The sequence below is a fragment of the Mus caroli genome, unplaced genomic scaffold (assembly GCF_978045245.1).
Source record: "Mus caroli unplaced genomic scaffold, Mus_caroli_1 scaffold_13, whole genome shotgun sequence".
Taxonomy (NCBI): Eukaryota; Metazoa; Chordata; class Mammalia; order Rodentia; family Muridae; genus Mus; species Mus caroli.
The window spans coordinates 27,051,272-27,121,991 of NW_028227268.1; the positions used below are offsets into that span (position 1 = coordinate 27,051,272).

Sequence of the window (70,720 nt, forward strand, 5' to 3'; positions counted from 1 at the left end):
TGGGGAAATGCTTCCACGAGATCCAGCTGTAAGACATTTTTTCAATTAGTGATCAAGTGGGGATGTCCCCTTGTGGGTGGTGCCATCTCTGGGATGGTAGTCTTGGGTTCTATAAGAGAGCAAGCTGAGCAAGCCAGGGGAAGCAAGCCAGTAAGAAACATCCCTCCATGGCCTCTGCATCAGCTCCTGCTTCCAGACCTGCTTGAGTTCCAGTCCTGACTTCCTTTGGTGATGAACAGTAATATGGAAGTGTAAGCTGAATAAACCCTTTCCTCCCCAACTTGCTTCTTGGTCATGTTTGTGCAGGAATAGAAACCCTGACTAAGACAAATTGGTACCAACATAGTGGGGTATTCCTGTGACAACCTGACCATGTTTTGGGGAGGACTGTGGAAGGACTTTGGAACTTTGGGCTTTCGAAGATCCATTCGCTGTTAAGAGCTCTGTCAGATGTTGTGTAGGAACTTAGGAGATAATGTTGAGAACAGTGCAAAAGATGGAGGCCTGGCTTGTGAAATTTCAGAGGGAAGATTAAAGACTCTTTTTAGGGCCGTTGCTATTTTGAGCTTGATTATTCTATGGTTCTGGTTATCTGGGGCTGAAGAATCAGCTGTGATTAACAAGATACCAAAACTACTAAAGTGAAACCTTTGCATTACTGGGACTATTGATGTTGGTTAGCTGGAGCTAAGAAATTGGTGGTGATTAAGAGACCATCATTGAGGTGACATCTTCTGGGAAGTGTTTTCTGAGATCACAGAGGCTGTGTTCCAGAGATAGCCAAGATTGTACCTTGTGCTGAGGATGGGCTTAGTAATATGGAAGTTACCCACGTGGTACTGGTTTTGAAGGCATGAAGGGGTCACACAGAGCAGCTGAGGCTCGGCACTGTGAGAGGCCATGGAAGGCCATTGGTGAAGGTGCAGCCTCAGTTGCAATTGATGGCCCAGGACTGAAGGGGTCATGCAAAGGAGTTGAGGCTTGGCACCATGAAGAGAGCCTATGAGAGGCTATTGGTGAAGCCTAGTTACAGTGGAAGACAGCAGTGTTTTGAAGATGCCAGTACCATGAGATGACCACCAAGAACAGCAGCAGCAGTGGAGTACAGGCAGCTGGAGCCTAGAAGACAAGGTGTGTGCTACAAAGGACAGGGCTGGAGAAGTGACCCAAGCCCTTGGAGGAGCCCAGAAGATCGTGAGTTGGATCCCAGACATTGGGTGGATAGAGATTGATTTTTGCTTTTGATTATGACTGTACCCTGATATTTTTCCTTCTTGAAGGAAGAAAGTATTTTAGTGGAGCCCACAGTTAAGAGACTTTGAATTTTAAAAGATATTGGATATTTTAAAATTGATTAAACTTTTAATATGTAAAGACTGTGGGACTTTTAAAGTTATTTAGATCTTGGGGATGAATAAGAACTAAGGGTTGAGGCTTACTAGTGATGTGTTTGTATGTCAAGTTGACAAGGGGTCAATTGTACTGGCTGGTTTTGTGTCAACTTGACACAGGCTGGAGTTATCACAGAGAAAGGAGCTTCAGTTGGGGAAATGCCTCCATGAGATCCAGCTGTAAGGCATTTTCTCAATTAGTGATCAAGTAGGGAGGTCCCCTTGTGGGTGGTGCCATCTCTGGGATCTTGGTTCTGGGTAGTCTTGGTTCTATAAGAGAGCAGGCTGAGCAAGCCAGGGGAAGCAAGCCAGTAAGGAACCTCCCTCCATGGCCTCTGCATCAGCTCCTGCTTTCTGGCCTGCTTGAGTTCCAGTACTGACTTCCTTGGTGATGAACAGTAATATGGAAGTGTAAGCCGAATAAACCCTTTCCTCCCCAACTTGCTTCTTGATCATGATGTTTGTGCAGGAATAGAAACCCTGACTAAGATACCCCTTTAGGAGTGATAATGATGGTTTGAATTGCCAACAACTTTCCCAGTGTCCTGACATAGTGTGGCTCCCAAATTATTGGGTCAGCCTCTGCCACTGTGGACAGAGGGCAGGGCAGAGGGTGGGTGGAGTGCTTTGCCTGGGGTATCTGCTCTACAAGTGAAGTTTGGAACAGCCCCAAGACTATAGTCCTTGTTCCCAGATAACTCTATCACATGTGCCCTTCCACCCCCACTGAAATGCTCCACCTGCCCTGCCTCCCTGTAGCAGCTGTGCTTCCCCACCCAAACTAGGGAACATGTCTGGGTAAGAATTCTGACTCTGCCCAGCTACTTGAGACTTGATCTGATGAGTTTAGGCCACAGTTTTGATGGGAAATTATATCTAATATTTATATATACATACACATACATACACACATATGTGTATATATATATATATATATATATATACACAAACACACATATATGCATATATATACACATGTGTATTATACATTATATATCATATATAATATGTATCCATATATACATACATATGTGCTATATATATATATATATATATATATGTATGTATCCTTAATCATTTTTCAGAGGTATTAATGGAAGCCATGCAGAAAGAGGGTCATGATGGTCCCACATGGCCTTTCAGAAGCCCTTCCTTTCTTCCTTTCGTCCTAGACATATCTTTGGAGAATGTGGCTTGGTGCAGTGACATCTGCTGGCAAGGTTGGGCAGGTAATAAAATGACCAGATGCCCACTCATTTGTATGTAATTTTCAGAGTAATAAAAATGGCATCATAGTAGACCTGGTGGTGTAAGACTGTAATCCCAGCTACTCACAGGCAGAGGCAGGAGGGCAGGTTCAAGGCCTGCTAAGCTATAGAGTAAATTCAAGGGTGCCCTGAGAAGTAGTAGGACCTTGTTGCAAAAACTGGAAAAAAAAAAAAAAAAAAAAAAAAAGAGCCTAGGCTATATACTTCTCAGTAGTGGGGTACTTGCCTGGCATTTGTGCGGTGCTAGGTTCAGTCCCCAGTACCATACATACTTCTGAGATTGCACTGCAGCCAGCTGGTTGGTACAAAGCTGAAAGATCAGGCTGGAGAGATGGCTTAGCTGTTCTAGCACTTGCTGTTCTTCTAGAGGATCTCAGCTCAGTTCCCAGCATGCATGTTGACTCCAGTTGCTGAGAGCTAATGTCCTCTTCTGGCCTCTGCATGCTGCATGTACCCACAAACAAGTGATATATACTCACATAGACTCATACCACACTCACCTAATATATTTTTTTTTAAAAAATACAGAAAAAGGAAGAAAGTAAAGGAACAAAACAACATCTTACAATAAAGCTTTAACACAGCAGAAAGGCCTAAAGCTGTAGGTTTGAGCCATAAGCTAGTTTGTTCTGAGTAACGAAAGTGCTTCTTCTATTGGTAACCTGCAACTCATGTCAGCCAGTTGATTCTCATCTAAGAACAGTTAGTCACAGAGGAACTTTGTGTATACACATGGAATGACTCAGGGGGACCCATTTCTAGTCCCCATTTCTGTGAAAGCTTTCCACAAATAAAAAGATTCATATCCTAAAAATGGAAGAAGGCAAAGTCTTTTTTCTGCTTTGATTAATTAATTAATATATATTTACTAAGGCAGGGTTTCTCTGTGTAGTCCTGGCTGTCTTGAAACTCTGTACATAAACCAGGCTAGCCTCCAAGTCACAGATATCTGCCTGCCTCTGCCTCCCAAGTGCTGGGATTAAAGGCCTTTTGTTTGTTTGTTTGTTTTTCATGACAGGGTTTCTCTGTATATCCTGGCTGTCCTGGAACTCACTTTGTAGACCAGGCTGGCCTGGAACTCAGAAATCTGCCTGCCTCTGCCTCCTGAGTGCTGGAATTAAAGGTGTGAGCCACCACTGCCCAGCTAAGGCCTTTTTTTTTTTCCCCCAATCTCTTTGAGGTTAACTGGGCTCAGCTAATGCGTCTTCTTCTATTTTTTATTTTAAAGGCTCTTTCAGGTTACCAAGAAAATGATGTCAACAGAAACATCTTCATGGTTCTCACAGTGGATAAGAAGGGTATAGCTTTTATCCCCGGTCCTGGGGATAGCAACGCACACATGCCAGGCAAACACTTCATCGCTGAGATAAGTCCCCAGCTGTGACTACAGCATTTAAGGTGAACCTCCAATCTTGTTGGGGGGGGGGGTGAGAGAGAACCGCCTCCCTGCGTCCATGCACTTTACATAGACTTTCTGCTCAGTTTCACTCTTCGTCTACATCATGTACACTCGGCAGTTCACCAGTGGTGTGACTGGGAAGCTGCAGAGAAACAGAGAGCAGACAGTCCTAGAGAAATAGTCATGAAGCAAATATTCCATCCTCTTACTAACAATGCCTCTGGAAATGAACATGGCTTAGCCACCCCACCCGAAATCTCTGTTCTTCATTCAAACTTAAAAGTCAAAAGACCAGCCAGGCGGTGGTGGCACACGCCTTTAGTCCCAGCACTTGGGAGGCAGAGGCAGGTGGATTTCTGAGTTCGAGGCTAGCCTGGTCTACAAAGTGAGTTCCAGGACAGCCAGGGCTACACAGAGAAACCCTGTCTCGAAAAAACAAAAACAACAACAACAACAACAACAAAATCAAAAGTCCATTAGAGGGGCTGGAGAGATAGCTCAGCAGTTAAGAGCACTGACTGCTCTTCTGGAGGTCCTGAGTTCAAATCCCAGCAACCACATGGTAGCTCACAACCATCTGTAATGAGATCTGACGCCTTCTTCTGGTGTGTTTGAAGACAGCTACAGTGTACTCACATATAATAAATAAATAAATAAATCTTTTTAAAAAAAGTCCATTAGAGAAGTTTGAAATGAATAGAATTTCACAAAATGATACACACACAAAGATAGATGAGAAAGAGAGAGAGAGAGAGAGAGAGAGAGAGAGAGAGAATACTACCTTGCCATCCTCTTGAAAAACAAAAGCACATTTGAGGGGCTGGAGAGGAAGCTCAGTTGGTAGAAAGTGTTTGCTCATCATGCACAAAGAGCCAAATGTGATTCCCAGCACAGGGTAACACTAGGTGTGGTGGCACATGCTTGTAATCCCATCACTTGGGAAGTAGATAAGTTTGAGATTGGCCTGGGCTACAAGAGGCCCTACCTCATTAAACAAACATTTTTTTTTTTGAGCTATAGTTTAACATTTTAATTCTGGTACTATCTTAGATTGGTACTCTCATACTAGACTATGAGCAGGTGACTATACACAACTCTTTGAGGGAAGAAATAAAGAACATCTTTGAGGCAGAAATAAAAGCAGGAGGGAGGGCTGGTGGGATGATTCAGCAGGTAAGAGCACTGACTGCTCTTCCAGAAGTCCTGAGTTCAAATCCCAGCAACCACATGGTAGCTTCCAAAGGTCCAGAGTTCAAATCCCAGCAACCACATGGTGGCTCACAACCATCCGTAACGAGATCTGGAGCCCTCTTCTGGAGTGTCTGAAGACAGCTACAGTGTACTTACATATAATAAATAAATAAATCTTTAAAAAAAAAAAGAGTGCTCTTTGCACTGCACTCAGGTATGGTGGCGCACATCTTTAAAAAAAAAAAAAAAAAAAAAAGGAGGGAGCCATAGGAGCAAGCAGCTGCTGCCATGCTCTGCCATAAAGGACCCTTAGTACTAGGGAAATGTAAACACACTATGTAGCAGTCCCGTAGAGCAATGGAACATGGAAGCTGCAGCTTCAACTATGAAGACCAGAGACACATAGAAGATGATCAGTTCTCTCATTTGCTTGTTTGTTGCTGTGGCAAACTCCAGTACCAAACACAGTTTGGGGAAGGAAAGGTTTATCTGGAAAGGTCACAGTTCATCATCTAGGGAAGCCAAGGCAGGAGCTGAAGCGTGGGCCACAGCAGAGTGTGGCTTACTGGTTTGCTCCTCCAGCCACCTTGCCCACACAGCCTATGACTACCTGCCCATGGGTGACATTGCTCATTGTGGGCTTGGTCCTGCTACATCAACCATGCCCCTTAAGAGTGCTGGAGAGATGGCTCAGTAAGAGCATTCACTGGCTGCTCTCCCGGAGGACCTGGGTTCAATCCCTTGCATACACATGGTGGCTCACAACCATCTGTAATCCCAGTTCCAAAGAATCTGACCTCAGAGAGGACCAGGCATGAACATGGTGTACATACATGCACATAAGCAATGTATTCTTACACATAAAATCTTTTAAATCATAGTGTCCTTTTAAGTTTGTGTGTGTGTGTCTGTGTGTGTAGCTTTACAACAGCAGTAAATTTGTAAATTTTAGGAAACATCTCTTTCCTCACCATCTTGTCTTGGGTTATACTGGGTAAATAATTTCTGAAAGGCAGAGGGGGCTGCAGGCAGGTCAAGGTGACCTCCACAGGCCCCTCCTGCAGACACTTGTCCCAAGTTGATGGTTTATGAGCTGTGTTCACTCAGCTTCCAGCCCAATGCCTGCCGTATCCCAGATGCTCAGGAAATATCTGGTGACTCAATGGAAACGCCCACCACCTGAAAGTCTCCATTCGTGTTTACTATGTGTACTCCGTCTTGAAGTATGAAGGGGAATTTAGTTTTCCTGGAATCCAAACATAATGATAATAACGAAGGGCCATCCCTAATGGCAGTTCCCCGGTCTTCTTGATAAGTGAATTAGGGCATGGAGGACCCAAGGAGAGACAGTCTGCTAGAGAAAACCCAATTACGCTGAGGAACATATGTTGCCCTGAGGCCTCTGCTGCCGTAACAACATCATGTAACTATAACTACAGCCCTGGAGGGCCCTGAGCCCGTCAAATATGGGGAAAAGGATGTCTTCATCATAGGACAGCTTTGTGCTCACATAGACTTCCCTGGAGGGCTTGGATCAGGGAAAGGAGATAAATTAAGTAGAAGAAAAGAGGGGGATGAAGGACGGGAGAGAAGAATTGCTACCAGAGCAGCATAATGACTTTTTTTTTTAAAGCAATTTTCAAAATGTGGTTATTTGACTGTTTAGCTTTGGGTGGTGGTTATTTATAACCCCAGCTGCAGAAGGTGGGAAGCTGCGTTGCCGCCTGCTGGGATCTAGCCAATAATTTCCCCCAGGGTAGGCTGAGGGTGGGGCCTAAGGAAGACACAGGAACCAACTTAACCATTGGCCAGATCATTAAGAGAAGCTCCAGGCCATACACAGCAGGGGAAAGAAAGAAAGGCCCACCAGAGACTCTTATTTTTGTGTTTTTGGTTTTTGTTGTTGAGACAGTCTTTGTCGCTCTCTCTGCATGGGAACTCTGTGCAGACAAGGCTGGCCTCCAATTTACAGAGACCTGCTTTCTTCTGCTTCTCTAATGCTGGCATTAAAGGTGTGAGCTACACCTATCCCTTCCCAACCCTAGCCCAATTCCGGCAAAACTTGAACTATGTAGATCAGGTTGTCCTTGAATTTGCAGTGTTCTGAGCTTTCTGTGCTTTGAGATTGCTAGCATTAAAGGTATGCTCTACCATGCCAGACTGACTATTGTTTTGTTTGTTTGTTTTGCTTTTATTTTTTTGAGACAGGGTTTTTCTTTCCTGGAACTCACTCTATAGACCAGGCAGCCCTTGAACTCACAGTGATTCACCTGCCTCTTCCTTCCAAGAGCTGGGATTAAAGGCATGTGCTACTACCACCCAGCCTCTGACTCTATTCTTAAGGCAGACGTAAAGAAAAGGATCTTAATATGAATTTGTAGGATATCAGCAACTGCTGAAGTTCTCCCAAAGGAATAGAGGATACATCAATACTTTTAGCTGGAAGTTACAGGATGAGATGGGTCTAGTTACCATAGCATTGTCTTGAAAAGGTCCAGGCCAGCTTCTCTCACACAGAGAATGTCTTATCGCTAATCCTCCAGGATATGTACCTGGTCATGGAAAAGAGGAGGTCTGGTCCTTTGGAAGTCTTTCCGAGCTGAGTCATCACCTGGCCCTGGGGTCAGGAACATTGAATTTGGTACTACCCCATTTACTGAGTTCTTCAGATGCCATTCAGCAAGAATGAAAGAAGCTGCCGACAGTGTGACAAGCCACACAGAGCTCCCAGCTTTCAGGAGCTTAAGGCCTTTGAAGCAGGCAATGAACAATTACACTTGTATTTGAAATATAGTACCTATCATTTTACTGGCAAAGGAACCTTTCTTTTTGAATCTTTGGATTTCTTCTTCTTCTTCTTCTTCTTCTTCTTCTTCTTCTTCTTCTTCTTCTTCTTCTTCTTCTTCTTCTTCTCTTGGAGACAGGGCTGTATAGCCCTGGCTATCCTGGAACTCACTCTGTAGACCAGGCTGGCCTCGAACTCAGAAATCTGCTTGCCTCTGCCTCCCAAGTGCTAGGATTAAAGGCATGTACCACTACTGCCCGGCTGGATTTCTTTGAATAAACTCACTTTATTGTGATGAACTCACAAATAAAACATCATGCAGCTAGATTACAGTAGCTACTCAAACACTTGCTGAGTCCCAAGCTTGCTCCAGAGCTCAGTGAGCTCCCTTACGGTTAGAATTGCTATTCTGAAGTGAGGGAATGTGGCTTAGAGTTTATCATGCTCACTATCAGCTACAGTTTCTTATTTGCTTATCCACTGAAAAGAAAAAAGAAAACTATGCAGAGTTAAAACTAGGAAAAATATTAGCCTTATACCCTCTTTCAGACTCTGCTGCCTGCATGCTGTCCTTCCTCTTTGCCTATTATGACCTAGTACCCTTTTTTGGTGTATTTTAAAGGAAACTGAGGAACTTTTTTTTTTTGTTTTTTTAATGTGCATTGCTGTTTTGCCTGAATGTGTATGTGTCAGATCCCCTAGAACCGGAGTTACTGGCAGTTGTGAGCTGCCATGTGGGTGCTAGGAATTGAACCCTCGTCTTCTGGAGGAGCAACCAGTGCTCTTAAGCAATGAGCCATCCAGTCCTGTTTTCCAGTTTTCCAGTCCTGGAAAACTGAGCAACTTTTTTTTTTTTTTTTTTTTTTTTGGTTTTTCGAGACAGGGTTTCTCTGTATAGCCCTGGCTGTCCTGGAACTCACTTTGTAGACCAGGCTGGCCTCGAACTCAGAAATCCGCCTGCCTCTGCCTCCCGAGTGCTGGGATTAAAGGCGTGCGCCACCACGCCCGGCTACTGAGCAACTTTTTATTTGGGGAGAACTCAGAAATGTAACAGAGGAGATGAGACACAGATACAAGTAAAAACCATCTACAAAGGCACATGCGACTGTCCCTGCTGTCCCAGTCCGCTTTAGTTAGCCCTCATCTTGGGCGCAGATTGCAGCAGCATTTGAACTAATCTACTTCGGGCTTCCCTGCTTCTCTGATCCCTCCTCTAAAAGCTGCCAGAAGTAAATCTCTAAATTGCAAGTCTGATCACGGAACATCTCTGCTTAAAGTACTTCAGTACCAGCCTAGCCCCTCCAGTCCACTCCAGTCTCCCAACCCAGGCACAGAAGGCTCTGCAGGAACTGGTTCCCAGCACCATTTTGGCAACCATTTCACTCCCCCTTGCCAAGTCAGTTACCCCAGACAGGATGCTTGCTCCACACCTCAGCTTCTGAACATGCTGTACTCTTTGCATGGAAAGCCCCTGGTTTCTGTCATCCTATTAAAATTTTCATTCACCTCTCATCTTTTTCCTACTTTTCAGACGAAATGCTCCACCTCCCCTCTGTCCCAGTGGATCCTCCTGTCCATCTATATCTATATCTATATCTATCTATCTATCTATCTATCTATCTATCTATCTATCTATATTTTAGTAGTGCATAGCATTTGAGAACAACTCAAACTCATAGCTCCACTGAGGGAAGATGCTATTTTCTCCATCTTGGTATGACACGATGTCTGTGTAATTGCTAGGTTTCTAAAGCTGAAGTGAGCTAAATAGATAGAAGTGACCACTGACACCACAGGAAAATACCAAACAGTAGGATGTTATAGTCATGATTAGAGAGACTGCAAACAAACAAACAAACAAAGAGCTATACATCAAGCACTTACTCTATCTCAGAAACTTGCTGAGTCTTTCAAAATACTCATTTCTTTTATTCTTTCCAACCACTTAGTAACCTGGTCATTAGCATGCACACTTCAAGATGAGAAACTCAGGTCAATTTAAAAACTCATCCAAGAGCAACACAGAGAGAAAAAAAAAATGACAGAGCTGATCTAAATCTGACATCAAAGCCTTGTACTCAATTCTACTGAAGCTGATAATGATGAGTAGGGACTGTGTTCCTATTGGCTGGGAAACGGAGGGGGGACATATCTATCAATGTTTGAAAATATGCAGTAGTTTCTGAAAAATAATATGTCACCATGTTTTATTACCTTACAAACAGTAAATCAGGAAAGTCTTTCTGAAGACAGAAAAGAAATTACAGGGGGTTGGAAGATGAATCCGGTCTAGAACCATGTAGCTGAAAACCTTAAACTGAATCAAGCTTTTGATTCAAGGACTGGGAGTACAGATGTGTGTCACCACAAGCCAACTTAAAAGGATATTATTCAAATATAAGGCTGTTATCACTAGTAAGGGAGTTAGAACATTCCAGAGTAGCCCCAGGAACATATCCTTACGTGAAAAGAACAGTGATAGTAGGGATTAAACACGAGAGAGCTAAAATAATACAAAGGAAAATATCTGAGCCCTTTTCAAGCAAGTTTTTATGTGCAAATCAACTCACAACGATTGTTAAAAGGTATTTATACTAAGTACTAAAAGCAAAATACCGAATGCCAACGGCGTCAACAATGGATTAAGCTATCCCCCACCCCCAGCCACAGGGAATGTGGGCTAAGGGTCTGGAACTTTTTTAACTCCCGAGTCCTCTGTTTAGCATGTCAATCAGGTTTGTAATCTGTTCTTAAAGCCTCCCTCCAGGTTAGCCAGCCTCAAATGGAAATTCTGATAGGGGCCTGTGGGGGTTCAGTGGATAAAAGCACTTGCTCTTTCAGCAAGCTGGGTGACCCGAGTTTGATCCCTGAGACACCACAAAGGTGGAAGTTAGGAATCTATTCCCCAAAGTTGTCCTCTGAGCACTCACGTGGTCATGAGTGGTCATCAGCTCACACACACACACACACACACACAGACCCAAATCTAGAACCAGAATTCTATCTTGGTAATAACTAAGGGTGCTTTGATCCCAGCAAGTCATCTTGGTTCACCTTGGTTCTTTCAAGTCCTCTGAGGCTAAAACTTCAAGGCCTACAAACCACTTTCCAGACTTTTCTTTTTCGAGACAGGATCTAGCCTGGAACTGGCCGTGTAGACCAGGCTGGCCTTAAGCTCATGATTTGGATCTGCCCGCTTCAAAAAGCATGCACCCCACCATCCGCCTGTTTCCAGACTTTTCGTATAGCTCTTCTTCTAGTCTTAATTTCTTCTTCTTATGGCCTTTTATTATTACTTGAACACCCACTCCCTTTCCAGTGTCTTTCAAAATACTATTTCTCTCTCCACTCAGTTCTTGGCTTCTGCATTTGTGCGACAGAGGTCACACGGGCTGAATGAGGCTCAACACTTCTCCGACTTTTGGTACAGCACCCTCACATTCAAACCACGTCCTCCGCCCCTCTCCGGGCCACCCAAAGATCTCAAACCAAAGCAGAGCACTGATAAGCCGGGGGCGTTTCACAACAGAGATAAACTGGAAATTCTTTGGCGCTCCGGCATCCTGAGAATGGCTCTGCATCATCTCATAACTTACTTCTTGTTCTCTTAACGCAAGGACAACGCCTTAAGAGAACACTCTACCCCCACTTCAAGACCGACAACGACCCTGTCAATCCTTTATTCAAGCCCCATTCACACCACTCCGGAATACGGAGTAGCTCTTACAGCAGTTCCTTGGACAAAATATCTCTTGCCAGTTCTGAGTTTACAGAATGAACGGAAACGTCCTTCGGCCGACTAGGAAACGAAAGAGTTAAAGATCGACAACCTGATGGATTCTGGGGTTTTCCTCCCTCCACGCCGCAAATTAAAACGACGAGGGAGAGTTTGCCCAATGTAAAGATGAAAACGGTTACCTTCAACTGCCAGACTTCTGCCCCAAACAATCATGGCTACCTAATCCCACAACGGATGCCGCCTACCTAACTAAAAAGGTCTAGCCGAAGGTTTCACCACTGGTGCCGTCTCCTGCCCAATTCCAAAATGGCGCTGACAGGCCTCACTAAGAGTTTCGAACTTCCCAGGATCCTCACTGGCCTAAAGGTCAGGTGACGCAAGCCTCAGCCGGAAGTTAAGGAATAGGCGCTTCCAGCCCGCGGCGCTTGCGCAGAAGGCTCTAGACGCTGAGAGGCAGGAGGCACTTGGGATCGTCCGCAGTGTTTGGGACAGCTACAGAGGCCGCCACGGAGCCCGCCGGAGCCCCCGTTCCTGCTGGTGCTGCCGCCGCCCGAATCGGGACCGTCGGGCTGCAGCCGCCAGCAATGCCGCGAAGGAAGGTGAGAAATGGCAGAGAAGGGATGGCGGGTTTCTAAGGGGAGTCGATTGAGTAACGTGACGCGGTTGGCCACGCCTCGCCGTGCTTGGGTTCCAACTTTCTGGTCCCCCGAGCCTAGCCTAGCTACCCTGTCTCCTCTCGGTACCAGACAGAAAAATGTGGGCCCGACCCTGGCCTCGGCCTATGCCTGTAACTATTCCCGCCCTCTGCTTGCCCGGATCGGAGGCGTTCTTGTTAATTGGTCGCGGAAATGTCTAGAAGCGTATTGATTGGATGGTGACGCCGCCTGTTTGGGCCCAACGGTCACCTCCCCGCGTGCGTGGGCGGTGTCTCCGTCTGGCCCCGGTGCTCTCGGACTGGCTGTGGCGAATGCTCTCCCTTCTCTTTATTGGCCCAGCTTTGCAGTCTGTTCTTGTGGCGGGTGCGGCTTAGCAAGGCCTGGATTGGGGCGACTGACGCCCCGCCCTTCCGGATAGAGATGGCGATAGGTGTTGTAAAGGCGAGTTGGGAAGACCACTTTCCTTTCCTGGTGGGGGGATTACAACAAAGCCGAGGATGGGTGGTTAGCAAACCAGCGCCCACCCCCAAGGGATAGCTCGCAGGCCTGTTGCGTCTCAGTCATCGTCTTCCACCTATTTGTTCAGTTTGACATTTCCTGGTCAGTAAATGTTTGTTGAACTGTATGACATTTGCCCCATATGTTCAGTTGTAAAATGCAAAGAGCAGTGTTACACGTGCTAGTTGCTAGGAATTCGAAAAGTATGCGTGATCACTGGCTTAAAGGGTCATCGCTGTTGAGAGAAGAACACAGACAAAGAAGTAACCATAGTTCATACAGTCTCTGCTTGAAATTGTATACACTGTAAGAAAGCAGTTAACGTGGGAAATAAATAAGTAAAGAGCTGATTTTTCAGGGTTATACAGGTTGTATAACCTGGGTTATATAATAAATTCCAGGCAGAATTGATAGGTCATGGACGGGTGTCTGGGTCTTTGGCTGAGATGACCCTAAAGTTTGCCTTTTATTTTAGTGACATTCTGTGCCTCTACTTACTTGTGGTCAGATTTTTTAATGAAATATTTGGATGGATAGACGGTTGGTATTTCTGCAGAGATCACTCTTCATGGAAGCTTTCCAAGTTAAATATTTACATTAATGTCTCTTGCAATGACCAGAGTTGACAGGTAGTATTTTTTTTAAAGATTTATTTATGTATTTTATGTATGTGAGTGCACTGTAGCTGTACAGATGGTTGTGAGCCTTCATGTGGTTGTTGGGAATTGAATTTTTAGGACCTCTGCTCACTCCGGTCAACTCTGCTCTGCTCCCTCAGGCCCAAAGATTTATTTATTATTATACATGAGTACATTGTAGCTGATTTTAGACACACCAGAAGAGGGCACAGGTGTTTGTGAGCCACCATGTGGTTGCTGGGATTTGAACTCAGAACCTTCGGAAGAACAGTCAGTGCTCTTAACCCGCTGAGCCATCTCGTCAGCCCAACAGGTAGTATTTATATCCAGGCATACCAAATACAAGAGACAGACCTACTGGTTTGTTGGAATGGTCTAGTCTCCTTTTAGCAGTTTCCAAATGTAAAAGTGGAGAATGTAAATTCTTCCTGGATGTTATGGTACAAGCCTTTAATTCCAGCACTTAGGGAGGTGGATCTCTGTAGTTTGAGGTACACATGGCTGATATGCTGGGGGTCCTGTCTCAAAAAGAAGAAGAAAATGTAAGTTCTTGCTGGGTATAGTGGTACACACCTGTAGTTCTGGCATCCTGGAGGCTGAGGCAGGAGGCTCATCTTGAGCTTAAGGCAAACCTGGGTTATATAATAAATTCCAGGCCAGCCTGAGCTAAATAGCAAGAACCTCTCAAAACCAACAAAACCCAAAGGTAAATATGTTGGTAACTTGTTTGATGGCCAATCTGTCCTAATCTATCCTTAGGTTATTTAGTTTTTTATATGCCTCATGTAGTGTGACACTAAATTTCTGTTTGCTAGAGAAATATTAATGTTTTTAGTGTGGGTTGTTAGTCACAGGATATATGTGTCCTCTGTAAGAATCTAGTAACTCCAAACATACTTGGCCCGAGGGAGCTTATTCTTTGAATAAAGCTTTGGGGCCTGGGACTAAGCTATAGCTCAGTGGGGTGTGGTTAGTGCAGGGAAGCCCTGAGTTCAGTCCTTCTTCTGTCCCACTCCCTTTTCCTGCCAAAGATATTAGGACTGAGTGTGAGGAGTTGTAGTGATGTCAGCAAATGCTCTTTTTCCAGCTTAGAAAAGAGCAAGTGTCAGTGCTTGCTTGGTAAAGTAATCTTCATGGCTCGTCGCCCTTCAGGAGGCTGAGCGTGATGGCTCGGGTGTGGCATGCGCTTCTGAGAACCTGACACATGGGGCTGCAGAGATTGGTCAGCTGGTCAGAGTACTCGTTGCTCTTGCAGAGGACTGGGTTCCAAGCACCATGTTTCAAGCCTCACAACCGCTTATGTCTCCAGTCCCAGGTGACTGGACAACCTCCCTTGACCTCCGAGGGCGTGTATGAGATCGATATACAGGCAAAACTTTCACACATACAGTAAAATAAATCTAATTTTTAAAAAGCCTGGTTTGAATACCTATTTAGTTTTTAGTATAAATTCCTTTCCAGCAGCACTTATAACATCCATGTGGAGAAACATCGAGGACTGATGGTTAAGAAAATAATTTGTATCTTTTTCTGGTTAATTTCTTTTGGGATTAGAGTTATAGACTATAGCATGTTTTATTTTAATTTTTACATGTATAATGTGTGTATGTGTGTGTATGCGTGTATGTAGACTACCACATGTATAGCTAGGTACTGCTAGAGGCCAGAAGAACGAGCGTATTAAGAGCTCCTAGAACTGGAGCTCCAGGTAGTTGTAAGCTGCCATGAGCGTTGGGAATTGAACCCAGGTCCTCTGGAAGAGCAGCAAATACTCTTAACCACCAACCCATCTCTCCAGCCCCAAGAACATACTTTGTTTTGAAATGACTTTTTTTTTTTTTTTTTTTTTTTTCCCCGAGTCAGGGTTTCTCTGTAGCTCTGGCTGTCCTGGAACTCTGTTATGTAGACCAGGCTGCCCTGGACTCACAGAGATCTTCTTACCTCTCCTAGGATTAATGGCATACACCACCATGCCTAGCTAATACAATTTTTGTTGATGGAGAATTTGGATAAAATTTACCCCAAAGTTAAGTGGGGCCTAGCGATAACATTTTATATACCATCTTGGACTTTTTCTTTTTTTTTTTTTTTTAAGATTTAGTTGTACTATTTTTAATTATCTGGATGTGTGTAGGGATGTATGAGTACAGGTGCCTGAGGAGGCTGGAGGTATTTGGCTCCCTCTGGAGCAGGAGTTACAGACTTCAGTTGTGAACTACCAAGTGGGCAAGTGCTGGCAAATGAACTCAGGTCCTTTGCCGGAGCAGCCTGTGCTGTCAGCCACTGGACCATGCTTTTTCTTTCCTTTCGTTCGTTCTTTTTATTTTTTCTTGACTAGCCAGACCATTTTGATTTGGGTGTTTTGTTCTTGGGTTGGGTGCTTTTATTTCCAATTTACGAGAGTTCTAGTGATTCAGTCCAGATTGTTTCAGAATTAGTGATAATACAGTAAGAATTACTTTTCTTCTCGGTCTGTTGAGTACAGGTGGTTTGGTTGTAGGTTATTCCACTACCATGTCTGAAAGGAAGGGCAGCGCCTCTGCACAGCAGGGAGGGGAAGGCTGGCTGGTGGTGGAGTCCTTCCTTATGTTGGAACTTGGTACTTCAGCATCGTGGTTCATTTTACTTCCAGTGCTAATAGAAAACCGCAGTAAATGCTTTTGTGCTAATGTCTGGATCTATGGTATTGCAGAGAAATGCAGGCAGTAGTTCAGATGGAACCGAAGATTCCGATTTTTCTACAGATCTCGAGCATACAGACAGTTCAGAGAGTGATGGCACCTCGCGCCGATCTGCCCGAGTCACCCGCTCTTCAGCCAGGCTAAGCCAGAGTTCCCAAGGTAAACATGTTTTCTTTTTCCCGACTGTCCTCACAGTGGACAGTGGTGTCATTCTGCTGTGCTGACTTATAGGGACACTGCTCCTTGAGCTTGATGTAGAGCAGTGCTTCTCAGCCTTCCTAACACTGCGACCCTTTAATACAATTCCTCATGTTATGGTGACCCCCCCTTCTTTAAATTATTATTTTTTAGAGATTTATTGTGTGTACAGCACCTGTCTGTGTGTGTGCCTGCAGGCCAGAAGAGGGCACTAGATCTCATCATCGATTTTTATGAGCCACGATGTGGGTGCTGGGACCTCTGGAAGAGCAACTGTCTCTCCAGCCCCCCATTAAATAATCTTTGTTACTTCATAACCATAGCTTTACTAAGGTTATGCATCATACTGTAAATATCTGATATGCAGGATACCTGAGGTCTGGCCCCTGTGAAAGGGTCATTTGATACCCTACCTACAAAGGGGTTGAGACTCACAGGTTGAAAACCATTGGTATAGATGGTAGAATGGTCAAAGTGTAAGGCAGCTGCTGAAATACTCGGTCTTCAAAGTGGTTTCTGTCAGATGTTCTTTTATAGGCAGTGGCTTATATAAATGTGAGATGCAGGTGTCTTGAAGACTGTATGGTGTTATATAGGTCATCATAAAACGATAAAATGGGAATGTTATCTCATCACTATAAAATGGCTTAAGAGTTAAATTGCTCATTGAGTGTGTCAGTGAGATGTAATGCTTCTAAAGGTACTTTTAATTCTAGAATATAGTCGCATTTGATAGAATAACTGTTTGAATAAATGCTCAGGATGTTGCTTTGGTAGTGAAATAGACAAAAGGCTGGTGGTTAGAAGTACTTGGAGGGCTCTCTAATGTATTTAGTCATTGGGCTTATGCAGAGGTAGGCTTTTCCCCTCCTTGTTTATTCAGCATGGAAGAAAGGTTTTTCACCTAATATACAAAGGTGGTTATCAGTCTGCAACAATAGAGTAAATGGGAAATTATAATATGGGGTCGGGTGTGGTGGTGCACACCTTTAGTCCCAGCACTTTGGAAGCAGAGGCCTGCAGATCTCTGAATTCAAGGCCAGCCCAGTCTATATAGAATGTTTAAGGCTAGCCAGAGATACTGAGACTCTGGCTCTCAACAAAAAATAACCAAAAAAGTAACTGTGTGTGCGTGTTTTTATGTATATATATATATATATGTATACATATATATATATACATGTCTGTACACAAACAAATAAAAGTGATTTGTTAACAAATCCTTTGGTCAGCTGGGCGTGGTAGCGCACGCCTTTGATCCCAGAGGCAAGCAGATTTCTGAGTTCAAGGCCAGCCTGGTCTACAAAGTGAGTTCCAGGACAGCCAGGGCTACACAGAGAAACCCTGTCTTCAAAAACAAAAACAAAAACAAATCCTTTGGAAGCCCAGGGGTGGAGCAACCACATTCTGTGAGAAGGTCTCCTAGAACAGTCTGGAGGAGTCCAGGAGGACTTTGCATATTGAAGATGAGCAAAATATTTTTGGGCAGAAGGAATCATATATACAAAGAGTCATAATGGTTCTTAGACACTGTAATTAGCTATGCCCTAAAGGTGATGGATATTCAAAACAGAGCTTAGGGGTCTCTGTAGTTATTTTATTTCATGGCCACAGAGCTACATGATCTTTTGGGAGCTTCGGTCACAGGGTAAGGCCGTCTTCCTAGTGTGAAGTATAGACAGACTTGTGAAAAGATACCCTGAAACTATATAATCATTGGGCCCTGGCCGCATACCAACTTACCTCTCCTGACAGTTTGACAATTTCAATTTAGACATTTTCATAGGTTGTTGTCATTTAAAATACTCTTCAGTTTTAGCTTTTATTTCCTTTAAGAGGCATCAGACTAGAGATGTGAAAGGTCTCTGAAGGCTTTAGAAGAGAGTTCTCTATGGGAAGAACTTAAGGGGCTAGAGAGATGGCTCAGTAGTTAAGAGCACTTAGTTGTTTTTGCAGAGAACCTGTGTTTGACTCCCAGCACCCAAATGGTGGCTCACCCAACCGTCGGTAACTCCGTACGAGTACAAGGGTAGTCAAAGAACAAGCAACCTCCTCCCAAATATAGTTTTAGGACATCTGTATTATGATGGGCTATATATAGCAAGGGAAGAAACAGGCATGTCCTAATATTGGTAAAGAACTTTTTCCCACTGTGGGTAAGGCACATACGCCTTTAGTCCTAGCAGCTCAGGAGACAGAGGTGGGTGGATCACTGTGAGTTTGAGGCCAACCCGGTCTACAAGGCGAGTTCCAGGGCTACACTCAGATTCTGTTTTGGAAAACAAAAAAACCAAGACCTTACAGTTAGCGTGAGGAATATACTACTACTGTCCATCATTTATTTATTTATTTATTTATTTTCCATGCTAAAGTAAGTATTTTTCTTTCTCATGGGCAAAGAAGCAAGCTTAGAGACATTAGCTTGCATAAGATGCCACAGATTGTTGCTATGGTGAAGTGGAATCAAGTGGAGCTCAGCGTTTACTCCAGATCCTGAAGGAGTCATCCTGTACCACCGTTAGGATATTGGTGTTGTTCCACCTGCCCCTTGGCATGCATTATTTAGTAAGACACATATAATCTAAGGATGTGTTGAGTTTTGTGAAATAGAAGAGAAGAAATAGTATTCTGATTATTGTGTGAATGGATATAAAATGGTCTTTCTTCTTTTTTTTTTATTTTATGATCTTTTAAAACCGGTGTTAGATTCCAGCCCTGTTCGAAATTTGCCGTCTTTCGGCACTGAGGAGCCTGCCTATTCTACCAGAAGAGTGACCCGTAGTCAGCAGCAGCCCACACCAGTGACTCCAAAAAAGTACCCTCTTCGACAGACTCGCTCATCTGGCTCTGAAACGGAGCAGGTGGTTGACTTTTCAGATAGAGGTAAGTGGGTCTGTGGGACTGGCACTGTGCAGAGGGCTTGGTCAGTTTTATCTCTTAAGGAACATTTTGGCACTGCAGAGAGATTGTCAGAGTTTAGGTAAGCAGACACTGTTGACTTGATTCCTTTTGGTTTGTTTGCAGTTTTGTTTTTTTTTTTTTTTTTTTTTTTAGATTTATTTATTATATGTAAGTACACTGTAGCTGTCTTCAGACACTCCAGAAGAGGGCGCCAGATCTCGTTACGGATGGTTGTGAGCCACCATGTGGTTGCTGGGATTTGAACTCTGGACCTTTGGAAGAGCAGTCGGGTGCTCTTACCCACTGAGCCATCTCACCAGCCCTGTTTGTAGTTTTTGAATCAGGGTTTGAAAAATATAGCCTCACGCCGGGCGTGGTGGCACACGCCTTTAATCCCAGCACTCGGGAGGCAGAGGCAGGAGGATTTCTGAGTTCGAGGCCAGCCTGGTCTACAAAGTGAGTTCCAGGACAGTCAGGGCTACACAGAGAAACCCTGTCTCGAAAAACCAAAAAAAAAAAGAAAAATATAGCCTCAAATTTGGAATCCTCTTGCCGTGACCTAGAGTTCTGGGACTACAGATGTGTGCCACCATGCTCAATTTATCGAATTTCTTACTATTTTGCTTGCTAGAGTATTAGGTGTATTAGGATGGATGTATAATAGGGAGCAGGAGGCAGAGCCTTCTGAACCTCCACATAAAACCTAGATTTTATTAGCGCCGTGACTACTGGTCCATTTTACCTCCAGACTGCAGACTAGGAGTGACTATTAGTGATAGACAGTATTAGGTTATTGAGGTTATGATCCCATACTTTAAGAGCCTTAGAGCAAGAGACATTAGAGCAGATCTCGCAAGCTACTGAGGCTCTCCAACCAGGCAACATGATTGATTTGTTGGTTTGCAGAGTTTCATTATTTTTAACTTTCTTGGTAGTGCTTAGAAGCACAGCAATTTTCATAGAAAAACCTGTCCTAATTTTTAATTTAATTTTTTTTGTATTGTTTGGACTGTATGTAAGTCTGTGAACTACATTTGTGCCTGGTACCCATGGAGGCCAGGAGAGGGCATGAGATACCCTGGAACAGGGGTTACAGTTGTGAGCTGCTGTGTGGGTGCTGGTAAGCAAACACGGGTCCTCTGGAAGAATAACCTGAGCTCTTAACCAGTGAATCGTCTCTCAGCTGGTTGGTTGATTGGGGCTTTTTGAGATTGTGTCTCTTTGTTCCAAGGTGTCCTGAAGCCCCTTATCCAGATCAGGCTGGCTTTGAACTCAGGGGTCAATAGTTAACTTTTGAGACAAGACAGACTGGATGGCCATTTACTTGGTAATTATTAACTGGAGCTGAATAGTAGTTGTCACCTCTGGATAGACAATGACGTTCTTTGAGCTTGTCCAAGCCCTATAGGTATCTGGTTTGTAGACCTTGGTTTAAGAGTGTGTAGTTTCTGTAGAACTCTTGGACTCCAGCTATCAGACCCTAAGTGTGCTGCAGAGATGGCTCAGTGTTTAAGAGCACGTACTGCTCTCTTTTTGCAGGGGTAAGGGAACAGAGTCTCACTATATCCCTGACTGTCCCAGAACTCACTCTGAAGATCAGGCTGGCCTCAAACTCACAGAGATCTGAATCCCTCTGCCTCCAGAGTGCTGGGATTAAAGGCGTGCCCCATCACATATAGCACTTGTGTTGCTTGCTCTTCTAGAGAACCTGAGTTAGGGTTCTAGCACACATGTCTGGTGGCTCCCAGCTCTCTGTAATTCCAGTTCTAGGAGATCTGATCTTTGCTAGGCCCCACATTATATCCACATACACATAATTTAAAAAAAAAAAATCTTTAAAAGGAAAAAAAAGAGAACACGGTGCTAAATGTCTTTAATACAAGCCTTTGTAAGGTAGAGTCATTGGATCCCTGTGTGTTTAGGGCCGTCCTGCCCTACATAGAAAGTTCCAGGCCAGCCAGGGATACATAGTAAAGGCTGTCTGTCTGTCTGTCTCTCTTTTAATTAAAAAGAAAAGAAAAAAGTGAATTTCAAGATTATGAGACCCTAGTAACTTCAGGCTCCAGGCGTGTTGATTATACACATATACATGCAGGTATATGTGTATAATATACATTCATACACAAGTATTAAAATAATTTTTTTTTAAAAATTATGTTTGGCTTACATATATGTCTTCATATCACTTGCATGCTGATACCATTGACTCCTCTACAGCTGGAATCCCTGGACTGGTTATAGACTATTATGAGCCATTATGGGGGGCACTATGAGTTGAAATCAGGTCCTCTTGGAGAACAAGAGCAGCCTCTTAACTGCTGAGCCATTTCTTAGACTCTTAAAAGGAAAAAATTATATCCGTCTTTTTTCTTCTTCTTCCTTTCTTTTTTTTTTTTTTTTTTTTTTTTTTTTTTTTTTTTGGTTTTTCGAGACAGGGTTTCTCTGTATAGCTCTGGCTGTCCTGGAACTCACTTTGTAGACCAGGCTGGCCTCGAACTCAGAAATCCGCCTGCCTCTGCCTCCCGAGTGCTGGGATTAAAGGCATGCGCCACCACGCCCGGCTTTCTTCTTCCTTTCTTAATTGGGGTTGGTTTTGAGGCTTGGTTTCTAGGTAGCCATCCAGGCTGGCCTAGAGAACACTTGCCTCTGCCTCTTCAGGGCTGGGATTAAGAGCGCACACCACCGCACCCAGCTCAGTGATTTTTCTGCCCTGTGAGTCTCAAGGAAAGAAAAATGGGCTCATTATTTACTTACTTACTTTTTCAATAAAGAAGATATTACATTTTTGGTGAATTTTTAACATTAGTTTTAAATTTCACTATTAAACACCACCTGCGGCCGGGCGTGGTGGCGCATGCCTTTAATCCCAGCACTCGGGAGGCAGAGACAGGCGGATTTGTGAGTTCCAGGATAGCCAGGGCTACGCAGAGAAACCTTGTCTGGAAAAACAAAAAAAACAAAAAAAAAAAAAACCACCACTTGCGATGGTGAGAACACAGTTTTGTCATATTTGGCTCCTTTTGAAGTTATTTTTCAGACTTTATACTTGATTTTGATTACTCAGGATTAAGAGCTTAGGACAAATATGGAGAGGTAACATATAGTACTTGAACTTCAGATTTAGATTCAATCAGAAGTTATACCAAAGTGTCTTCAATGTCTTGTAGCAGATAAGTAGCTAAAAATTACTCGTTAGGTCTTGAAAGACTGTAGATGTAGCTTGCTTGTAGACTGCTGGCATCGCATGCACGAGCCCCTGATTTTGTTCCATAGCACTGCATAAAGCTAGGCATGGTGGTACATGCCTATAAACTCAGCACTAGGGCAGGAGAGGCCGGATGATCACGTATTCAAGGTCATTCCTAGCTACATGGAGAGTTTGGGCTCATGACACTAGGAAGAGAACTGCAAAGCCCACCAAGTCTTCTTACCTAGCGGATCTTGAACTAGAGGGGCCCACTCACCAGTTCTCCCAATTGCTTTTTCTGTAGAAACTAAAAATACAGCTGATCATGATGAGTCACCACCTCGAACTCCAACCGGAAATGCACCTTCTTCTGAGTCTGACATAGACATCTCCAGCCCCAACGTGTCTCATGATGAGAGCATTGCCAAGGACATGTCCCTGAAGGACTCAGGCAGTGATCTCTCTCACCGCCCCAAGCGACGTCGATTTCACGAAAGCTACAATTTCAACATGAAGTGTCCTACGCCAGGCTGCAACTCTCTGGGTGAGTGTGCCTCAGCTTCATGACCGTCTGTGGCCCAGACTGCTGTGGGGTTGTGAACTCAGAGCAACCGTGAACAAGAGCTGTTCTTGGCCTAGTGTCTGTGAATAATAACAGATCTGGTTGCAGGAAATGTAACAGTGATGAGCCACTCACTTTTTTCAACATGCTATTCCCAGTGAAAAATTCCCTCCTTTCCTAAGCAGGAACAAAACTGGAAAACAAGTTCTCTCTGGAATGCCTCATCCTGTGGCGGGTGGTTGGTGCTTATAGGTACTGATAGAGTATAAGATAATGCCTGATAATGGCTGCGAGGCCACTGCTGTTCAGGAGACAAGGAAAACAGAATTCTTAAGAGGCTGTAAATGAGAGTTTGCATGAGGCCAGACCTTAGATGACTGGGAGCATCTAATCCCTACAGCTGTGTGTGTAGTTAGGAGAAGTAGGGAACCTCGTCTCTGATGAGTAGCTTGTCTTCTCAAGACTAACTTCTAATGAGTCACCTTCGTGGTTCCCACAGGGATGTGAAGCTTCTTTGTGCTGCTTGAGGAAGCTGAGGTGTAGCTGTTGAGCCTTTGCGTTGCTTTTGTCTGAAGGAGCTGGCTGATAGATAAAGATGCCTTTCCGTATGAATTTTTTTGTTTCCCAGTGCATATAAAACTTGTCTTTATACTTATAAAGTATGCCGGTAGCGTTGTGTATTTTTTAAAGGTAAATTCTTTTTAAAATGTTTTGTTAAAGATGCTAATGTAGGAGCAGTTGGGAAATGGGTGCCAGTAGACTTGCTAAACAGCCACAGCCTTGAGTTTGTAAAGCATGCAGTCTCTGAGAGCAGGCTTCCACAGCAGTGACAGCACTTTCTACTCGGGGTGTGATCACCCAACAGTTTTCTCTAAGAATTGGCCTCCTGTTGCTTAATAGCAAGGACATGTTTTGAGAGCGTGTACTTTGACAATCGGAGATGATATAGCCTTCTATACACTTGGGCTGTTGGGGGTTTGTGTGTGTGTTTGTATATGGCAGCCTATTGCTCCTACACCCCAGTGAGCAAAGCAACCTGAGATAAGTCAGGAACAAGAGAAGAGGGTGCTTTTTAGAGACTTGGTAAACTCACAATGTATGTGACAGTTGCTTGTGTAACTTGGATGCTATTTACTCTGAACTTTATTGTTAAATAGAAGGATTTGAAGTAATGTTGAGCAGGGCGTGGTGGCAAGTGCCATTAATTTTCACACTTAGGTCTATGTAGAAGGATTTTGAGTTCAAGGCCAGTCTGGACTGTCTAGTGAGCCTGTCTCCATGTAAATAGAAAAACAATGAAAAATAGAACAAATTCCCTAAACCAATCAACATGGTTGCTTATATTGTCAGTCACTATTGCTGTGTAGAGTGGTATGTCCTGCATTTTTATATAGTCAGCATAGTAGGTTTGTATCAGTGTGATCACAAATACATGAATTGTGCTTGCACATAGCAACTTTAATCCCAAGTGCTGGGATTAAGGCGTGCCCCACCACACCCGGCCAGTTTTCTGTATTTGTAAGGTTTCCGTGTGTTTATTGTGTATGTGTGATGGGGGCCCTTGTTGCAGCAGGCGTGTGGAGGACACTCTTTTGGAGGTGATTCTTCTCTTCACCTTTTATGTGGGTTGTAGGGGTCAATCTCATGTTGCCAGACTTGAGGTCTAGGACAGCCAGCGCTACATACATAGTGAGACCAGGGTGATAGATAGATAGATGGATAGATAGATAGATAGGGTGATAGATAGATAGATAGATGGATAGATAGATAGATAGATAGATAGATGGATAGATAGATAGATAGATAGATAGATAGATAGATAGATAGATAGAAAGAAAGAAAGAAAGAAAGAAAGATAAATTGGATGGATGGATAGGTGGATACTGCTTAAGGGGCCAGGAAGCCAGGTCTGTGGGTAAAAGTGCTAGCCTTACAAGCAGACCTGATAATGGAACCCTTATAAGAGTATCTGTAAAGTTCCCACTACTCTGAAATAGGCAGAAATAGACTTACTGGTGGAAGCCAGCAGAGCCAGGAGTACTGCTACACAGCGCCGGAAACGAGAGATCCTGTCTCAACAAGGTGGGAGGCAAAAGAAAAAACAGAACAAAAGAAGCACATCTGCAGATCTTACACACACTGCACATGTAGTCAAATGTACATATGGGCACAAAATGATGTGTAGAAAGGAGAACAAGAAAGGGTAAATCCTATGTAAAGAACGGAATGCAAGTAATGGACATGTAAGCCATGAAGGAAGTACAAAGCTAATTTTCTAGTTTTAATTGTGGGGCTTTTTGTTTGTTTGTCTGAAGACTTGTGTATATATCTGATAGTGAAAGTGTAAAACTCAGTGTGAAGTCGCACAGCTTCAGGTTAGTTAGTTATTCTAACTGCACAGAGATTCATTTGACATGGCTGCTTAGTCCCTGTATGGGCTTTGCTTTGTTTTGTTTTGCATGCAGATTCTTTGTAATAAATTTTAATAAATTACAAACAAACAAAGAGGGGTAGAAGGCAAGAATCGATTTCCAAATGTCCTCTTTAGCATACACATATTAGTAATGACAATAATAACAGTAATACTAAGAAATAATGACAATGATGATAGGACCTGTAGCCGGATGGCAGTAGAACATGCCTTTAATTGCAGCACTTGGGAGGCATAGGCAGACAGAGCTGCCAGCATGGTCTACAGAGTGAGTTCCAGGACAGCCAAGTCTGTGTAGTGAAACCCTGTCCTAGGAAGGAAGGAAGGAAGGAAGGAAGGAAGGAAGGAAGGAAGGAAGGAAGGGAGAGAAAAACTTAGAATGGACAGAGATGTGGCTCTGTAGTACATTGCTTGTCTAGCATGGCTCAAGCCCCAGGTTCCATTTCCATTTGCCAATTTTTTTTTTTTTTTTTTTTTAAGGAAAGAAGGGAGAGAGGAAAGACTGTTCTTTAGTTGGAGCAAGCTTCCTGTGTCATCCCTAGTGTTTTCCTTAGGCCTTATGCTGATGGCCTTATCTTAGAGTTTGGCTGCAGAAGTACAGATCTTTAAATATTTATCCTTCAGGCTGGAGAGAAGGCTCTGCGATTAAGAGCACTGACTGCTCTACCAGGTGTTCCTGAGTTCAATTCCCAGCAACCACATGGTGGATCACAACCATCTATAAGGGAATCTGATGCCCTCTTCTGACATGTGGATGTATATGCAGCCGAGAATTCTTATAGTAAATAAAAAATTAAAAAAAAAAAAGTGTGTTGAGCCAGGCAGAATTGGTGCACACCTTTAATCCCAGTGCTTGAGGCAGAGTCACGTGGACTCTGAGTTTGAGGATAGCTTGGTCTATAGAGCAAGTTCCAGGATGCCAAAGTTAAACAGAGAAACCCTATCTCGGGGGGCGGGGGGGGGTATAGGGGACTTTCGGGATAGCATTTGAAATGTAAATGAAGTAAATACCTAATAAAAAATTGGAGGAAAAAAAGATGTTATCACCAGGAAAGTTATATGGGAAGTCTCTGTTTAAAAAGTATAATTTTTCCATAAGCCTGAAATTATTTGAAAGTAAAATTGTATTAGAAAAGTAAGTACAAAATAAACCTTTCCCAAGGAAAAGAAAAAAAGAAAAAGAATAAAAAGAAACCCTGTCTTCAAAAACAAAACAATGGGGCTGGAGAGATGGCTCAGTGGTTTAGAGCACTGTCTGCTCTTCCAGAGGTCCTGAGTTCAATTCCCAGCAACCACATGGTGGCTCACAACCATCTGTAATGGGATCAGATTCACTCTTTAGTATAGTGTCTGAAGACAGCTATACTTATATACTTATATAAATAAAATTTATTTACTTATATAAATAAAATAAACCTGAAAACATAGCATGTTGAATCTTGCTCAAAATTATCAAAATATGTTTCTATATTATAAAAATGGTTGGGGTTTTTTTGTTGTTGTTGTTTTTTTTTAAAAGATTTATTTATTTATTATATGTAAGTACACTGTAGCTGTGTTCAGATACTCCAGAAGAGGGCATCAGATTTCGTTATGGATGGTTGTGAGCCACCATGTGGTTGCTGGGATTTGAACTTGGGACCTCCAGAAGAGCAGTCGGTGCTCTTAACCACTGAGCCATCTCGCCAGCCCCTTGTTGTTGTTTGTAATGAATTTCTTTTGATTATTAAAAGGAGTTAAATGTGTGATCGTTTTGCATAGTGGGAAAGAGTAGTGTCCTTAAACTGGATTAACTTAACAAAGGTCTTTGTTTGTTTTTTGGTTTTGGAGATAGAATTTCTTTATGTAGCATTGGCTGTCCTGGAACTTGCTCTGTAGACCAGGCTGGCCTTTATCTCAGAGGATGGTATTAGTATTAAACCCCTTTGTTAGCCAGACAGAGGTATCATACACCTTTAATCCCAGCACTCAGGAGGCAGAGGCCAGTTTTGTCTGCATAGTGAGTTCCAAGCCAGCCAGAGCGTCACAGTTAGGCCCTGCCTCAAAAAGTAAACCTGAGTACATCTCAGATTGCCTGCTCTGGAGGAAAATAGTGCATGAAGGTACACGTCGTGATCTTCATGGCAGCTCCATTTGGAAACATTTGTTTAATAAAATGCAATGGTAAAAGCAGACTTGTCAAAATCTCACTTCCTAGGTGTGCATGTTCTTCCTGGAAATTAAGTTTCCCCTCCTTTAACAGGACATCTTACAGGAAAGCACGAGAGACATTTCTCCATCTCAGGATGCCCGCTCTACCATAACCTCTCAGCCGACGAGTGCAAGGTAACGTGTGCTCCTTCATTCAGGGTATACTCAAGTGCTTGCTACGTGACCCGCACTTTGCTAAGCACTCTGGGTGCAGCAGTGAACCTGGGGAACAAGGTCTTGTTCTTACATGTCAGTGGAGGAAGCAGTGGAAAGAAGGGTTTGGTTTGGTTTGGTTTGGCTTTTTAACTCCATGAACAAATAAAAGGATTGTACTGTGTAACGAGTGTTGGGGAGGAGTTAGTAGGGAGATTTATCTTTAGAGTATCGCGATTTTCTCCACTGTTGCATTCATTTCCTTGGTGACTGACGTTATATCCTGCCAGGGTGCATCCTTTCAGAATGTGCGTAGATAGTTGAGCCTACTGCTCCACCTCAGGCTCACTTTTAACAAATCCATGAAGTTGTTTTGCTTTTTCATAATTTTCTGATGTCCCTCTTGTTTGTTTCTGCATATCCTGTTCCTCTTGATTTCTGTCAGTCACATCTGTTCTTGGCTAGTTCTTTTAATTTTCCTAAATAACCTTTGGGACTTGGATGATGTGTTTGAGACCAGAGCTTCGGGTCCTCTTTTGTGCATTCCTGTGTAGGTTACTGCTACCAAGGATGGAATCCCAGGTAATTATGGGGAAGCGAGAATTGCAAATAGTAATTAAATAGACTCAGGTAGTCTTTGGACAAGTTATCCAAACTAAATGCTTTGACTGCACCAAAGTGTTACTTGCTTTTTTTGTTGTTCTTTTGCTCCCAAGGCCTGGGTCACAGGTTTATGCTTGTATGAGCAAGTCTCATTTGGAAAAGAATTCAATTTCCTGTTCTCCTGGCTTCAGGAACTTGTTCTAATATACAAGGTCTCTGGGTGGGGCTGGGAGACTGTTTCTTCACACGTTTAAATTTTCACCAAATAAACGTGAAATGCTTACATGTATTTTTCTGCCAAAGACCCTGCTTTTTGTCTTCATTCCAGGTCTTTGTGTATGAGACAGCTTGCCTTCTGTGTCAGCTCTTCCTGTTGTCTTTTTACTGTCTTAAGCTAGATGAGTGCAAGCATGACTGTTAGCACCTGATTCAGACGTTGACCGAACACTTGGACTTCTTCCCCTGAAAAATAACTGTGACGGTTATTGTGACAGTGGTTTCAGAATGCTCCTCTACCGCTTGTCTCTAAACATCTGATAGTGCTTTGCTTTGCATCAGTCTTCTTGAATCATGGCCTGAAGCAACGTCTATACCTTAAGTACCTTAAGCAGTTTGAGAAATTTCAGACCAGGGGAAAAGAATTGTGAATAAAGAAGGCATTTCTGTTGTAAAGTTTTATTTCTGCCCTGTATGGGGAAGTGAGACTGGTGTCAGCTGTGCTTTACTACTGGGCCATGTGCTTGCAGGAAAGCACTAGAGATCAGAGCCTGAGACAAGCTAGCTGCCTCCCTAGCCTAAGGAAGTTCTTCAGTTCTACACTTACTGTGTGTGAATAATTGCTCTCACATTTCCCAGTAAACCTTTCGATTGTCTTACATTTTTTTGTGGATGCATGCAACTTTTTGTGGATAGCAAATTTGGGATTCAGTGACTAAGATACAAATCAAAAGATAAAAGACACCTGCAACCAAGGAGTTTACATTCCCACGGGAAACCTGTACATTAATATCCGTTTATGTAGTGATAGACACCATGAAAAACCAATAGAGAAAGAGAGGGACTGTGCTCAAAGGGAGGCTAACATACTGCTTTTGCTAGAGGAGGTCGAGAAAGCCATATGAGATTGACATAGGATTTAGATGTTTACGGTGTCATAGTAGCAGTGGATAAAGACTCGAGTGGGGAGAGCTAAAGGAGACAGAATGGCAAGTGCCATGGCCGTGAGCTGGGGATGACAGGGTTTGAAGGTAGGTTGTATGATTGGAGCATGATGGGAAATGAAGGAGGAGAATTGAGATCATGAAGGATCAGAATGTTCAGCACAGGACTATGTGTTATTCTGATGGCAGTTGGAGGCATTTAGAGGGTGCAGACAGAAGAAGAATGTGTCTGAAGCAACAACGATTTAACTTGTAGAGAACAACTGCAGGAGAAAGAGATGACACCGGATAGGTGCATTGGAAACGTGCTTAGAAGTTCTTACAGTAAATGATAGCTTAGACCAGTGTGGTATTGGTAAAATGTCGAAGATAAGATTAAATTCGGGATATGTTCTGAAGGAGAGGAAGCTAGTAGGAGATGGGAGAAAAAGAAATGAAGGATTCCATCCAAGTTTTTAAATGCTCACCTGTTGAGATGGTAGTGGAAAGATGCTGAGTGTAGCAGACATGGGAGATCTATTGGTTATTCCACTTGAGCCTGCTCAGTGATGCAACCCAGGAGGCTGACAGATGCGGGGTGTCAGTTCCCAGAAGGGGAAGTGACACTGAGGAGAGCAGTGTGCTTTCTCTGTGGTCTTGTGTCTACAATTATATTTCCATGTAGACTTGAAGTGAGGTTTTCCTCATCCCCTTCCCTTTCCCAGCCCTCTAGGCAGGATTTTGTCTCCCTGGCTGCATAGGCTGGTCTTGAACTCTTAAGCTGCCTTATCCTGGATACTAATGAGGACTTCAGGCAGATGTCACTGTGCCCATCCTGAGCCCAGAGTTTTCCTGATGTTTTCTTCATACTTCCTTTCCTTACTCTTTGTGTTTCTTTAGTTTCCTGTCAGCGTAGTAGAATTCCAGGCCAGAGTCAACATTCTTAGCAAAAGTCTCAGCTTTACAACATTAGCTGTGATCATTTCAGTTCTTTGATATTTAGTGGCCGAGATAGCACTGTGTGGGGCTTGCCTCATTTTTTTCTAATAGAGATAAGATAGCAATGATCAATAGCAAGAACACTTTTACATTCAAAGTATAGTGCAACTACAGGGGATTATCAAAAATTCTTTTGCTTTAAGTAAATGTAGTCTTAGAAGCAGGTGGATTTATTGACATTGTTGATGGTTGCAGGTGAGAGCACAGAGCCGGGATAAGCAGATAGAAGAAAGGATGCTGTCCCACAGGCAAGATGACAACAACAGGCATGCAACCAGGCACCAGGTATGGGCCTTGTGACAGCTCTGGCCAGCCAGTTTGAGGTCTGCCTTGTGAATCTCCTTTGTCCCATAACTGTCTTCATAGGCAAGTCCATGCCTTTTGTTTCCAGGACAAACCAAAACCACTGGTCTTCCAGATATCAACTTGAAATCATGTTTGGGTTTTCAACTTGTAATTTTTCATAAAGCAGACATTTATTTGTGATAATCATAGCAGTAGTAAGCAATAGTATAAAATGTTTTGGTTATTTTGAAAGGTTCCATTGCGCTTCTGTTTCCTCATTTGGCATCCTTATTCTAACCTGTTGTGTTGGCTTTCGAGCACCTTTGACTTTGCTGGCTTTGTATTTTCAGTATCATCAGTTGCATTTCCTCAGTATTGACACTTGTCAGCTGGGCCAGTTTCTACTTCTGCCTTTCTGTGATTTGCAAAGCATCCTTGCTCTGTCCTAAGCATCCTCTCTGAACTTTGAGCCTGCATAGATTGCACTTAACTCCTTGCTTCTTTCTAAATGGCTTTGATCTTTCTGAGAACTCTGTATCATTACCAAGAAGAGATTACATATATATCCTTCGAGACCTTGAGCGAGTCTTAAGCTCTTACAGGTATTCTTCCAAGACCTTCTCCCACAGTTAGTAAATCTTTTGTATGTATTCTTCTCATGTAGTTTTCCCCAGATGTCGGCCTTTAGTCATAGCTCATCGTCAAAATATCTGTTTCTACAGTTAGATTATAGGTGACTAGCAGAGGAGACACAGTGGTAAGGTTGCCTTGAGAGCCGAATCTGAATCTATTAGCTGTGTTGTCCTGGGGCAGCCAGCTGGTAAACTATATTTCTTTGTTAATATGAAGGAGTGGATAATTCCCACCTGTCCGGGGAGTCATCTAACGCATGTATAGTAAATCCATAACCTCGGTGCTTGACAGGCAAAAGCAGAGTGTAATTGATGCTTTTTTGTTTGTTTGTTTTTGGAGACAGGGTTTCTCTGTGTAGCCCTGGCTATCCTGGAACTCACTGAGACCAGAGATCCACCTGCCTCTGCCTCCCGAGTATTGGGATTAAAGTCATATGCCACCACCACCCACCAATTTTTTTTTTAAATGGGAATCTTGTTATACAGCCCTTAAAGGTCTGGCCTGGGATTTATAGCCATTCTTCTGCTTCTGTTGGGATTATAAACAAGAGTCACAATGCTCCTCCCTCCTCCATTATGACTTTTGCTCTTTCATATTGATAAAAATAAGTCCACATTCCTGAAAGGGCAGTAAGAACTGGTTTGGATGTGTGGCTGCACTGTTTCTGTACTGTTACGCTCAGTATGGTAGCCCATGCTTATAATTCTATCATTCTAGAGACTAAGAAAGGGGGATTGTCAGCCAGGGCTATGTAGAGAAGACCCGTTCTCTTTCTCTGTTTATCTTTAAAAAAAGAGATGGCAGTTTGGATTCGTAATCTCAACACTTGGGAGGTAGAAGCAAGATCAGAAGTTCCAGGTTTGAGGCCAGCTTGGGTTATAGGAGAGCGTGTCTTTTTAAAAAAAGTTTAAACAGTTGGTATTTTGAAACGTGATGAGTTTTCTAGCTAGATGCTCAGTTGTGTTTCTCTTTCAGGCACCAACAGAGAGACAGCTGCGGTATAAGGAAAAGGTGGCTGAACTCAGGAAGAAAAGAAATTCTGGACTGAGCAAAGAGCAGAAGGAGAAATACATGGTAAGGAAAAATCCAAGACTGAACTCCCCCTGACTGTGACTCAGATCTGAGCTTCTGCTGTCAGATCATAGCTGTTTACTCAGGAGAGCATCCAGTGAACTGTGGGGCTCTCTTCAGTCGCCTAGCACCCTCCCACAGCTGGAGTAGACTTCCATCCTCTAGGTCTAGGGATGCAGCGCAGTTGGTAGAATCCCTTCACTATCATTTTAAATAATGACTTTAAGGGGCCTGATGGTGCTGCTCTGTAATCTCTGCTTCTCTGAAGGCTAAGGCAAGAGGATGGTGAACTCCAGACCTACCAGACTACCTAGTGCTGTCCAGGTCAGCCTCGGCAACGTAGCAGGACTCTGTTCCCAAAGGAGAAATAAACTCCCAGTCATATGCATCAGTAGTAGCATGTGCAAAGGAGCTAGGTTCAATCTGCAGTACTGGGGCAGGGAGACAGATTTGCTATTAGAACAAATACTGATGGCATTAGAAATGGCTGCATAAGATAAGACATTCAGGGGCTCAGGATATAGATGAACATCCGAGAACTAACTTTGAATATAATAATACATTTCATAATAATAAGGAAAAGTTAGGAATAGAATACAGAAGATAAGATTAATCTACCTTAAAATAGCCAAAACTAGAATTTTATCAAGTTTTTAGCTTTTTATTTTAACTACATAAGTTGCCTTTTTGGGAAGGTGGAGAGATGGCTCAGAAGTTAATATTGGCTGCTTTTCTTGGGGACCCAGGTTCAATGGCAGCTCACAACTGTCTTTAACGCCAGTTCCAGGGGATCTGACACACATAGATATACATGCAGACAAAACACCAGTGCACATATATTTTTTTATAAGAATCATCATTTGTCATTTTCTTCACTACATCACACCACCTATTTGTCTGTCTTCTCATTTAAAGATCTTGAATTACTGTCCTTATGTTACACTCCTCAAACCTTTTCTGCATAAAGTCAGCTTCTTATGTAAATAATTACTTTTACTAGAAGTGCATTAGTACATGTTTCCTACTGAGACGTAGCCAGACATGGTGCTCTGTGCCTGGAGGCCACCCTGGGCAGCATTGCAAAGCCCTGTTTCAAAAATAAAACAGAAAAAGTAAAGTCAGAACTGGTGACTCACACCTGCAGGGAGGCCAGGAATTTAAGGCCAGCTTGAGCCACAAAGTAGGAAACCTAAGCCATCTGGACTACAGAATTAGACCCTGTCATGAAAAAAAAGGACATGTTTTTTTTCTTTTTCAAGAAAGGGTTTTCAAGACAGGGTTTCTCTGTGTAGCCCTGGCTGTCCTGGAACTCACTCTGTAGACCAGGCTGGCCTCAAACTCAGAAATCCACCTGCCTCTGCCTCCCAAGTACTAGGATTAAAGGCGTGTGCCATCACTGCCTGGCTATTTGGGTCTTTGCTAATTTAAAAAGCGCTAGATAGAAATTTTTCTTGTTGCTTACATTTTGCCTTTTTTTTTTTTAAAGATTTATTTATTATTATATGTAAGTACACTTTAAGTACACTGTAGTTGTCCTCAGACACACCAGAAGAGGGCATCAGATCCCACTACAGATGGTTGTGAGCCACCATGTGGTTGCTGGGATTTGAACTCAGGACCTTCAGAAGAGCAGTTAGTGTTCTTAACCACTGAGCCAGCTCTCCAGCCCACATTTTGCCTTTTGAAATAGGGTCTCATATGGTAGCGGTTGGCCTTGAGCTTGCTAATATATGGCTAGGGATGTCCTTAAGCTGATTCTACACCCCCAAGTGTTGGAATTACAGGGGTGTGACACCAGCCCTGGCTAGTTGGGTTTGGTTTTGGGTCTGGAGAAATGATTGCATTGGTTGAGTGTTTGCCTCTGTGCAGGATGTGTTTGTTGAGTTTGATTGTCCAGCACCGTGGTTTCAGGCATGCCTCTAATCCCAGCATTGGCAAGTGGAGGCAGAGGGCTACAGGAGATCCTTTCTCAAAGTTAGAGAAAGGGGAAGGGGCATTGTTATTTTCAAACCCAGAAGTAGTCAGTAATATCTAGAACCTAAACCTTAAGTCACAGAAACTAAATTTCAAAAAGAGCTACAACAGATTGAACCATATCAGCCATAAGAAATGTTTATTGGGCCGGGCGTGGTGGCGCACGCCTTTAATCCCTGCACTTGGGATGTAGAGGTAGTCAGATTTCTGAGTTCGAGGTCAGCCTGGTCTACAAAGTGAGTTTCAGGACAGCCAGGGCTACAGAGAAACCCTGTCTGGAAAAACCAAAAAAAAAAAAAAAAAAAAAAAAATGTTTATAGGGTGGGTGTTTTCTTTAGATGCTGATGTGTGTGTTAGCGTATAGAATGTTCTTCCTGGGACAAGTCTTCTATGCCTCATAACAACTCCTCCTCCTCCTCCTCCCCCTTCCCTGGGAAAGGGGACTTAGTAGTAACCAGCTTGGTAAGGTTTGAAAGTTAATTTAAAACTGAATTCCTTTTATGTTCTTAATTATTTTTAATTTTCCCTGATGTTTAACAGTTGGTAAATATCTCAGGAGCTGCTTTCCCTGTGCACTTGACTTGACTTTACAAGTTGGGCAGTCAGTGAAGTAATGTAAGGAGCAGTTTCCAGGGGCCCACTTCCAGAGTTTGCTCCCAGGCAGCGTCTTCAAGCACTAGTGCTTCCAGTACCTGCTTTGTCGTCAGTGTCGTCAGTGAAGAAGACCACATACATGCCACATGCAGAGCAACCAGGATTAGGCACAAACCCACCCAGACACTTGTTTTCACAGAGATATCTTTTATTAGTCGGGGAATAAACATTAAAATGACCGCTTTCTAACTCAGCAGAAGTCTAGGTAGGTGTAATTTTAAGAGAACAAGGCGGGGCTGTGTTAGAATGGGCTAGGATGCAGTATATTTTGACTGGGCATTAAAATTGGGTAAATCAAAGGGGGTCATAATTAGGTGAACCGAAGGGGGCTTTTGATTGCTGGACTTATAATACATTGATAGCCAGACTTTGGTAGTCAGCCTCAGGAGGAAGAAGTGGCCAAATTAGGGAATAGACCTTGGTAGCTAGCTTTAGAAATGTAATCTAATGGTTTTTAGCAAGGCAGAGGGAATGGGGGAGAAGGACAAGGCCTGCCAGAGCCATGCTTGCCCCACTCGAGCTGGCCATCTCTAGGATTCTAGGATCTATTGTGCCACATGGGGGTTACCAGTTTGCCTGACCTCAGTCCCCCAAACCCAGTGATATATACTTTGTAAGTAGCAAGCATCTGGTTCAGCTTGGCTTCCATTGGTGTGAAATAAACCAAGTTCCACACAGACAGTATAACCCCTGGTTGTTTTTTTTTTCTAGGAACACAGACAGACCTATGGGAACACCCGGGAGCCTCTCTTGGAAAACCTGACAAGTGAATATGACTTAGATCTTTTCCGAAGAGCACAAGCCCGGGCTTCTGAGGATTTGGTGAGTGTCAAAACCCCCGAGGTGAGGGGAGTACCCTTGTGAAAAACCTTTAGAACTGCCAAGAAAAGTGATTAGCAGCCAGTCTGACGACATCTCTGGCTGTCTTTAGAGGTAGTCTTCTCTTTTCCATGGAGAGCACATCACCACTCTCTTCTCAGCCTTCCCCTCTCTGTTTCCCTCAACTGGAAGACCCAGTTTGGCTTGAGGTTGGGGTGGAGGCGCTTAAAACTTAGTTTTAGGTGCCTTTTATTTCTGTTAGGTAAACTGTACAATCTGAGAACCCTAACTTGGGGGCTTCAGCACTGTCCTCTTTGTAGGGTTTCTTTTCCATTTCAATACATTCACCCTAAAAGCATGTAAATGATAGCAAAGAAAAATGGTGAAGACGACAACCAGATATGTTGTTGAATTTATTGATTTTTGACAAGAGACTCTCATCTTATTGCCCAAGCAAGTTTGAGACTGGGATCATGGGTGCATGAGATCTAGGCAGAAACGCTCTTCTTTGTTTGATTTTTTTGTTTGTTTGTTTTGTTTTTTGGTTTTTCGAGACAGGGTTTCTCTGTGTAGCCCTGGCTGTCCTGGAACTCACTTTGTAGACCAGGCTGGCCTCGAACTCAGAGATCTGCCTGCCTCTGCCTCCCAAGTGCTGGGACTAAAGGCGTGCGCCACCACTGTCTTATTTGATTTTTGATACAATTCCTGTGGCCTAGAAAAACGGTTCTAGCAACTGATTTCACCTATGATAAAGCAAATGTGCTCAGGGAAATTTAGTTTGTAGTGTTAATTTCATTTCCTCCCCGCCTTTCTTCTTCTTTTTTTTTAATTGATTTATTTTTACTTATTCACTTTACATCCCACTGCCCCCTCTCATTATCCTTTCCCCTCCTTCCTTTTATTATATGGGTTGCAGGAGGCAGGGTTTGGCTGCTGTGGTCTGGAATATTTATTGGTTGCCACCTCCTGCTTTCTTTTCCGTCAAGAAGATGATTGCCTCCGGCTGGCCCCAGTCCTCTCTCCAGCTGGGTACTGCAGCAATTGCCTGTCGTGCACATGTAATCCCAGCCCTAGTGAGCTCAGGGAGGAGGGCCAGGAGGGCAGCCATCAACAGCCCAGAGTGCAAGCCTGAAGAGCCTCCCCACAAGCTGTCCTCTGACCTCTGCTTGTCTAGACATATACACTATAAAAATTAATTTAAAAGATTAAAAACAAAAACAGAAATGGGCTGGGACTATAGCTCTTTTGGTAGTGTGTTCTGTGGGATCCAGGATACCCTGGGTTCCATGCCCAACACCACATAAATGTGCTGTGTCGGCTCAGACCTGTGACCGACCACAGTGTCTGGAAATGAAGACAGAGGATTCAGGAGTTCAAGGTCATCCTCAGTACATCCTCACTTGAGGTTCAGTTAAGAAAAGATAAGGGGCTGGAGAGATGCTCAGCAGTTAAACAAGCACTGACTGCTCTTCCAGAGGTCCTGAGTTCAATTCCCAGCTACCACATGGTAGCTCCCAACCATCTGTAATGGGATCTGATGCCCTCTTCTGGTGTGTCTGAAGACAGCTACAGTATACTCATATTTATACATATAAAATGAATAAATAAATCTTTAAAAGATACCTGGGCAGTACAGCTGGCAAATTTTCTGTGAACCTGCCTGATTTTCCATGCTCAAATAATGCCTTAGTAGCCATATATGGATAGAGGCCAAATCTAGCTAAGTATTTTTATAGCTTAGTTACTGGCCTCATAGTTTTTAAGAATAAAGGTAATAAGGGCTGAAGATAACTCAGCAGTTAAAAGCATTTGCTGTTTTTGCAAAGAAACTACATTCAGTTCCCAGCACCCATGTGGTGGCTCACAGCTACCTATAACTTCAGTTTCGGGATATCTGATGTCCTCTTCTGACCTCTGCAGGCACTAGGCATGCATGTGAGCTATAGACACATGCATGCTTGCACCCGTGCTTATACACAAACAAAACATCATGTAGATAAAAGTCTAATTTTAAAACCAAAGATAAAGTCTTCTAGTCCTTATTTGTTTTGGTTTCTTTTTGCCAATAGGAGAAGTTAAGGCTTCAAGGCCAAATCACAGAGGGAAGCAACATGATTAAAACAATTGCTTTTGGCCGCTATGAACTGGATACTTGGTACCACTCTCCCTATCCTGAAGAATATGCGCGGCTGGGACGTCTCTACATGTGTGAATTCTGCTTAAAGTACATGAAGAGCCAGACAATCCTCCGCCGACACATGGTATGTCTGCTTGAGTTCAGCTCACCAGGGTGATGTTACACAGTTTCCCATGTTCTAGAGGTAACATAAACATCCAAAAGAAAAAAAGAGAAAAAAAAGAGAAAAAAAAACATCCAAAAGATCTCCCAAGTGTCCACAGCAGTGGGGTGGAGACTTAAGGAACTGAAAGTCACATTTCTGGGTTAACCCTCTGCCAGAAACAGGGCTCCGTAGCATCTTAACTACATCCTGTCCACGAACATCTCTTTTTTTTTCCTTCTTGTTCTTGTTTTCTGTCTTCTGTTTCTTCTTCAACATATGAATTACCTCTCCCTAAAGTTTGTGTTTGTACCAAACTCAATGAGAACACATTTTATTACATAGGACAGGGAGTGGCTTATATATAAGATGGTGGGTGTCTGTCTTGAATGAATGCATGTTGTATAGGATATCCACCTTTAATGGATGATGAAGATAACAGTTTGCATTTTTTTTTTTTTTGGTTTTTCGAGACAGGGTTTCTCTGTATAGCCCTGGCTGTCCTGGAGCTCACTTTGTAGACCAGGCTGGCCTCGTGTAGACCAGGCTGGCCTCAAACTCAGAAATCCGCCTGCCTCTGCCTCCCGAGTGCTGGGATTAAAGGCGTGCGCCACCACGCCCGGCTCAGTTTGCATTTTTTAACATCCTGTGTATTAAAATAGGAAAGGATGTACATACCGGAGTCTGGTGACTTCTGTGAGTATAGAAGTCAAGTTTGGGGAAATGCAGGCTTCTCCTCCCCATTGCTTCAGGGGTAATCACTGAAATGGCTTCTTTGGCTTGGCTAATGTTTTAAACAAATAGTTGTTGCATTAGTTTGGTTATCGTGGACAGAACCAGCAGGAATAATGGGAGAAGATAGGAATACAGATGGAACTTTGAAGCAATTGCAGTTAATCCATGTTTTTAATTACCTGTGAAAATTAGAACATGACATCATGCCTTGCATGCTGTTCCCCGCCTCCCCCAGGTCCCCTCAACTCCCAGCTAAGCAGGGAACACTCCCTAATACTTGCTGGGTATGAATTAAACCACTGAGCTATAATCCTAAACCTGAAATAGAATTCTTAGAGGGTGTGTATGTGATTTTTGTTTGTTTCAAATAGGTAGTTGTTTTCTTGCCTCTCTTGGGTGGTCACGTGACCAATGTGTAACCAACCACTATGTCCAGTGAAACTTTATGTTTGAGTTGTCAAAAGATGTAGTAAATCGTTTAATAAGAAATTTCCTGGGCTGGAGAGATGGCTCAATGATTAAGAGCACTGACTGCTCTTCCAAAGGTCTTGAGTTCAGTTCCCAGCAACTACATGGTGGCTCACAACCATGGCATTGTGATCTGACGCCCTCTTCTGGTGTGTCTGAAGACAACTACAGTGTACTCATATACATTAAATAAATAAATAAATAAATAAATCTTTTTTAAAGACAGACATTTTCTGTATATGTCAGTGTAAACTTTGTGTATGTATGTGTGTGAGTGTCACACCGTAGCACATGTGTGAAGATGAGAGAACATTGTGGAAGTCAGTCAGTTCTCTTCTCCTGTGGAGGCTCCCAGAATTCAATGTGAGGCATCAGGCTTGGCAACAAACACCTGTACCTGCTGCGACTTCTCGATTACAGGGCCAGGGCTTAATTCAGTGGCAGAGAACTTGGACTGCTGCCTAAGATGCTGGGCGCATCTTAACACCGTGAATTATTTTCACGGTGAGAATAAGGAAAAGAATTTGGAACTAAGTGCCTTTCAGCTTCCTGCTGCTCAGCCAGGCCTCCTTCCTTTTAAAAGGAGCCATAGAAGGATTTTCTCTGTATCTGACATATGGCGGGAGGTGGGCAGACAGTGAGTGGCTCATGGTGATCATGGTGATCCCATGATGACGGTAGGATGGCAATAGGAAGTGATTGGCAAAGGTGACCACAACACACTTAGCAACACTAAGCTGCTTAAGAACTTCCTGTTGGCATGTGGTGTTTTATTGTAAGAAAGGATATTCTTATTTATCTAGCTTTTACGTAGTATGTGATTTAATATCTTGGGCTGAGATAATGCCAAAAATAATCCAGAAAACTTGAGCCAAACAGCCATATATATCCTTAGATATATGCAACCGCTTAAGAAAGCTTTAACTTTTCTGAAAACAATTGATTTCACTGTCCTCAAATGTATTCAGCTGTCCATTAACTCAGCCACATTTCCCAATGAAACAGGGTGGAAGGAAAATCTTACTGCTTCATGTGAACTCCATTCTCTTGTAGGCCAAGTGTGTGTGGAAACACCCCCCTGGTGATGAGATTTATCGCAAAGGCTCCATCTCTGTGTTTGAAGTAGATGGCAAGAAGAACAAGGTAAAGAGTGGTGACTGGAGAGAAAGAGATGCATCGATGGGGTCCCATAGGAATGATTGCCTTCACAAACAGTTGTGAGGGAGATAGGAATTAGTTCTATTTCCTGGACAGTATTGGTATGCTCATTCTTTCTAGACTTTGGTTTGGGTGAGTTCAGAAGTCACTGGCCTCCATACAAACACTCTTTCTGCTTCCAGATCTACTGCCAAAACCTCTGCCTTTTGGCAAAGCTTTTTCTGGACCATAAGACGCTATACTATGATGTAGAACCTTTCCTGTTCTACGTTATGACAGAAGCGGACAATACTGGCTGTCATCTGATTGGATATTTTTCTAAGGTGAGCAGGATCTGGTGATTTAGAAGCTTAACAACCACAGCAGCATTGTGGGTATTGGCGTTAGATCTCTGATGAGGAAGCCGAGGACAGTGATAGCCTTCCCATAAGCAAAGTAAGAAAGGCAAACTTGTATCATAGGCAGCTTCATGACAGTATTCAGTTCAGGATCTTCTCTGTTATCTAGGCTGACCTGGGGTCCTGTGCAGCCTAGACTGGCGCCAAATCCAGGACAGTCTTCCTGCCTTAACCTCCAAAGTCCTGGGATTACAGCCATGAGCTGGGACACCTAGCTGATACTGTTACTAGAAGGTTCTGGCTTCTGTGCTTGTGGGTTGAAGCTATTAATTACTGGCGTGGACCTTTCTATGAATTTAAAACACATCTTATAGTCAAGCCAGTACTTGTGGCTTTGCCTTCCTCCTTGTTAGTTTAAAACCATGAACATATTCTGGTTGCTTGTTCTCTAGCTGGGTTCATTCTGTCACAGCTAGTCCCTTTGTTTTAAAAGATGCAAGACCAAATCTAGCTTATGGTTTTCTTTCATTCTGTTGAGGTAGGGTCTCCCAATTAGTTCTGGCTGGCCTAAAACTTAGAGAGATCCACTTGCTTTTGCCTCCTTGGTGTTGGGATTAAAAGGCCACCACAGCTATAGTTATGAGCTTTAAATGTAATGTGACAACTTAATTAAAACAGAATACAATGTACCATATAGTTATCACTTTAGCTCTCCAGGCAAGCGGCTTCCAGTGTATTGACAGAGTGTGTGACTAGTGCATTCCTCACGGTTCTTAAAAAGAAACACTGGTAGTCGGTTCCTGTTTCCTCTTGACCCTGCCTACCCCCCAGAATTGGCTTATTCTGGATATTTTATAATTAGTCAAAATAATGTGATTTGGTTGTATTTTGACCTTCCAGGGGAATTCAGGTTTTTTTGTTGTTGGTTTTGGTTTGTTGTTTGTTTTTAATAATAGGCATGCTGTACCTCTTTATCTGCTGTTCTGTTCTTGATTTTTAGGAGAAGAATTCATTTCTCAACTATAATGTCTCGTGCATCCTCACCATGCCTCAGTACATGCGACAGGGCTATGGGAAGATGCTGATCGATTTCAGTAAGTGGTGTTGCCGAGCATCGGCTCCTCGGGCCCTGGCCCTGAGGGTTGGGGTTGGGGCCTGGGGGTTGGGGTTGCTCACTTGTGTCCTCTGCTCTTAACAGTTCCTAACATGTAATCACAGCTAGTTAGTGAATGAATAAAGTGGGGAAATGAGTCGCTAGTGAATTAGTAGGAGATGGCAGGGAACAATACAGCCATGCTGGATTATCCCATTTGAGACTGAGGTAATGCAGATGCATGCCTGTGGCTTAAATAAAGCCTTGCTTTGATGCTTGGGGTCTTACTTATGTAAGCACTTGTGGAGGTAACCCACGTACCTGGTTAAGGCTTGGGTGTTATAGTCATTCTTCATTACTCAAGGGTATCGATCGGATTTGAATTTGTCTACCCTCTGATGTGTAACTCAGGTTCGTTGGGTGAGGGTGGTTCTTACTACATTTGTTTGTTAGTTTGATGGGTGCATGTGGAGGTCAGAGGACAACATGCAGGAGGTTCTCTGTGTAGGTCCTGGGCTTGAACTAAAATCATCAGCTTGATGGCAAGAACCTTAAACCATTGGTTTTCAACCTATGGGTCGCAACCTGTTGGGGTCACATGCCAGACAGACATCCAGCATATCCACTATGATTCATAATAGTGGCAAAATTACTGTTACAAAGTAGCAAAAGAGAAAACATAATTTTACGGTTGGGGGTCGCCACAACTTGAGGACTAAAGGGTTACAGCATTAGGAAGGTTGAGAGTCATTGCCTTAAACTGTTGATTTAAAATGACTATAAGCATTGTGCTAATAAGTTCGATGCAGACATGAATTACAATGCTGTGGGCTGTCAGACAGTATCTTTGAATCAACAGAAATACAGAAAAGTGGGCTGGTGAGATGGCTCAGTGGGTAAGAGCACCCGACTGCTCTTCCGAAGGTCCAGAGTTCAAATCCCAGCAACCACATGGTGGCTCACAACCATCCACAACGAGATCTGGCGCCCTCTTCTGGAGTGTCTGAAGACAGCTACAGTGTACTTACATATAATAAATAAATAAATCTTTAAAAAAAAAATACAGAAAAGTACATTACACATAGAAGAGTTGGTGACACTCTGGACAGGCTGTGAAGAAGCAAGCCTCACTCCTGTGAGCAGTGGTTCAATGTTCAATGCTAAGTCAGCATTTCCAGTGGCTCTAGAGCAAAACCACTGTGACAAACAAGAATTAGCTGTGCCCTAGTCAGCAGCCACTGTCATTGAATTTTAGTCAAAGTAAGAATGGAGAGATGGTTCAGCAGCTAAGAGCACTGACTCTTCTTCCTGAGGTCCTGAGTTCAATTCCCAGCAACCACATGGTGGCTCACAACCATCTGTAATGGGTCTGATGCCCTCTTCTGGTGTGTCTGAAGAGAGCAATAGTGTACTCATATACATAAAATAAAAAAATAAAGAAGAATGGAGGTTTGGCTGGAGAGATGGCTCAGTGGTTAAGAACACTTGCTGATCTTAGCAGGGGACCTAAGTTCTGGTTTCCAACATGTACATGGCAGCTCACAACCAGTTTTATCTTCAGTTTCAGGGGATCTGATGCCCTCTTCTGGCTTCTACACGTAGTGCACTTACATAAATCCATACAGACAGACAGACACTCATACACATAAATTTCTCAAGAATATGTGTACTGTGCATGTATCTGTATGTTTGCATGTGATGGGCAGAAGTTGATGTCTTCCTCCATTTCTGATTTGTTTATTGACATCATCTCTCGCTAAACTGAGAACTCACCTGCTTTGGCTGCATGTCCCAGAGATCCCCTCTATGCTTCTGAAAGGCAGCCACCATGCCTGACCTATTTTTATGAGGGTTCTGGGGATCCAAACTGGTTCTCATGCTTACATGGAAAGTACTTTCTCTGTTGAGCCATCTCCCTAGCCCCAAAGTAAGAATTTTTAAAGCCACTCATGGAGGTTCACACTTAGAATTCTAGCACTTCTATCCCTATAGAGGATTGCCACACCTTCATGGCAAGCCTGGGTTAATTTTAGGAAAAGAAAAGAAAAGGTTGTGGTATTGTGCGATAAAGGACTTCCACTTCTGATCTTAACAAGCATGTCCAGAGAACCAGGACTGTTACAGCTCCTAGTGACAGCTTCCAGGCTTGTTTCTAGGTGCCTGTTCTAAGGCTCTTAGATACACTGTAGCAGTCATTCCTCCACTCCTGTTTATACAAAGCCAGTGTCTTAGTTAGGGTTTTACTGCTGTGAACAGACACCATGGCCAAGGCAAGTCTTATAAAGAACAACATTTCATTAGGGCTGGCTTACAGGTTCAGAGGTTCACTCCATTATCATCAAAGTGGGAACCTGCAGCATCTAGTGAGACATGGTGCAGGCAGAGCTGAGAGTTCTACATCTTCATCTGAAGGCTGCTAGCACTAGGGTATTAAAGCCTGCACCCACAGTGACATATCTACTCTAACAAGGCCACACCTTCTAATAGTGCCACTCCCTGACCTAAACCTATAGTAACCATCATAGCCAGTATGTCCTCAACAGCCACACAAAACATGCTCTTTTCAATGGCTGGCTCTCTGGTACTCTAAAGCTGGCGGGTATCCTTCTTAAGTCTTCTGTGGTTGCATACTGGTTTTTGCTATTAGGGTGAGGCTTAGTGTTGCTTGAAAAGTCTAGCTGGGTTTCCCAACACTAGGGAGGCAGAATTGGTGGGGACATTTTCACTGCAGGCTCTTTATGCTGCCTTAGAGGTCAGCTGGCACTACATAGTGAGACCTCCTCTCAGCAGAGCACCCTTGCCTAAGCACGGTGGGGAGGTAGGTCAGTGGATAAATCCAGGATAAGGACCTAATTGCAATTTCCAGAACCCATGTGGTAGAAAGAACTGATGCCTGCAAGTGGTGTTTTGATCTCCATACTAACAAGCACACAAAATAAGTAAATAGGATTTTTAAGGCCCCCTCCCCAAATACAGACAACAAAATCTAGATCTGTGTTTTTTCTTGGTAGGTTACTTACTTTCCAAAGTAGAAGAGAAAGTCGGCTCTCCAGAGCGCCCACTGTCAGACCTGGGGCTCATAAGCTACCGCAGCTACTGGAAGGAGGTACTACTCCGATACCTGCACAACTTCCAGGGCAAGGAGATCTCCATCAAAGGTAGGTTGTACTCCATGACAGTGACGCCCATTCTGTTTAATGTGACTGTGCCTGGGGAGCATTGTGGAGACTGTCACTGCTGGGCTGAAGATCCCAGAACATTAGGTCCTGGGAATGGTTCTGAAGTGTTTTCTCCCGTCTGGAGTTGTTAGCACTTAATTCATATAAAATCGAAGAGGAAGCCCTGGAGAGATGGCTCAGTGGTTCTTCCAGAGGAACTGGATTCAATTCATTGCACCCCTATAGTGGCCCACAACATATAGATCTCTAGTTCCAGGCACACATAGGTTCATAGACAGACATCCAGGCAAAACTGGGCCGTGCTCCCCACAGTTACCTTCCCCTAGAGGGCCTAACTACAAGCTCTAGCCACCTTCCAGCTGACACAAGGTCCGAATAAAATACACACATGCATACATACACAAGCATATATATCATTTGTTTGTTTGTTTTTTCAAGTCAGGGTTTCTCTTTGTACCCCTGGCTGTCCTGGAGTTCACTGTGTAGACCAGGCTGGCCTCAAACCCACAGAGCTCTGCCCGCCTCTGCCTCCGAAGCACTGGGATTAAAGATGTGTGCCACTGTGTCCAGCTCCTCATTTCTTTTGAAAATCAGGAAGAAAGAGTTCATTTAGTATTTTGAAACATGTGAATTTTAGGAAAGACATCTTCCCTTTAGGGCAAATTTAGGGGTTTCATATTTGACCTTTCCTAAGGGGTCAAGAGTAGCTTCTTACTACTACGTTGGATTTTTGTAGTTACTTGAACTGGTGAGACATTTGAACAGGTTGGCCCAAGTAGCACAGATTTGGGCTCTGGAAAACTGTACATTAAGGGGGCCTTGGGAGACATGGGGTGTGGGAGTCTGCTCCCACTGGGATCTCAGTGGCTCCTCTGTTACAGAAATTAGCCAGGAAACAGCTGTGAATCCCGTGGACATTGTCAGCACTCTGCAAGCCCTTCAGATGCTCAAGTATTGGAAAGGCAAGCACCTAGTTTTAAAGAGACAGGTGAGATTTTCCTCAGCTGCCTGTGGTGTCCTTAACGTATAGGAGAGCTCAGTGGGCGGCGCTCCCCACAGTTACCTTCCCTTAGAGGGCCTAACTGCAAGCTCCTAGCCACCTTCCAGCTGGCACAAGGTCCACATGGCCTTTGTTCCTAAGCTTATCTCCCTGCTTGTCCATATCAGAGCTTGTGGTAAGCTCTGTCAGATCAGGATGAAACAAGCTAAGCCGCTTTGTGTGGCATTACACTTCCACCCATCTCAACGAGTCCTCATAAGCCCTAGGACTGCTGTTTTGTGAAATGGCACCTCAGCTTAGGTCCATTTTGAATTTTTTTTTTTTAGTTACCTACACATCATGAGCATAAATGAATAATGATTTCAGTTCTCATTGAAGACAGAATAGGAATATAAAGAGGAAACTTTGCAAACCTAAAAATAATATCATCTTGTACTTGATAATATGTTATTAGGACTTAGGGAATCTGTCACGAGTCATTTTGGGATCTTTTTTAAAGCGCACTGGTTGCATGTGTGTAATAGTTGCCTCCTTATTCTTCACAGGACCTGATAGATGAGTGGATAGCCAAAGAGGCCAAAAGGTCCAACTCCAACAAAACCATGGATCCAAGCTGCTTAAAATGGACCCCTCCCAAGGGCACTTAAAGTGACCTATCATTCCGAGCCAGCGAGCCCCAGCAGTAGGAATCCGTACCCTAGGGATCTGTCTGTCATTTCTGTTGCTCTTGTGATTGGCAAGTACAGTATCCTTTGGGAAGGCCACCCCCTCAGCACTGTTCTGGCTCCAGCCTTCGTGTACACTGCAGACACTAGTTCTGAGGAACTGTTGTTTCGGCCTCAGTGAGGTTGCCTGGACGGATCTGTATGAGGCTCGAGTACAGATCCCTCATAGCACTGACCCAAGGAGTGGTGTTATGGTACTGTACCTGTCCAGTCACTGGTTCCCTCCTCATGCTCTTTAACTCCGAGGTTTGTTGTGTCCTGACCTTTGTGCTAGTGCTTTTTCCTGCCTGGATAGCAGACCTCCAAACATGGTTGCCACTAAAGGGCCCTTTCCAGTTACTTCTAACACATTCTTCATGAAGGGGTGGGCAAGAGGCAGTGCCTGTGCGTGTCTGCTGGGAGGGTCTGCTCACCCTGGGTTTCATCTCGCAGTCACTTATTTTTCTCCCTTACTTTTTGTCAAAAGACTTACTACCTTTGATCAGGATCAGGCTGACCAGAGCTAGGAACGCCTGGCATTTCCCAGGGGTTCGCAGGACCTGGTCCATCTGAGTGAGATGGGTGAAGCCTAAGAGGGGGTGATCCCATGCTTTCCTTTGTATTTACTTGTGGGCACTGGGGCAGCATTGTGTAGAAGGAAATGAGTAATTCTTTGCCACAGCAGAAAATGCCCCCACTTTTTTTTTTCTGCCCCCTTTTATGTTGGTAGTTGCCAAAATATTTTAACAGTCTTTTTTCATACATTAAATGACCACCCTGTGGATCTTTCCATGTCTGCCTCTGCCAATCTGGTGTAGGGCAGCTCTACTTTCCACACAAGTTGCACTGATCTTGTCCAGAGCTTCCTGGGAGAAGTGGAAACTAGTTGAAATGCTTGTGTTTCTCAGCCCATGACTCAGCAAGACAGGGTGGCCACTCTGCTAGGGTTTGCTTCGCTCTCCAACAGTGCCTCCCTCCCCCAGCAGGCTGAAGTGCTTCTGTCTAAGAACTAACTCCATTTCCCTTTCGGGACTTGCCACCATCATCCTGTTCTCTGGGTTCCTATTTTTGGTGGTGTTAAGTGAAGGAAGAAGTGTTCCCTCTAATTTCTCCCTGTCCCAGTATATAACCTGCTATCTTGGGGCAGCTTTTGATGTGTGACATGTCACCCTTCCCAAGTTGGTCTCTTCCAACACTGCTGTCTTCACGTGGCACCCTCTTACCACAACCCTAACTCTGGTCATTTGTGCCTTTCTCTTGTCATCTCTGTACACTACTAATATTCACTGTGGGTTGGGGAGCTGATTTTAAGCATGTTCAGTGGCTCCCCTCCAGTTTCAGTGTAACTGTTAAAATGTATCCAAAAGCCACTTCACTGGGGGTTTTCTTAAGGGGTAAAGGCCTTTTACAGATGCTGAGCCCTTCCCCACATGTGGCAGAATGTGCTCTTCTCTATCTACTCAATAAAGCATGGTCTCTGCTCACGGGTCTGAAGCTTGTTTATATGGGAATGGTGGGATTGACCTGGGCTTGGTGGCTCCGCACAGTGTTAGCCCTGGGATTTGGAGCTATGGATTGTTTTCCCCTGTGAAGCAGGTTGTTGACAGAGTGAGTGTTTTCTCTGAACTCACAAGCGGTAAAACAAATTGAGTCAGCCTCCCTTTGGCTCCAGGAAGTCGTTATGCGCAAGAGCAGCTAGCTAGTATAATTTCATTCATCTGCCTCTGGTTTGGGGGATTCCATGGAAGCTTGTAGGAGGCAGAACAAGTATTCCTTTCCTCCAAGTGTGCTCACCAGTATCGAGCCAGGCCCTGTCTAATCATCATCCAACCCAGGTTGTGCCTCTGGAAGTAGCTGCAGTTGTTGCTTGTGTTTGCCCAGGCAGGACCAGCGGGGTGGGGCATTGCCGTCTGGGTGTGGAAAGGAAGCTGTGTTTACTGGGCTGCTTTTGCTCACTGGCAAGGCCTCTTACTGGAGTCAGAAAATGCAGTGCAGAAAAATAACCGCCCTTCTGTTGATCTTAGAACAGGGTTTGCTCAAGTCTCTGTGTTGGAACCATTTGCAGCAGAGGGAGATTTTGTTCTCTCAGTCTGAAGAGTGGAGATGGGTAACATGGATGGTGAGAGATGAATGCCAGGGAGGGAGAGATGAAGGTTGCACAGTCCTCGTCCTTTCATTCCTGGGTCTGGTTGGCCACTCAGTGGAGGCTAACTTTGTGTGTGTGTGTGTGTGTGTGTGTGTGTGTGTGTGTGTGTGTGTCAGCCTCATGTGCGCTCAGCACTACTTCCTTTGTCCTTTGTATTAGCTGTGTGCAGCCTGCTCACACCGGTTATACAGAAGGAAACCTGCATCCTACCGCAACTGTGAGCCAAGAAGTCAGAATGCTCACTGTACTTGAGAATCCGTACCACTTCTGCCATTGCCTTCCCCAGCTTCAGTCCCCTGGTGTTTCTGCTCATTCTTTCACTTCAAGGCAGATACACGTTGTTAGAAACAGTCATGTTTCTAGAGCAGCACTTCTCAGCGTGTAGGTGTCAATGAGCCTTTCCCAGGGTTGCCTAAGACCACCCGGAATATAGATTATTATATCATGATACTGAATGAAAGCCTTGCTTCTCTTGCCTCTGAAACACGTGGTGCAGCCTGGTCTCTTATTTCTCATGGGATAGTGAGCCTTGATGAGTCATTTTTAGTAGTGTAGTCTGCACTTTGTAGAGCAGAGATGCTTCCTACTTGGTTTTGGCTGTCATCAGGCCCTGTAGCTCGTTCTGGTTGTATGGCTGGGATTAGGGACTGCTGGAATGGACCTATCTGTCAGGCTGGTTGCTCTAGATCAAGGTTGGGGCTGTGGAGCATCTTAAAATCTGTAGATGAAAGTGGAGCACAGTTTGCTTGTGGCACACATATATCCCTTCTGGAACATAAAACCAATGGAATCAGCATTTTGATTGCCTTGCAAGGGTAGTTAGTGTGTGTCTATTCTTATAGCAGGTTCAAGCAGCAGAGCTCGGAGCCACCCTCTCCCTCCCGTGTTTGCTTCTGGCCTTTGTGAAGCTGAAAAGACTCATTAGGATTAATTTTTGTTGTACCTATGCAAATATGCACACATTTATTTACAGTCCAGGAAACTGCTTTTGGAATCTCCAGGGATGAGCATCCTGGAACCTGGTTTGAGACACCTCAGTGGTAAAGCAGGAAGCACATTCAGGCTTCTCTGCTCTTACTCGGGACTCTGAACTGGTTTCTGGAATGTGCTGGGATGCAAAGAACCAACTCCAATGAGTGATGGCGTTTGAAGGAGGTCTGGCTCACCGGCTGCCGGAGCCTCATAGGGTTTGCATGGGAAGACCTTTGCTAAATAATGGCATGTAATCTATGCTAGGAATTGGCTCTAACCTGGTTTTGCTTCAGGTCTTTTGGCCTCAGGCTTGCAAATGACTGCCTCTCCCAGACTGATGGGGGCACTGTACTCGCTCACTTCCTTTATGGTATCTTCAGCAATGCCAGTGAGTGTCACTGAACCAGAGACAAGACTCAGCGGTGAGGAAAATCCACCCCCACCCCCACCCCCAGCAAAGTCACTGTTTGTCCCTTCCCTCTCCTGCAGTGCCTTCAGTACATGTTTGGACTCCTAGCTTTGTTTACTCATGCATAGAAATAGAGAAAATAACCTGGCCTGTTGACGCTTTGGCTCCCTGGTGCTTCCCAAGCCTTCCCCGTGAGATGAACATTTTCTTCTTGACAAGTTACCTGCTAATAAAGGGCCATTTCTGGAAATGGCTTACCTTGGACTTCCTCTGTGTCACAAGTTGTTGGAAACTCGTCTCTTATCTCACAGTATACAATGTGCTAGAATCTGCTGCACATTGAATCCGTATATGAGGCTGTTTTTGAGTGGCTTACCCCCCCCCCCCAACTGTGTGCCAGACTTGGGATTTTCAGTGGTAGAAAGTTGGAGAAGCTGGGGCTGGAGAGGTGGCTCAGTAATTAAAAGTCCTGGCTGCTCTTCCAGAGGACCTAGATTCAATTTGCAACAACCACATGGCATCTTTACACAGACGTACATGCAGACAAAACACCAATGCACATAAAAATGATAGAAAGAAAGGGTAAGCCAGGCATGGTGACACACGCCTAAATCCCAGCACTCGGGAGGCTGAGGCAGGCGGATTTCTGAGTTCGAGGCCAGCCTGGTCTTCAAAGTGAGTTCCAGGACAGCCAGGGCTGTACAGAGAAACCCTGTCTCGAAAAACCAAAAAAAGAGAAAGAAAGAAAGAAAGGTTACAGAAACAATAGTTTGATGCTTGTAGACCAGAAGCAGGAGCTGACCTGCAGTGTGGGGAGAGAACGTTGTCTCACCTCATAGCTGTGTGGAAATGAAGGAGAGGGGAGATTGCTGGGAGTGCAGCTGGGCGGATGGTGCCTGACTAGGAACCTTTACAGAGAAACTGGCCTGGCCATGCACAACAGTCAGTGGAGTGGAGGCAGTGGAGTGCGGGTATCAGGAGCTTGGGGAACATGGCAGGTGCGCAGAAGTGAGCTTTCAGCCCTCCTAAAGGCTGTCAGGGCCTTCCAAGTCCCCAGTGGCATCTGAGCTCCCATCAAGTGCTGGATCATTCTGAATTTTATTTCTCCTCTACCTCCCAAGCTTGAAGCAAAAGAATAAGAGTCACCTCCCTTGCAGAGTCTCCTGGTGAATTGACTGCAGGGAGCCACCTTGTCACCACATCCTGGATGGGTCTGTGGGCAGAACGGGCACCTGGATGCTTTGTGGATTGGGAGGTGAGCGGATGAAGTGTTATCAACTGGGAATTGTGCTGTGAGGACAGACTAAGGAAGAAGTCCACAGCGTCTCCAAACCTCCAGCTTCATCTCCACTCGGGAGAAGGAGAAAAGGCTGAGGGACTACCTTGGTCACTTCAGCAGCCTCTGCTGTCACCACCCAGGCCTCTAAATGCTTACCTTTCCTCCCTGTTCATTACACCCTACCCTCACCCCGTCACACTGAGGGGATCAAGTGCCCAGGAAAGATAACCCGTTTCCTCTTTGTAATGTAGGACAAAGAAGATACACTTTTGTTTGTTTGTTTTTGTTTTTTTGGTTTTTTTTTGTTTTGTTTTGTTTTGTTTTGTTTTTTTTTTTGAGACAGGGTTTCTCTGTGTAGCCTTGGCTGTCCTGGCACTCACTTTGTAGACCAGGCTGTCCTCGAACTCAGAAATCCACCTGCCTCTGCCTCCCGAGTGCTGGGATTAAAGGCGTGTAACACCATGCCCGGCTGAAGATACATTTTTTTTGGAGGTCTAATGGATGCGTGGATGAGTTTCCTTTGCTGTTCACCCTACCCCAAGTAACTCCAGCTCACTCGTGGTCCAGCCCCTGTCCTTTATGCTCATGTGTGTGCCTGTGCATGTGTGTGCACAGCATGGGGAGGCCGGAGGACAGTCTTGGGTATTGTTTCTCGGGTGCCAAACACTTGGGTCCCATTGGCATAGTGTTCACCCGTCTCTTCTCTGGCCCTAGCATGTGATTACAAACATAAACTACCATGCCCTGGTTTTTTATGTAAGTTCTAGGGATCCAACCAAGTGAGGTCTTGATGCTTGCATGCCAAGCACCGTGCTAGCTGTTTGTTTATTTTTATATATGCACTGTAGCTATCTTTAGACACATCAGAAGAGGGCATCAGATCCCATTATAGATGGTTGTGAGCCACCATGTGGTTTTGGGAAATTGAACTCAGGGCCTCTGGAAGAGCAGTGGTGCTTAACCACTGAGCCATCTTCCCCTCTCCCCCTTGTTTCCCCTTGGATTTCATTCTAAGGGACTTTTTTAAAAATATGTTTACATGTAGCATGTGTACACACATGCATAATAAGTCAGAGGATACATTTTAGAAGTCAGTTCTCTCCTTCCACCAAGAGCATCCTAGGGATTGTGTCAGATTTGGCAGCAAGCATTCTGCTTGGAACCGGCTCACTGGAGTGGGCTTTTTTTTTTTTTTTTTTAATTTTATTTTATTTTATTTGAGATAGTCTCAGCATGTTAATTCCCAGGCTCAAGCCTCAGCCTCCTAAGGGCTATGACTACAGATAAATCGCACTGTACCTAGCTTCTGGTGTCTCTAAACATCAGGATCCTATATCCCAGGCACAAGGGTTTCCCCCAACTAGATGGGACCCTCTGAGGTTGGAATTGTTTCTCTGGAGCTCTGCCCTGGTATATGAATGAGGACAACTAACTCTTCTAAAAACAAAGCAGCTGAAGGGTCACTGTCATAGTTTGAATATATTTAGCCTTGGGAAGTGGCACTATTGGACGGTATCGCCTTGTTGGAGTAGGTGTGTCACTGTGAGTGTGGTTTTAAGACCCTCACTCTAGTTACCTGGAAGTCAATCTTCCACTAATAGCCTTCAGATGAAGATGTTGAACTCTCAGCTCCTCTGGCACTATGCCTGCCTGGATGCTGCCATGTTCCAGCCTTGATGATAATGGGCTGGACCTCTGAACCTCCAAGCCAGCCTCAATTAAATGTTGTCCTTATAAAACTTGCCTTGGGGGCTGCAGAGGTAGCTCTGCGATTAAGAGCACTAATTGCTCTTCCAGAGGACACAGGTTCAATTCCCAGCACCCACATGGCAGCTCACAACTGTCTATAACTCCAGTACCAAGGGATCTGACACCCCCAGACAGACAGACATGAAGGAAAAGCACCAATGCACATAAAATAAAAATAAATAAATAATTAAAAAAAAAAAAAACAAAAAAACAAAAACTTGCCTTGGTCATGGTATCTGTTCACAGCACTAAAACCCCCACCTTATACAAGAGGATTGAGGAGTGACCTGGGACTGAATTATGCGATCAGGAGGGCTGGGTTAGAAAGGGTGACCTCTTTTCCAAACTGTCTTTTTATTTTGTGTAACACATGCCATGACACATGCAGAGGTAAAAGGACAATTTTTTTCTTCCACCTTGTGGGTCCTGGGGATTGAACTCAAGTTGTCAAGCTTGGCCACAATCGCCTTAGCCCACTGAGCCATAGCCTCAGCACAGACAGAGATCTCTGTTGGTAGCACCATCAGGAATCTAAAGGGAAGAAGGCTCCTGACTCCACCCCCAGATACAGCATCTTCTCCACCAGGGTCTTTTTCTTGTTTCTATTGCCATTTTAGCCAGACTCCAAGCTCTCTTCCCACCCAAGGATTAGACCTGGGCTGTGTAATGTTGGTCTCTGCTTTTCTGACATCCTGCCCTCTACCTTGCATGGCTGAGGAAGCTACCTATTACTGCTAACTCGTTTATTGAGACCTACTGTGTGCTAGGCATGGGATACAGAGTGTAAAGCTTTGCTGTAGGGACAAGGGAGAGCTGGGTCAGTCCAGCTTGTGAGGAGGCAGCAGTGCTTCGTGTGTCGTTGCTACCAGATGCCAAGAGTGAGTCCTGGGAGAAATGCAGAGTTTGACGAGGGCCTGGCAGGAAATACCCGAGTTGAAGACAAAAGACCAGGACTGTTGGCTGAAGCTCCTCAGCTGTGATGTTCTGGGGAGAGATGGGTGGCAGAGTGCTACACGTTGCTGGTGGTTAGGGGAATCTCATCTTCCTCTCCACTCCGGAGGCTTTCTCTGGTCACTGCTCCGGGTCGTGACCTCTGTTTACTTGCTGCCCGTCTGCAGGTTCCTAAAGCAGTGAAATCACAGGTTTACCTGCCACATCTCCACAAAGAGGGCACTGGTCATCTAAAGCCCCTTCCTGGGGACATGGAGCTGCCACTGACCAGGAAAACGGCTTCTGTCACTAGCTCACTGTGTGGCTTAGGACAAATTACTTTCCACCCCTGGAAAATGATGTCTCTAAGCAACCAGTCCACCCCGTGCATGTAGATTATTCATCTCAAGTTAGTAATTGGGGTGAGTTCCAGAGGACCTCAGATACCTTGAAAAGTCTCCCGAAAACAATTCATTCCTGTCTTTCTTTCTTCCCAATAGCCAGTGTTTTATTAGAAGAGACAGGGAGGGGCAAGAAGTCAGCACAACAGAGAAACAGCATGGCACTCAGGGTGCCCTGCTTCTGCTCACTATTGGCAACCACTGCCCTTGCTCTGATTCACTGGCTCTGTGCCCCTCCCCAAGCCTGAATCATTTCTTTTCATGCCTGGCTTTAGGAACCACTTACGGGAATAACTCCTGCTTGTGTGTTTGCATATGTGTGTTGGGGTGGAGGATGTTAGTGGCTCAGGGTATCACCTCTCCCATGGGGCTGCTTACTTAATGATAGTTGTTGAAGCCTAAGAATCTCTTTAAGACTAAATTCCCGACCCAGGGATCAACATCTTATTCTGTGGCTCCACTGAACCTAGAGGGCATAGGCTAGGAAAGGTACAACTTTAAGATCATTGGGGTTGGCAGGATGGCTCAGCCAACATGTCTGACCACCTGAGTTGGGTCTCTGGCATGTGGGAAAGAAGAAAACCAACCCTTGACCTCCACACACATACTGTAGCATATATAAACATACACAAATAAATAATCAAAAGGCTATTAGGAGCCTCTTCCCCTCCCTGAACCTCAGCTCTTACCTCCCATGGCCCCTTCTGCTGGATAGACTACTATAGGAGCCTCTTCTATCTGACCGCAGTAGGACATCCGGTTGTTTTCCCATGATGCCCTTACCACCCTTTAGATGCCCATGCCTACCTTCTATGGACAAACCTCTTGTGCCAAGGAGGTCCTGCACTATACGTCCCAGCTGATACCCTGGTGGGGGAGAAAGAAGAGGTGAAGAGAAACAGTGAAAGAAAGGGTAGTGGGGGCAGTGCGGGGGGGGGGGGGGGGGGCGGGGCTTGCAAATGCAGCCCTTCTCACTGCGGGACATGAGAGATGCCCTAGAGCCCTTCATTCTTCCATGTTTTACACATTGGCTGGCCCTCTTGCTAGTCCTTTCACCAGTATTCCCATGCTCAGAAACTAGGCTAAGTATTAAGGACACAGAGTGACCCAAACATGCGTCTTCCTGTAGGGAGTTTCCAGGCTGGGAACGACAGGCACACACGTGACACAGCAGGCCTGCCTGCACTGCAGTGTGCCAAGGACAGCATCCTTCCCAGTCCATGGAGGCAAGCTGTCTGCTAGGGTAGGCAATCTCACTCCAGCTGCTATGGAGTGGGCAGTGAAATCAGTAACGGCCCCAAAGGGCATGACCTGATTCCCGTGGCACTCAGGAGTGGTCGGAAGAGACTGGCAGCTTCTGTGTTGTTTCCTTTGAGACAGGTACTTGCTTTGTAGTTCAGGATAGCCACAGGTAATCCCTCTGCCTCAGCCTCCCAAGAGCTGGGATTAGAGGTGTGGGCTACCACACCCAACCTTCCCTTTGTGATTCTCTTTCTTATGAAGGGTTTAAGCAGAATAAAGCCTACCTCGGTTTGCAGTTCTTACATCCTCAGGGGGCCAAGGGCTGAAGCTCTGAGCTCTCTTATCTTCCTGGTTGATTCATTTTCTTAGCTCTGGTAATTCTACAGCTCTGGCCCCGGCTCCTACCCCTGCAGGCACTCCCTAGGCATGCGCATCCCACCCTCTGGGGAACAACCTGAAAGCCCAGTCTTCTGGTCAAGTCACAGCAGCTCTCCAGTGGTACAGCAGTGCTGGCCAGGCATGTCCCCAGCCTGTGTCCCCAGCTGAAGGTCACTGTTTAGTCCAGGGTTGTCAATACTAGCACATGGTATGTTTGTATGTCTGTGTGAGTAGATGTGTGTATGTATATATGTATGTATGTATGTATGTATGTATGTGTGGTGTAGCATATGTGTGTATATGCCTGTATGAGTGTATTTGTAGGTGTGTGTGTGTGTATGTGTGTGTGTGTGTGAGCCAGAGGTGGACACTGATTGTCTTTCTGAATCACTGTCCACTTTGGTTTTTGAGGCAGAGCCTCTCACTGAGCCTGAAGCTCACCATTTGGTTTGACTGGTTGACCCCCAAGTCCCAAGTATCGCCCCGCCTTTCGTTCCCCAGTGCTGGAGTTACAGGTGCACTGCCTAGCTTTTCATGTGGGTGTTGGCTGCTGAGTTCAGCTGCACATGTTTGAGTTGAGCCATCTCCCTGATCCCTTTTTTTTTTTTTAAAGGCAGGATCTCATGTAGGCCTCAAACTCACTGTGTAGCCGACAATGAGCTTGAACTTATCTTGTGTCTACCTCCCGAGTGTCAGGACTACTGTCATGTGCCACTGTGTCGCACTTATGTTCTATATTTTGACCTTTCCCCCACTAGTGGTCTTAGGTTTTGCTGCTATGATCAACTCAGCAATGAGCCTCATGGTGCAACATCTCAGGGCTCACGTGACATCCTCCCACAAACTTGAGATTTCCTGATGTGAAACTATTGGTGAAAAGGTGCATACATTTCCACCTCTGATGGATGCAGCCAGTGTGCTCCAAATGGACAGAGCGCGTGCTCGTACTGAGCGTGGCTCCGCGCAGGACAATGGTGTGGAAGAAAAAAAAAATGCAACCTAAGAGAAACAGCTTTGTCCAGTTGACTCATCTCCATCTCTGGGACAGCTTCCTTGTTTCAGAACGCTTGATGATCGTGATCTGCACAGAACTGGCTGGAAAGCCTGTCTCGTTCATATCTCAGTGCCGCTGTCCAGCCTCAGAGCACTCTCTCCCGTCTCTCTGATGTGGAACCAGGGTGCAAACCATCAGCCCCTCATCTACTGGATAGCCCCTATACCTGTTGCCATTGGCACTCCCTAGAGCATCCTGCTTGATTGACAACTGATAGACAGTGTACCTCACTATCCCATGAGCACCCTCTCCTGGGTATTGCAGAAGCCACTCTGAGCCACGCTCACAGCCTTTGTCACTCACCTCCCACCCGCTTCCCCATCAGACCATAGAACTGGCGAGTCCTGCTTCTCTTCAACTCCTGAAGCTGAAGTTCAATGCTGGGGATGGGGATTCCCTGGAGAAGCAGAGAGCTAGCGTTAGAGTGTGGTGCTGATGAGGAAAGGGGGAGGGGTGGGTAACCATCTCTACAGCCTGGCGCCAGGCTCTTCTTCACGGTTTACCCCAAATAGCACATTGTACTAATGATGATGGAAATCTGTGTTCCTGGCACTGCCCTAAGGACCTTTAATTTAGGTAACATCAATTCTCAGCCAAACCTCATGAAAATAGTGCCTAATACTATTACTGTCACCATCTAACAGATGAAGACATACAGGTGCGTGGAGATGAAATATGTCCAGAAGTAGTGTAGCTGAGAAATGGAGTCACAACTTGACTCTGAGCCATCTAGATCAAAGGGCAAGCTCTCAAGCACACTCCGGTCAAAATTTCAATATTAACTATTATTAGACTATGGAGCTGGATATGGTGGCATGAGGCAGGAACACTGGGAGTACAAAGTTAGTCCCAGCCACATTGCCAAAACATTACTACCATCACTAACACACACACACACACACACACAAAGTGGAGGCAGGAGGATTGGCACAAACCAGATGTTAGACTAGTCTATATATAGCTCCAGACCAGCTAGGGATATTGAGTAAGACTGTCTCAATAAGAGAACATGTGATCCCCTGTTTGTTTTACATACATGGAAACTAAGGTTGCCCTTAACTAGGGTAGCACAGGAGAAGCTGAAGCTGGATCTAAAATGGTCTTTTCCATCTTGAGAAAGATCAACAAGGATCAGAATCTGGCTGCCCCTTAATATGTCGGAACTACCAGAGCTAAGGGCTGTTCTATTCTCTTCCCCCACCCTCCCAGATTTAGCCTCCCCAGAGCTGGGCATCCTGTGAGGAGCTGTTGTCCTCGGAAACGCCATTTTAATCCTCTAGCTTAGCCCAATTAGCATGACCCTTCCCCAACAGCTGTGGATCCGCTTCTCTGTCCCCCCACCCCCTCTGCAACTTTGGCCAAAGCCTTCTCCTTTGACCTTAAGTCTCTGAGGCATCATCTCTGAACTGAGACTGGCAGGAACCACCTTTTCCAACAAGGCTGAAGATAGGCCACAGCCTCGAGTGAGTCTGGGAACTGGGGACAGATCAGGGACTCTCCTTAGGGCCTGGGCAGGATCTCAGGGCTCCAGGGATCCAGCTGTATGTCATGGAAAGCCCGTGTGTTGTCTGGGGTTGATCGCACCCTGTTCTCATGATAGGGAGAGTCTGTCTTGGCCTAATTCAGTCTCCCAATCTGTCTCCTCCCTAAGACGTCAGTGGCTGGGGCAGCTGTCGCCAGCTGGAGTCGCCCAGCCTAGCCAGAAACCAGAGAAAAGTCTCTTTGGAGATTTAGGCCCATCTTCGAACGGCTCATGAAAACCACTTTGCCTTAACAAAGTGCATGTTGGAAAGAGTGGTCTTTTACGAATGAAATAAAGCAGACCCTTCTACTTGCTAGGTTTCTGCGGGGGGTGGGGGGGTGGGGGGTGGGGGGGAGGGGAGGCATTAGGAGGACCATTCTAGTTTACCCGGAGGCGGGGTTGGGGGGGGGAGGAGCTGCAGGCCGGGCACCCTGGGAGCCATCAGAATGTCCCATTTGTAGTGACAGTTAGCAACCCGCAGAGTCTGTGTGTACTTCTGGTTTTCTAGCCTAGCCTCTCCAATCCTAGGAGACAGAGGGACACTAAAGGAGAGAGGAAGAGACAAGACTGAGATTCACTCCTGCAGGGTGAGCTAACTGACTTCAGGGAAAACCATATGCCAGCGCATGTGAGATTGATGGCACTTCCATGTGGCCATGCCCAGTGCTCTCGGTCATCCAGCTGGACTTTTCACACATTGTATGTCTGTCACTGACCCAAACCAATAAAAAATAAAAAAAGAAAATAAAAAAAGTGATAGCTCCAGAATGAGCTAGGGCTCATTTTCCCTCTCTCTCCATCTTGCAGGCAAGAAAACTGAGGTCGCCAGGCGTGGTGCTGCACACCTTTAATCCCAGTACTTGGGAGGCAGAGGCAGGTGGATTTCTGAGTTTGAGGCCAGCCTGGTCTACAGAGTGAGTTCCAGGACAGCCAGGGCTATACAGAGAAACCCTGTCTCGGAAAAAAAAAAAAAAAAAGAAAAGAAAAAAGAAAAGAAAAGAAAAGAAAGAAAGAAAGAAAAAAAAGAAAACTGAGGTCAAGTGGAGTAGCAGGGGTCAGTGGACAAGCTGAGACTTAAACCCACGTCTCCCAGGCTGCCATCTTCTCCCAGTGCCCACATTTCCCCAGTCAGGCTGGAGAGGGCCCTCCCCGTCCTCAGCAGGGCTGTCTGTGAGTGGTTCTTTCTAGGGTTCCATTTTTACTGCTCCTCCCCTCCCTGGACTGGCTTTGAACTCTATATAGCTAAGAATGATCCCGAAACTTCTGATCTTCCTGCCTCTACTTCCTGGGTGCCGGGAATGCACCATCATGCAGTTTTATGTGGTGTTGGGGATTGGATCCAGGGCTTCATGTATGCTACACAAGCCCTTCACCAACTGAGCTGCATCCCTAACCTCCCAATTCTAAGAACTCCCAGGGACCTCACATGGCGAAGCACCATCCACCAAACTGAGCAGTGTCCTTTCCATCCTGGGACTGTGGGGAGACAGGTTCCTGTTACCCTCCAGTGCAATCTTCCCTGACTGCCAGTGGTTCCCCGAGGAGGTATTGGGAGCTCAAAGGTCAGGGTCTTCACACAGGTCAGGGATACTGGATCTCAGAGTAGGGTTGGGGCTCCAACTTTAAGATTTCTTCCAGGCTGGTAACATGGCTTAGTGATTAAGAGCACTGACTGCTCTTCCAGAGGTCCTGAGTTCAATTTCCAGCAATCACATAGTAGCTTACAAACACCTATAATGGGATCTTCTGGTGTGTCTGAAGACAGCTACAGTGTATTCATATACATAAAATAAATAATTCCTTAAAAACTATTTCTTCCCAGTCGCAGTATGCAGAGGGTGGTAGACGCCACCATTGTCAAACAGCAGTGTTTGACAGGAGGCAAAGGCAGTTAGTTCCTTTATGAGGCAAAATTGCAATCCTGTTCCAGTTGGTCACTTGAAAAGAGATTCTGGAAAACAATCTCCAATTCAAATATACATAGAACCAGAACCTAGCTAAAGTAGAAGCTGTGCTTTTGAGGCAATACAGTTTAAAGAAGCGCTGTGACCTCTCTGTACCTCGGTTTTCTTATCTGTGAAATGGGATAGCAATGACATTTTCCCCCTAAGGTTGAAATAGGCTACTTTTCATAAGGCAGTCAGGGCAGTACCAGGAACACAGTAGTTGCTAACTGTTTTCCATCCATACAGCACACATTGTTGCTCTCACATGTATTAGCCAAACGCTCCCCTGGTAGTTGGACAGATCAAGGCTTGACCCTCCCCATCCAGCAGAGTTGGCCAATCTGTCTTGCCATTCAAGTGCTTAGGAGAGTGCACTCTGCTACCTTGGCTGCCTTGGAAGGAATCTCCCAGACCTCCATCATGGGTCACCATCTCAGAAAGGTACCTTCAGGTTCACTGTCACCCAGGACTCTGCCTTGGCACCAAAAGCCAGTTCCTCTCTGTCTCCTGCTGTAGTGCACACTGATGGCCCGATCAGGAGAAGCAGGGCAAGGAGAGGCAGCATGGTGAGCAGGTGCCTCTCTGTCCAGGGAGTCCAGGGAGCCCCACTCAGCCTGATGCCACCTCCTCCAGCAGGCTCGGGTCCCCACGGGGCCACTTGTATGTGGCTGGGATGTCTCCTAGACTCTCTGCTTCCTTCCTGTGCCTCACCCCACCTTTGCACGGCTTCGTGGGACAGCCTCTCTCCTTGGCTGATCGAGCCAGTGACATCAGGGGCCTAGACCTCCCCATTGCCACCCTAACATTTGATCCCAAGGCTTAACACTGACGCAATACCAGCCGTCCCTTTGGCTGAGTTCCCTCCTGGGACAGGTGCACAATGGCACAGTATGTGGGACCTGGAGGTTACAGCTTGCCAGGGATGACAACCCCCATGGGAAGAGAGAGGGCTTCCTTCCTGCACTTCCTGTCTGTCACTGATGATCGGCCACTCCCACCCCATCTCTTCTTTCTTTGTACTCTTCCCATCCTCTTTCTCCATCTGTGCTGAGAACACACTGCCTGCCCTGGAAAGTGCCAGCCCTTAAAAAAAAAAAAAAAAAATGAGGCTTCTTACAAGTGGAAAATGAGATTTGCCAGAAAAATGGCTTCCGAACCCCAGTGTCAGCTACTGACCCACAGTGATTTTCCACTTTTTCTGTGGCCTTCTAACACGGAACCACACTTGTCCCTTCTGCCTGTAACCTGTGTGCTTCCATATCACACTCAAACTACAAACTCATTCTCTGTTCAGCTCCTCCCTCTCAGCCTGGCCATCCATTCATCCATCCTGTCAACTGTAGCATCGTTGAATAGCTATGGGATCCTCTGGCTATTACTTAACCCCTGGAGATAAGAGTTTCTCTGTGTAGCCATGGCTGTCCAGGAACTTGCTTTGTAGACACTCAGGACCTCTGGAAGAGCACTCAGATGGTGCTCTTAACCGCTGAACCATCTCTCCAGCCCCTGTGAGGAGTTTCTGAGCCTCAGTTTCCCTGTCTGCAAACTTCCTACGGTGCAAGTAGTTCATGAATGACTGGGTAAATCGCTCACACGCACAGAAGACGCCTGGGCGTCCGCATTGGTCTCGAGGTTCTCCACCTCGCTGGTGAAGGAACCACAGTGCATGGGTCAGGATGTGGTGGGCGCACTGTGTGGACACAGCGGGGAGGCACTGGGCAGATGAGAGGGTGGAGGGAAGAAGAGAGAGAAAACCCCAAAGGTCCGGAAGGCCAAGAGGGAGGCGGGGCACCAGCTGGAAACCGCGGCTATTTGCAGCGTCGCCCTCGGTTTGCGGTCAGGCTGAGGCTGGAAGGCCGGACGACCGGGATTGGAGCCCCGCCCGGTGCCCTCGGCCACCCGGGCGGGCGAGGCCCTGGCCGGCGAGTCCCCTTCGCTGCAATGTTGAGGCGGGTGGGCTGGGACGCCGAAGCCAGATGGATGGCAAGGCCACCGGAGGACAGACCGCTCTGTCCTCGTAGGGTAAGGGAAACGCAGGGTGGGTGGCAGGTTCCGGTTGAGGTCCGACCCGGGGGTAGGCGGGGCCCCGGCAGGATGGGACTCCGGTACTAGCGCAGTCGGGCACGATCGGGCGAGCAGCGCCCTCCAGCGGTCGAGCCGAGCAGTGCCCCCGACTGGCCGAGCCGGGGCAGCGCCCCCTATCGGCTGCGGCCGGCAGCAGCCCTCACCGACTCAGGAGGGCAGGTTGAGCTCCGGAACAAACCGCACGTGGGCGGCCCGGGTCCCGGGCGGCGCTCTGGCCGCGGGGCGGGTCGCGGCAGCGGTGAGGCTCCCTGGGCGCCGGGTGGGCGCGAAGGATTGCTAAAGGCTGCGGTTTGGCCAGGATTGCGGAGCCGAGAAGAAAAAGATGCAAGCGGACAGGGATGAAAAAAGAAAAAGCCGAGGGAGAAAAGGGAAACACTAGATGCCGCGGGCGAGCTGCGGGCAGGAAGCCGACGCTTCCGAGCACCCACTCGGCCAGAGGAGGGGGTCGTGGGCCCTTTGCAGAGGCCGGCTCCCGGAGGCCAGGCGCCACGGGTGGCAGAGTCGGGATTCGAACCCGGGTCTGCATTCGGCTCTTGTTTCGTTCACCTCCTAGATCAAGGAAACGGAATTGGGGCAGGGGGGTGGTGATGACGGGGCTGGGAGGGGCTCGGGTGAGAGGTCTTGGCTGCCCGGTGGAGATGTTAAGAGACTGATCTGGGGACGCCGCCGGACCCTGTTTCCGTCCTTCCAGCGCCCCCACGTGGAAGCTTTTGACCGACTCATCGCCCCTCCCAGAGCGCCGCGTACCCGCAAGTCGGGACCTGGGTGCAGGGTTCTGATGAGGTTCTGTTCTTTGCATAGAAGAACTGTAGGTTCCTTCCAGTGGCGGGGGAGTAAAGTGGCTCAGGTCACCCGGGAGCCCAGACCTGGAGCAACAAATAAAAACCCCGTGCTTGGACCCCCCTCCATTGCAATAGCTTGGACATATATTCATTCATTCTCTCCCCTCTCCTTCCCCCATCCCCCCCTTTCTCTCACCTTACTGTTCCCCCTCATTGGCCATGAATTTATTGAACGTCTACCTTGACATAGCAGGGCATCTACAGAAGAGCAGGCACACTGGGAAGAAGGCTCCATCTCTATCCTCACTGGTCCTTAAAATCAGAGTTGGGGTGGACAGATATTTACCCACATTTCCACGACTGAACCCAAATCTCTCATGTTCTTGGCATCTTTAGCCTGTTAGGCTGTTGGCCTCTACTCCTGCTTCCCCATATCTCTGGCAGGGTCCAGATTAAATTTCCTGAAAGTGTTGCCAGATCTGCTAGCAAATCAGGATTTGGTGTTATTGTTACTGTTGTTTGGGCTTTGGCGTTCGTTTGTTTTATTCTATTAACCTTTTATTTTACGTGTATGGGTGTTTTGTCTCCACTGTGTCTGTACTCTACACGTGTTCTCTGCCTGTGGAAGCCAGAAGAGGGCGTTGGATCCCTGCGACTGGAGTTAGGTTGTGAGCCACAGTGTGGATTCTGGGATTCTGGAAATGGAACCAGGTTCCTTTGGAAGAACAATCAATGTTCTAAACCTCAGAGCCATCTCTCCAGCCCCCAGATAAGAGTTTTGGGAATGATCACGAGAGAACCCCCTTCTCCACCACCCCATCACCAGCCATCCCCCACCATCAAAGACATAGGCTCAGGGGTCCAGGAGCCTGGGGGCTTCTCTAGGTTCCTCTCCTTTTCTCAAACTTCCTCAAACACATCTCTTTAAAGTCAGGTGCCATCAAGAAAAATATACACCAGGGTGGGTGTAATTCAAGAGAGTCAGGGCAGAGTGCAGAGGTTCAAATTATGGCCCCCATCACTAAACTTCCTTTGCTGTAGGAGAGACAGAGAGAGAGAGAGAGAGAGAGAGAGAGAGAGAGAGAGAGAGAGAGAGCACACTTGTAGGGAGTAAGAAGATAACACGAGAATTTTTGTGCAGCGTTTGTTTAGCTCGCTGTCAGCATATAATAAATGGCAGCAATTATTGCTGTTAATAATATAATTAAACGACAACATCCATCTACATTCCCTGGGAAAGCCCAGATTAAGGAAAGTCATGGGGCATTCCCTGATGTTTCGCCATCCAGTTGCTTCTTAAAAAAATGGCAGCTAGGTGCCTGCCATCAGACTGGGTCTCCCTGTGTGGAGTGTCTTCCTTAGACAAAATTCAGCATCCTGGATCTTAAAGGGTGGGCCCAGGAGGGCTGGTGAAGATGGGGTGTTAGGAGTTCTGGGTTCTAGAACTGCCCCTTGCCTCCAGGGGAACAGAGGAGCCTCTCTGAAGTGCTCACTTCTCCCAGCGCCTGCAAACAGTAAACCCTCGGGTCTGACCCCATTAGTGAGGGGAGAGAAGCTCTGTTTAAAACCAGTCTTCTCTTCCTGGAGCCTGGTCTGAGTGCTGCGGTGGAGTGAACTGCTAATTGAAAATGTTGATAATGCGTTGCCCCTGGTCTGCGGAATAGAGCCTCCCTCCAGTTCCCGCCTCTGCAAAATAGCTTGCTGCTCTCAAAAGGCTCTAGCATGGAAACAGTGCCTAGGAGGGGGGAATCAGGATGGCTGGTCTCAAGGGACACCTGGGCTAGCCTTAGAGGACATATTTTGTACTGCTATCCCTGACCATGACCTTGGACATCTAAGCCACCCAAACTAGGGAGGGCAACTGGAGATGAGGGACTTCCATGCTCCTGGTCCCAGTTCTAGATCTACCCAATCCTTCTATGGTCTGTGGTGAACATGAGGCCAGTGGGGGTAGCTTGGGGCAGATGGGGACAGCTTGGGGTTGGAAGAAAACTCCATTTCTGATGTCCAGGCACTTAGGATCGAGGCAGAGGTGACTGTAGACATCAAGATGCCCTGAGTTCCCTGGGCCTAGAAGGACTGGAGCTGGGACCTAGGCTCTGCCACTTCATGTAGGCCTGATCCCTGTTCCTCGGTTCTGACCCTGAAGATACAGACAGCCAAGGGTTATTTCACATCCCGTCTCCACTCAGCCTTCAAGGACTACATAATGTCAATCTTTATCTTTTTTTTTTGTTGTTGTTGTTTTTTAAAGATTTATTTATTTATTATATGTAAGTACACTGTAGCTGTCTTCAGACACTCCAGATCTCGTTACAGATGGTTGTAAGCCACCATGTGGTTGCTGGGATTTGAACTCTGGACCTTCGGAAGAGCAGTCGGGTGCTTTTACCCACTGAGCCATCTCACCAGCCCTGTTGTTGTTGTTTTGAGACAGAGTTTCTCTGAATAGCTCTGGCTGTCCTGGAACTCACTTTTGTAGACCAGGCTGGCCTCGAACTCAGAAATCTGCCTGCCTCTGCCTCCCGAGTGCTGGGATTAAAGGCATGCGCCACCACACCTGGCTCAATCTTTATCTTTAAAAAAAATTTTTTTTAATATATTTTATTTTACGTGTATGGGTGTTTTTGTCTACATCTTTATGCAACACTTGTATTTCTGGTGCACATGGTGGCCAGAACAGACATCAGATATCCCGGGACTGGAGTTACAGAGGCTGTGAATCACCATTGAGTGCTTGGAATTCAATCATTGTCCCTTGGAGGAGCAGCCTTTGAGATAGGCTCACTCTGTAGCCCAGGCTGGCCCTTCCTGGAACTCACTCTGTAGACCAGGCTGGCCTCAGAAATCTGCCGGCCTCTGCCTCCCAAGTGCTGGGATTAAAGGCGTGCACCACCACTGCCTGGCCAGGCTGGCCTTGAGTTTTGGATCCTTCTGCTTCTGTCTCGTTAGTGCTACAACTATGAGTATGCTCTATTCTGCCCAGCTGAGCATCTCTTAAAAAAAAAAAAAATGTTCATGAACAAGGATCTGGGGCTTGCCTGGGCCATGGCTCTTCCTTCAGCAGGGGTAGTGGAGTTTTGTCCTGAGAATGTTCATGTGTATGGGGTGGGGTCAGGATAAATCGCTGGAATAGTCCCAGGATGACCTGGGGTGGGGCTGGGTGAGGCCAGTCCTGATCTAGAGAAACATGGGCTGAGCTCAGTGACAGCCGAGGGTGTCCTGGGTTTGAGGTCTGGAGGACAGGAAGTGGGAGGCACTGGGATGATGATGGGGAAATATGTCTCAAGGAGTAAGGATGCCTGGGTGCGCTTCTGGACAGTGTGACGCTGAGATGCCTGGACTGCCCAGGAGGAGGCACTGGGCTCAAGGAGCAAGGGCAGAGCAAGGCCAGTGCTGAAGCTGTTAGAGAACACCAAGAACCCCCAAAATGTCTGGGAAGATAGCTCAGTGTGAGGACCTGAGCAAAAACCCGAGAACCCACATAAAAACTACGTGGGGTAGCATGAGTCTGTAGTCCCACCGTCCTAAGGGGAGACAGGAGACTTACGAGGGAGGTTTGAAGATGGATAGCCTGGCACGCCCCTGCCTCAAACAGGGTGAAAGGCAAGAGCTGATGCCTGAGGCTGACCTCTGACCTCTGTGAAGAACACGTGCATAGGGAGCAGGGGACACCCAGAGAATGTGAATGAACTGACTAGAGATGAAGAGTGTGGGGTACTACAACCCAGCGAAGTGGGTCGATTGGAGAACATCCAGCAATTAGGGGGAAAAAAGACTAAGCATATTGTAGGGTGATCCCATCCGCTTAGTAACATGAAAAACATGTCCATTTATATGCATTTGTTTGTTGTTTGTTTGTCTTTTTTTTTTTTTTTTTTTTTTTGGTTTTTCGAGACAGGGTTTCTCTGTGTAGCCTTGGCTGTCCTGGAACTCACACTGTAGACCAGGCTGGCCTCGAACTCAGAAATCCGCCTACCTCTGCCTCCCGAGTGCTGGGATTAAAGGCGTGCGCCACCACGCCCGGCTGTTGTTTGTTTGTCTTTGTGTTTTGTTCATGGGGTAGGGACATGCCCATGTGTGTGGTCAGGGGACAACTGAGGGAGTTCATTCCCTCCCTCCATCCCGTGAACCCCAGGGGTTGAACTCAGGTTGTTACAGTTGGCTTCAGGCAGAGTCATTCCACCAGCCCAAGTTCTGGTGTTTTAACCTGGGGTGTGGTTCTGGTTTTGCACACTTCGGTGTGCCTTGTGCAATGAGTGAATTCTGGGAAAGAGACCACAGTGGAAGTCTGAGAACCTTGGAGGAGTGCTTCAACTGTGGCTGGGGTCGTGTGCTGCTTGCCTGGCATGCCTGAGGCCATGGGTTCAATCCCCAGCGCCAAGCAGGGGGGGTGGGGGTGGGAGGAGACTTTAGGGAGTGTCAGTTACCTCACTAACCAGCTGGAGAGGTAGTTAGCCCTGAGGCAGGGGGATGACCATGCTGAATTCTGCAGGAGTCAGTGAGTCTCCAGTGCCCAGGGGCTGGTGGGCAAGGACAGTGTTGAGACATGAAGATTTGAGGAGGCTAAAGTCAAGCCCTGTTGCCTGGGCATAGAGAGTGGGTGATGCCCGCTCTTGGCAGGCAGCAAGGTAAAGGATGCGGTGCCAAGCTGGGCAGAGGGGCTGCCAGGGTAGAAGATCAGAGGAGCGGATGGGGGTGCCGGGGCACTGTCAGGGCTTGAAGCAGGAGACTGAAGGGGGTGGAGTGTGGGGGATCAGCAAAGCTCGGGGGAGGCCAAGAGGAAGTGGGCATTGCCAAGCCTGTGGTGGGAAGCAGTTGGTGCCAGCTCGGGGCTGAGGGGCAGAGAGGGTAGGGGTGAATACCCTGAGCCTGGTCTCCCCTGGGTCTCCCTTAGCCGGTCAGTTTTGCTACTACCATATTGTATCCTGAAGTCTCAAGGTCAGAAGACCTTTGTACAGAAAAGGACAACCATGCCCAGGGGTGGAGAGATTGTCCTAGGTCAGGCCACCCCGTGAGTCTGGTGGCAAGACCTGGACCAGCGCTGCCTCGGTGTTTGGATCTGTGCAAACCCTATAGGTTGCATAGTGGGGTGAAGGGACCATGGGGAGGTCTGGTCTAGACCTTTCTGATCTAGTGCCAAAGCCCTGCTTGTGGAGGAACAAGGCCCAAATGTTTCCAAACAGCTGACATAAGGCCACAAACACACCCTGACAAATGTTCTGGCCCAACAGAGGGGTGGACCTTGTGATTCTCGGTCTTAGGGAAGGTGGCGGGGCAAGCAAAGAGTTACATGCCTATAAACCCAACAAGAGTTTTTTTATGCCAGGCATGTGCCACCAGCACTTAGGAGGCAGAGGCAGGTAGATTTCTGAGTTCCAGGCCAGCCAGGCCAGCCTGGTCTACAAAGGGAGTTCCAGGACAGTCAGGACTGCACAGAGAAACCCTGTCTCAAAAAAACCAACAACAACAATGCCGGGCGTGGTGGCGCACGCCTTTAATCCCAGCACTCGGGAGGCAGAGGTAGGCGGATTTCTGAGTTCGAGGCCAGCCTGGTCTACAGTGTGAGTTCCAGGACAGCCAAGGCTACACAGAGAAACCCTGTCTCGAAAAACCAAAAAAAAAAAAAAAAAAAAAAAACAAAAACCAACAACAACAAAAAAAAAGTTTATTTATTTGTTTGTTTTTTTGAGACAGGGTCTCCATATATATAGTCCTGACTGTCCTGGAACTTTCTACATAGACCCAGCTGGCTTCAAACTCACAGAAATCCACCTGCCTCTGCCTCCAGAGTTCTGGGATTGAAGACATGTGCTATTATGCCCATTTTAAGGAATTATTTTCAGAGATGAGTGTTAATTCAAGCACTCAGAAACATAAATTTGGTGCCAGGCCAGGCTGTATGTAACAATAACCAACAAAACAAGACAAACAAACAAACAAACAAAGCAGATGGTTGCTTGGGTGCTCAGTTGATGGAGAGTATTTTCCTAAGCAAATATCAAGCCCTTGCTTTGATTCCTTGTAGCACAAAAAACAGGCCTGGAGGTGCCCATCTGCAGCCCTAGCAGTCAGGAAGTAGAGGTGGAAAGTTCCAGGTCATCCTTGGCTACATAGTGAATTTGAGGCTAGCCTGGGGTACATGAAATCTTTTTTTTTTTTTTCAAAATTAAAAAAAAATTAGAAAACAAAGACTATTTGAAGAAGACTCCTTTGTATTTTTATTTTATGTGTATTGATGTGTTACCTGCACGTGTGTATATTTTGTATACCATGTGTGTACACTGCCCACTGAGACCAGAAGAGGGTGTCAGGACTTCTGGAACTAGAGTCATGGATGGTTGCAGGCTGCCATGTGGGTGCTGGGAATTGAACTCAGGTCCTCTGGAAGAACAGCCCGTGCTCTTAACCACTGAGCCATCTCTCCAGCCCCAGAAGAGCGTCTTTTTTAATAGGAACCAAATACCCCCATGATGCCAGGGCAGGCTTTGAAAGGCAAAACACATTGAGACAATGACCGTGGTAAGTGAGGTTGACCGTATTACTCAGGCCGTCCCATGGGAGCCAGGACTTGGGTCTCCGAGATCCCTGTGGCCCCTGTACTTGCCTTGGGACTGAGCTAAGGGCTTCTCTCAGGTTTTGTCCACTGTAGCCCCAGGAGCAGAAACTAGAGGTCAGTTGGGATGTGCCCCCTGGAAGGAAGACTTGGAGCTCCTCTTTGCTTTACAATATAATGGAATAAGATCCAGGGAGAAGTCACACCACCCTCAGATTCCATTCAGGTCAGAAGTATGTTTGCGGCCTGTAACTGCAGGCGTTTGGTGGC

General features: G+C 45.7%; 2 protein-coding genes across 5 annotated transcripts; one reads left to right on the forward strand and one right to left on the reverse strand.

Moving 5' to 3' along the window:
* Positions 1-12,193: 12,193 nt before the first annotated feature.
* Kat7 (lysine acetyltransferase 7) lies at positions 12,194-48,483 on the forward strand. Of its 3 annotated transcripts, XM_021176310.3 has the most exons (15): positions 12,194-12,372; positions 16,258-16,405; positions 19,151-19,327; positions 22,837-23,076; positions 27,768-27,850; positions 30,805-30,894; positions 32,503-32,601; positions 35,938-36,048; positions 38,115-38,306; positions 40,581-40,670; positions 40,868-41,008; positions 42,024-42,117; positions 45,128-45,274; positions 46,177-46,283; positions 46,841-48,483. In XM_021176310.3, exons 1-15 carry the CDS (start codon positions 12,358-12,360, stop codon positions 46,940-46,942), a joined length of 1,836 nt encoding a protein of 611 aa, XP_021031969.1. In that variant the 5' UTR covers positions 12,194-12,357; the 3' UTR covers positions 46,943-48,483. The 3 variants fall into 3 exon arrangements, with proteins under 3 accessions (XP_021031969.1, XP_021031971.1, XP_021031970.1); XM_021176312.3 differs by lacking the exon at positions 46,177-46,283; XM_021176311.3 differs by lacking the exon at positions 30,805-30,894.
* Positions 48,484-53,820: 5,337 nt separating this feature from the next.
* On the reverse strand, positions 53,821-63,049 carry Tac4 (tachykinin precursor 4). 2 transcript variants are annotated; one of them, XM_085829631.1, is made up of 4 exons: positions 62,627-63,049; positions 57,863-57,956; positions 55,693-55,752; positions 53,821-54,676 (listed from the first exon to the last, which is right to left on the reverse strand). In XM_085829631.1, the coding sequence occupies exons 1-4, from the start codon at positions 62,693-62,695 to the stop codon at positions 54,564-54,566; spliced, it is 336 nt and encodes a 111-aa protein (XP_085685757.1). In that variant the 5' UTR covers positions 62,696-63,049; the 3' UTR covers positions 53,821-54,563. The 2 variants fall into 2 exon arrangements, with proteins under 2 accessions (XP_085685757.1, XP_021034100.1); XM_021178441.3 differs by having other exon boundaries at positions 61,473-63,049.
* Positions 63,050-70,720: the final 7,671 nt, after the last annotated feature.

Bases quoted from the DNA above. Each gene is read 5' to 3' on its own strand.
- Kat7 (XM_021176310.3), top strand. The intron at 27,851-30,804 runs GTAACGTGTGCT...TGATGGTTGCAG, and splicing joins TCTCAGCCGACGAGTGCAAG to GTGAGAGCACAGAGCCGGGA. The intron at 42,118-45,127 runs GTAAGTGGTGTT...TTTTCTTGGTAG, and splicing joins GAAGATGCTGATCGATTTCA to GTTACTTACTTTCCAAAGTA.
- Tac4 (XM_021178441.3), bottom strand. From the start codon at position 61,592: ATGCTGCCTCTCCTTGCCCTGCTTCTCCTGATCGGGCCATCAGTGTGC. The intron at 57,957-61,472 runs GTACCTTTCTGA...CTGCTTCTCCAG, and splicing joins GGGTGACAGTGAACCTGAAG to GGAATCCCCATCCCCAGCAT. The intron at 55,753-57,862 runs GTGAGTGACAAA...CTCCCCCACCAG, and splicing joins GATGGGGAAGCGGGTGGGAG to GGTATCAGCTGGGACGTATA.